The following is a 72,089-nucleotide window of genomic DNA, read 5'->3' as shown; positions in this document are numbered from 1 at the left end:
AATATACTTGTATTCAATGTGAATACACTGTTATACAAATTTATTCAATGAATACACTGTTATACCATGAGTTTTTACTTCTATATGTAAACAGCATCAAATATACTTGTATTCAATGTGAATACACTGTTATACCATGAGTTTTTACTTCTATATGTAAACTGCATGGAATATACTTGTATTCAATGTGAATACACTGTTATACCATGAGTTTTTACTTCTATATGTAAACTGCATGAAATATACTTGTATTCAATGTGAATACACTGTTATACCATGAGTTTTTACTTCTATATGTAAACTGCATGGAATATACTTGTATTCAATGTGAATACACTGTTATACCATGAGTTTTACTTCTATATATGTAAACGCATGGAATATACTTGTATTCAATGTGAATACACTGTTATACCATGAGTTTTTACTTCTATATGTAAACTGCATCAGGAATATACTTGTATTCAATGTGAATACACTGTTATACCATGAGTTTTTACTTCTATATGTAAACTGCATGGAATATACTTGTATTCAATGTGAATACACTGTTATACCATGAGTTTTTACTTCTATATGTAAACTGATTAACCATGGACTCAATACTGAATATACTTGTATTCAATGTGAATACACTGTTATACCATGAGTTTTTACTTCTATATGTAAACTGCATGGAATATACTTGTATTCAATGTGAATACACTGTTATACCATGAGTTTTTACTTCTATATGTAAACTGCATGGAATATACTTGTATTCAATGTGAATACACTGTTATACCATGAGTTTTTACTTCTATATGTAAACTGCATCGGAATATACTTGTATTCAATGTGAATACACTGTTATACCATGAGTTTTTACTTCTATATGTAAACTGCATGGAATATACTTGTATTCAATGTGAATACACTGTTATACCATGAGTTTTTACTTCTATATGTAAACTGCATGAAATATACTTGTATTCAATGTGAATACACTGTTATACCATGAGTTTTTACTTCTATATGTAAACAGCATCAAATATACTTGTATTCAATGTGAATACACTGTTATACCATGAGTTTTTACTTCTATATGTAAACAGCATGAAATATACTTGTATTCAATGTGAATACACTGTTATACCATGAGTTTTTACTTCTATATGTAAATGGAATGCATAAATATACTTGTATTCAATGTGAATACACTGTTATACCATGAGTTTTTACTTCTATATGTAAACAGCATCAAATATACTTGTATTCAATGTGAATACACTGTTATACCATGAGTTTTTACTTCTATATGTAAACAGCATGAAATATACTTGTATTCAATGTGAATACACTGTTATACCATGAGTTTTTACTTCTATATGTAAACAGCATGAAATATACTTGTATTCAATGTGAATACACTGTTATACCATGAGTTTTTACTTCTATATGTAAACTGCATGAAATATACTTGTATTCAATGTGAATACACTGTTATACCATGAGTTTTTACTTCTATATGTAAACAGCATCAAATATACTTGTATTCAATGTGAATACACTGTTATACCATGAGTTTTTACTTCTATATGTAAACAGCATGAAATATACTTGTATTCAATGTGAATACACTGTTATACCATGAGTTTTTACTTCTATATGTAAACAGCATGAAATATACTTGTATTCAATGTGAATACACTGTTATACCATGAGTTTTTACTTCTATATGTAAACTGCATGGAATATACTTGTATTCAATGTGAATACACTGTTATACCATGAGTTTTTACTTCTATATGTAAACAGCATGAAATATACTTGTATTCAATGTGAATACACTGTTATACCATGAGTTTTTACTTCTATATGTAAACTGCATGGAATATACTTGTATTCAATGTGAATACACTGTTATACCATGAGTTTTTACTTCTATATGTAAACAGCATGGAATATACTTGTATTCAATGTGAATACACTGTTATACCATGAGTTTTTACTTCTATATGTAAACTGCATGGAATATACTTGTATTCAATGTGAATACACTGTTATACCATGAGTTTTTACTTCTATATGTAAACTGCATGGAATATACTTGTATTCAATGTGAATACACTGTTATACCATGAGTTTTTACTTCTATATGTAAACTGCATGAAATATACTTGTATTCAATGTGAATACACTGTTATACCATGAGTTTTTACTTCTATATGTAAACTGCATGGAATATACTTGTATTCAATGTGAATACACTGTTATACCATGAGTTTTTACTTCTATATGTAAACTGCATGGCATCAAATATACTTGTATTCAATGTGAATACACTGTTATACCATGAGTTTTTACTTCTATATGTAAACAGCATCAAATATACTTGTATTCAATGTGAATACACTGTTATACCATGAGTTTTTACTTCTATATGTAAACTGCATGAAATATACTTGTATTCAATGTGAATACACTGTTATACCATGAGTTTTTACTTCTATATGTAAACTGCATGGAATATACTTGTATTCAATGTGAATACACTGTTATACCATGAGTTTTTACTTCTATATGTAAACTGCATGAAATATACTTGTATTCAATGTGAATACACTGTTATACCATGAGTTTTTACTTCTATATGTAAACAGCATCAAATATACTTGTATTCAATGTGAATACACTGTTATACCATGAGTTTTTACTTCTATATGTAAACAGCATCAAATATACTTGTATTCAATGTGAATACACTGTTATACCATGAGTTTTTACTTCTATATGTAAACTGCATGGAATATACTTGTATTCAATGTGAATACACTGTTATACCATGAGTTTTTACTTCTATATGTAAACAGCATCAAATATACTTGTATTCAATGTGAATACACTGTTATACCATGAGTTTTTACTTCTATATGTAAACAGATCATGGAATATACTTGTATTCAATGTGAATACACTGTTATACCATGAGTTTTTACTTCTATATGTAAACTGCATGAAATATACTTGTATTCAATGTGAATACACTGTTATACCATGAGTTTTTACTTCTATATGTAAACTGCATGGAATATACTTGTGTAACGAAGGCCTACAAATACATTTAATTATGACACCCACATTCTTATTATATTATGTTTACTCTCCCTTGGCATATAATTATGTCTACATTTTACTCTCTTGCATTTACTCTTCTTTTGCATATTACTCGATTATTGTAATCCGCATAGTAACCATTTGTCATAGACATCTTAGCGTTGACCTAATTGAACACCTGCTGTCTGACTCACACGTGCGACGCATTATCACGCCACTAAACAAACTTCCGTGATTGGTTACACGTGCGACGCATTATCACGCCATTAAATAAACATCCGTTTGATTGGTCGCACGCGCGACGCCAATCAAGCCATTAAACAAACACCTTCTGATTGGCTGCACGCGCGACATAGCGACACGTCAACAGCATCACGCCACTTTGACGAGATGCGAGGTTTCATGGTGAACTCAAAATCTAAGAAAGATCAGACAGCTAGCAGCTCGCTAAATGTTCAGTTGCCTTCAACAACACTAGTTCGACATCTAACTTGCCTTAGTGTTTTCTCTACAAGTGTTTCTCTGACTACCTGTTTCCGTAAGTGCCTATCTGAATTGTATTCTCCAATCGTGTCCATTTCGTGTCTGATTTCGCCGTGTCGCCTCGCTACAAAGCCACTTCGTATCGTTTTACCAACGTGCGCTCCGTAACGCTCGCGCTACATCGGTAAGATTCCAAATTGCACTTATTCTGCTGGTAATTATGGTTTGTGTTTTCCCTTTCTTGTCGTATTGTTATGCGTAGTCTCCCGTGTAATTCTTATGGCCTAGTCTAATAATACACTGTCATCATTGTGGGTAAACGTCTCCGAGTTCCGTGGTAATCTATTTGTCTTAATCCGTAAAGTCATCCACCCGAGAGGGAGGATGCTTTACATAATGGTGGCAGCGCTTTTTGAACTCAACCACAATGAATGATGATGTTATTACTGGCGGGTCGAGAATTCCACGAACTCCCGTAAATACAACCCAGTGTCAGCCCCAAATTAACGTTCCCCGGCCGAGTGAGCCAACTGTAGCTAGATCACTTAATTTTGATAAGTTGAAAAAGTTTGACCAGATACACTTCAGAGTGGTAGGACTTTGGAACCGAACAATAGATCGCTTCTTCCGTTTGTAAGTACACAACCATCTAGAGTTAGTTCTCAGTTAAGTAAGCTTACTCTAACGGTGCGTACGAAGCCGTAGCTCGTCTTGATCTTGTTTCCAGACGGAAACCCAGAGGTAGTTGGCCTCTGGTACCGTTGGTCAGGGAAACGTTCTCCCTCTATTTTTGCTAGAATTGCTGCGCGTATTGTCTCCCACTAAGTCTCCTCCAAAAGTTTCGCCTAAGTCTAGTTCAGTAGCAAAAACAGTGTTAGGGTTTTTCCATCGAGGAACTCACCCGAATGGAAAATCAACTTGAACCTGAGCCTACGAGCCATCTATTCAACAAAGTCAAGAACAATCACGACAAAGATATTCCAGCCCAAAGCGAGCAAGCTCCCGTACCTTATACTTGCGATCAAGAGCCTGAAGGAGAGAGAAGCGGATTTCCAGTCGAACGATCCGAAGACCTGGGTACAGATAATTTGGTTGATACAGGACATCCGACTGTCGAAGCACTATTTACCCGAAGACCAGAACCCATCGACGGTGTGGACAGGAACCAACGATCCTACTGAAGTACATCTGACGTCGATCCTAGAGGTGAGACTACAGTGCACAAGGTCGAAGAAGACGAACAGTAATCGGAACAACAGACGTCCGAGCTGAACAGCGATCTTCATTCACGTCGTATGCGAGACAGTTCCTTGACCTTCCTGCTGGGACAGTCAAATTCACAGCATCACAACTGCAAGGCGTGACACCGCAGAAACACGAGACAGTCCTAGCCTCTTGGAATTCACCCTGAATTTTGGGACTTCACATACAGACACAGAGAGGATCAATATCGCTACCTACATCTAACGTAAGAAGTGGAAGAGCTTATCCATTCCCACTTGCAGAAGTGCAGCTACTGACCTATCAACAAATATTTCCTGGTAGACATTCCGCAACCTTAAGCTTCTACCTGCGGGAGCTGCAACTACTGACTCCGCTGGAACCACTGACGCCCGAGATCAACTTACTGCTGAGGAAGTTGGACAACTTCCCAGGAGCCAGTCAGACCGAACAACGTACAGCTGGCAGAGGAGATCAAACAAACGCTCTCCCAAGTCAAAAGGCCGAATTGAAACAACTGTTCCTACTCCCGATATCACGGCGGAGACAGATACCACAACAATCCGTGGCCCCACAACCAGCACACCATCAGCTGTCGAGAACCCCTCAACCACCGATACCAGTGCGACACACCGTCCACCGCCCTATTTCGTCAACCACACAACCGTCGTCCAAATCGACCCGACGCCTTGCATACCGGATACACCACGGTCCAGGCGGACAGCAGACGTTGTTGCGAATCTCGATCGCCTACGAGCAGCGTTCCAGCACAGTCTCAGACTTCGCAACAGGGAAATTTAGGATTTCGATTGCCAGTTCAAAACAACAACATGGCCTACTGTACTTCTCCCACCAGAGCAGCAACAGTCAGAGATTTGGACGATTTTCAAAATAACCAGCATACTTTCTCCCGGTTACAATTACTTCCTTCTTTCACCGGAAGCCCTATTACTCGTTTTGACTCTTGGTTAGAATCATTTGAAAGTATAGTAGATGGGTCGGGATGGTCAGAAGAAAAAACGATTCAGATGTTACGTGCTAAATTAACGGACAGAGCTTTTTCCGTCATTCAGGCAATTTTAAAAGAACATCCGCATAATTATGAGTCAATTAAAGAAGCATTGCTTGACCATTTTCATGGCGATGAAAATGTTGATTTATATCTTCAAAAGTTTAACAAAGCCAAACGTAAGCCAGGTGAAAAAGTTGTCGATTACGCGCTACGTATACAGGAAATTTTTAAACGCGCGTATCCCGTAGGTCATTCCGAAAAATCGTTTGCAGTTATTCTCATGCAAAAATTTATTGAGGGATTAGACTCCAAATTGCAGACAAAAGTCAAATATAAGGAATTTAAAGATTTTAACGAACTGGTTGCAGCAACACGGGTGTATGCCCTCAGACTAGAAGCGTTGGAAACCGATCGCGAAAAACAGGAGTTTATTCGATCCATAGACGGGTCACAAGACACCAGCAGTGCAGAGTTAAAAGAAATTAAGCAGATGATAATAGACCAAAAGGAAGCTGTGAATAAGGCAGTTGCCAATATTCGCCACGGGGATAAACCTGTCGAAAAAAAGAAAACAGAAAGCGAAGAAATTAAAGATGTACTTAATGAGCTTATGCAAACCGTGAAAAAACTTCAACTAAATAAAAACGACGTCTCTTATCCGGCAAACGCAGCATACAGGAAGCAAGTTTCTTTTCAAACGCCTACTGTTAACCAGTATAGTAATGGTAGACCGTTTCCGCCGCGCTTCCCTAACAATAGTGGCAATCGACAATTCTCAAACACACAGAATAGGCCTACAAACGCTACACCATCGTTTCCGAGATCATCTAACGACACCAACAATAGGCCTACACAGCTGTCGATAATTTGCAATTTTTGTGGCTATCGCGGTCATATTCAGGCAGATTGTCGCCGTTATCAACGTCAAGGACTAGAACAAGCTCAGCCGCCTATATGTTATTCTTGCCGGGACATCGGCCATAAATCTAATAATTGCCCTAAGTTCAGAAGCACCAATAGGCCTAACATACCAGGTTCCCCGCAAAACCAGGGAAACCAGTAGGGATCAACTGTAGCTTCGGGTCAGTTGATGAAGAGCCTCATTTTAAATCCCGACAAGTCGCGAAATTAACAACCATTACGAATGAATCAACTCCAAGAATTCCATTAAAAATTTTCCAGGTCCCGTTACAAGCATTATTTGATACAGGCGCGTCTAAAAGTATTATTCACGAGAGAGTATTTAAAAAGTTGCCCCCTAGAGGTCAGGTGATCTGCAGTCAGCTTGATTTCGATTTATATGATGTAGGGGAGAAAAAGTTACATACGTTGGGAAAAGTGACTTTGCCCGTTGGATACGGAGAGTCAATTTTACAACAAGAATTTATTATTACAAATGGGATTTCTGAAGATTGTATCCTTGGATGGGACGCAATTCAGAAACACGCATTTAAGCTTGATGGAGAAACGAAGAGCATTTATCTAGCTAGAGATGGGCAAGGCTCATCTTCTGTTTTTAGGGTACCGGAAATGGCAGTTACGACGGTCAAAAAGACGACGCTATCTCGTCAGACGTCGCTCGTAATTGTAGGCCAGCTAAAGGGTTCATTTCCGTATGTTTCCCCTAACACCGCATTTATATTTACACCAGTAGAAAATTTGCCGGCAGGAGTTTATATTGAAGAATTTATCGGAAAAGTATCGGGAGATGGAACGTATAATATTGTAGTTGAAAACCATTCGTTAAATCAAGTCAAAATCCCAAGAAACACCAAATTAGGCGTAATTGAAATTATTCATCATGTCATCGGAAAAATAGCTTTAGATCAACGAGAAGCTAAGCCTAACGAAATAACTGAGCCTATTGTAATTTCAGAAGTCGACACTGAATTTCAAGCACCGCTCTCTAAATTACTAAATGACTTCCACGACTTGTTTGCTTCAAAAGATTCCGAACTAGGGAATACTAACCTTATTAAACACACAATTGATACCCAAGGACGAGGCCCCATTCGACAACGCCCATATAGAGTAACAAATAACCAAAGGAAATTATTAGAAGACAAAGTGCAAGAAATGCTTCAAGCAAATGTAATTCGATATTCGCAGTCCCCATGGGCTTCACCCGTGGTATTAGTAGAGAAAAAGAATGGAGAAATAAGATTTTGCGTCGATTATAGGAAATTAAATGATATTACAAAGAAAGATTCTTTTCCCATGCCAAGAATTGACGAAACTTTAGATAAATTATATGGAAAAAAATTCTTCACAACTCTCGATTTAGCTTCCGGCTATTGGCAAATTCAAGTTCATGATCCAGATATTGAAAAAACCGCTTTTGTTGTAGAAAATAATCTTTACGAATTTAAAAGAATGGCATTCGGTTTGTGTAATGCACCAGCCACTTTTCAACGATTAATGAATTATGTACTAAGAGACGTCTTAGGAAGTAAAGCATTAGTATATTTGGATGATGTCATAATTTTTTCAGACACTTTTGAAAATCACTTACGAGATATCAGAGAAATTTTTACCCTATTAAAAGAAGCAAATTTAAAATTGAAACTTAACAAATGTCAGTTTATTAAACGTTCCGTAAATTATTTAGGTCATGTCATTTCAACGGACGGTATTAAACCCGATCCTGCTAAAATTGATAAGATAGAGAATTACAAAACGCCAACTTCTGTTGACGAAGTGAGATCATTTCTTGGGCTTGCTGGATATTATAGAAGATTTATTAAAAATTTCGGTTCAATAGCTAAGCCGTTAACTCGATTAACGCATAAAGATCTAAGTAGAAAACCTTTTGCCTGGGGAACGGAGGAACAGGTTGCCTTTGAGAAATTGCGCACTTCTCTGGTAACTCCCCCAGTCCTCGCTTATCCAAATTTTAACGAAAAATTTTTGCTTTTTACTGACGCATGCGATTATGGAATAGGAGCCGTGCTGTCTCAAATGCAGCATGGGCAAGAACATCCAATAGCCTACTCTAGTAGACAATTGACCAAGGCCGAAATGAAATACAGTACAACTGAAAAAGAAGCATTAGCCGTAATTGATGCAATTAAACATTTCCGACATTATCTCTTGGATAAACCCTTTGAAATTATTAGTGACCATCGTCCTTTGCAATGGCTAAAAAATCAGAAAGATAATAACGGTAGGTTAGGTAGATGGGCTATACTATTAGCTGCTACAAATTATGAATTAAAGTATAGGCCTGGACGTATTCATCAAAATGCTGATTGTTTATCACGATTGAAAGTAGCTAGTATTCAGCCGGTACCAAATAATATTAAGTTAATTTGTGAAAAACAGCTAGAAGACGACCTTTGTGTAGCCATTAGAAATTATTTAGAGAAAGGAGAACTCAATGAGGAAAATAGCCAATCTAAACCCGAATGGGCTAAAGAAATCGAATATTTTGAAATTAGAGAAGGTACACTTTATCGCCACGAAGTGCCTTCCAAAAATAGTAAGCGTAACGAAATTAATTGTCAAGTAGTGTTACCCTTATCGCTTCGCCATTTAGTGTTAAAAGAATTACATGACGCACCGATGGGTGGACATTTAGCTTTTTATAAAACGTATTTGAAGGTCAAAAATCATTATTATTGGCCTACAATGAGAAAAGATATTTTAGAATATTGTCAAGCTTGTGAAACTTGTATAGCTAACACTTCTTCCACATATAGAGCACTTTTGCACCCCCATGAAATTGCTAAAGCCCCTTTCCAAGTAATTGGCATGGACTTTTTAGGCCCTATTACTCCCGCTTCGCCTAATGGGAATAGTTATATTTTAGTTATTACTGATTATTTTAGTCGCTGGGTGGAAGCAGTTGCTCTAAAAGACCAAACTGCCCAAACCACGGCAGAATGTGTATATAAAACAATAATTGTAAGACATGGTATGCCTAAAGCCATTATTTCCGATCGTGGAACGAATTTCACCTCGAAATTGTTCCGTTATTTTTGTAAGAAATTAAAAATTGACCAAAGATTGACAACGGCCTACAATCCCGCTAGTAATGGCGAGACAGAAAGGTTTAATCGGACACTAACCGCGATGTTAAGAAAAGAATTGAAAGACGGAGAACATTCAAATTGGGAAAATATGTTAGACGATGTTTTATTCGCTTATCGTAGTTCAGTTCACTCTTCGACACTTGAAACCCCTTATTATTTAGTCCACGGTAGAGACCCTAATCTTCCCATTAATGAATTTTTAGACGCTTCCCCTCAAACTTTTAAATCTGTATCCGACTATGTAGGAAATTTGGCTGATCGATTGCGCTATAGCTTTCAGCGAGTCCGTGAAGAAAGCGAGAAAGCACGGAATCGTCAGCGTGAACAATATAATAAACGTGCGAAAGAAAGAAAATATGTCGTAGGAGATAGAGTTTTATTAGATATTCGTGTAGTTAAAGAAGGTGACAGTAGGAAATTCACTTCGAAATATAAAGGTCCTTATAGAGTTGTAAAAGTACATACCAATAATACAGTAGATATAGCCGATAATTCCTATGTATGCCAGCGTACCCACGTCAATCGTTTAAAACCTTTGTACGAAACAATGCTTTGGAAGACTGAAGATTGTCCATCCATTGAAAACTCATTGGATTTTGAAAATCGATTCCGCAAATCGATTGCAACTCAGACTACCGATATTTTCGAAAATGAAATCGGACCCGACAGTGACAATCCAGACGATACCTTTGACAGTGACGCCCTCCCATTTGACACTAATTTTCCGACTCAAGAAATTGATCAGCGAAAGTTAAGCCAAGAGAACGTCGCCGTTTCATCTCATCAAAATACAGAAAATCAGTTGCCATCCGCTGAAATATGCGCCGATGCTACAAGTCAGCGTCATTCCACTCCAATTTCCGATGACAACTCCACACGCGACACTAACGAGTCCGAAAATCCACCAACAGAGTCCAAGGACGATTTGTCAGTAGAAAAGCCGGAACACCAAAATGCTACCGGACGACGCCCGCAAAGAAATCGAAGAAAACCAATTCGCTTTACTGATGGAATGGTCGAATGACTTTATTGGACGGAAGCGGACGAGACATCCTCGTAATCACCATCCCCGGGGCAAGAGCTGGGATGCCAGCATCAACACCTGCCGTATCACCGTACGAACTTCAACACCAACCAGACATCGACCGGGATTCACCAGCGCCCAGCACCGATTCTCGGGAGTTCCTGCATTGGCGACACAGAAGATTCGACCTGCTTATCCGACGATGGCGCCGAGCAGCACTACAAGAAGACGGGTTGCCGCAAGCCACCACCCGTCGGTCTCCACAATGACGTCGCCGTCGTGATTTTTTTTTTTGTTGTACCCTTTGTAGTTATTAAGTAGAAATACATTGGTTGTTTTTGGTATCTCATGAAAAAAATATATAATCAAATCAGAATCAAAAAAAAAAAAAAAAAAAAAATAAAATAAAATAAAATAAATAGAACATAAGAAGGAGAGAGAGAAGTAAGTCTCTCCCTTAATAGTAGAGAAAAAAAAAATAAAATAAAACAAAGGAAAGGTATAAAAAAAAAAGAAACAGAAGAACTCTGAAAAAAAAAAAAACAAACAAACAAAGAAAAATGAGAACAATAATTTCTTGAAAAAAAAAAAAGGAAACAAAAACAAGAAAAAAACAAACAAACAAACAAACAAACACAAAAAAAAAAAAAAAACAAACTTACATGAGTTCTCTCAGAAAAAAAAAAAAGGAAAATATAGAGGAAAAGAAAATTACCTCTTTAGACGATTGAACTTCTTACATACTTTCCATACGTTGGGATACCATAAAGCAATGTCGTGTCCAACAAGTATAAAATAATTTGTTATTTCTTCTTGCCTCTGTGTTCTTTGAAATATTTGCATTTGAGTTGTTCCCTCTCTGAGTAGGCCCATAAATTGCAAAACTTTCCATTGAAGTAGCGGACATTTATCAAAAAAAAAAAAAAAAAAAAACTTGAAAGAAATAGTAGAATTTATTAGAAGTCCATCTGTTACTCTTATTCAGTAGCAATACAACATTAGAAATAGTAAACAGTAAAGTATTGAGAAAAGGAAATTAGAAAAACCTTGATAGTAATGTATTCCAATTCAGTTCAACAACTCCCACTCCTCTTAGAGATCCGTACACGAACGAAACAGTTGAAATTTTTCTAAGTCCCACTATATATCACTTCCCTTCTATGCTTTTCTATAGCTTTACTATCACTGCAAAGACTTTTTCCATATACACTACACACAAAACAGCGCCACCGCTAGCGCATTCCATTCTTACACACTCCAACATACGCTAAGTTTTTCACTTTCCCTTTCGTTTCCCTACTGTAGCTTCCCCGCCGCAGCAATATTGAAAATATTCTAAGTTCTTTTTTTTGCCGAAGGCTATTTTCTCTACTCCCCCTATTCCATTTTTATTCCCCTCCGCTTCGTCCCCCCATTTGTACTTTTCCCCTGCATTGGACTTAGAAAAAAAAACGAGATATGCGCGTGACCTTCCACGGCAGAAAAATTTTCCGCCGTAAAACTTTGAAACGTTTCTTTCTCGTCAGCATTTCCACATGATTCAATATTTTTCAATTCTTTCTTTTTGATAATTAAGCTCACTTTCCCCTCGTTCCAACGATATAAATTTATTCGAAAAATATTGTGTCCTTCTACCATAAAAAACTGTTATATTACGACACCCCCCTATTTTGCTATTATTTTGCCGTGGCGTAGCCGATGAAAAGCCGACGGGAAATCGTTGACCTTTCAAAAGCCGTCAGAATTTTTTTCTTGTTGTTTTCTCTCTTTTACTTTGACGTTTACTTCCATTATTTCTTTTTCATATTTGATTATCTTAGCTAGTAAACCCACATGATGACTTAGACTAAGTTGGCCAGTATACTTTTCATTTTTTGTTATGTCATTTACCATATATTTTTACATGTAGAGAATGTCCTCAGTTACCATTCCTACTGCTGCTATGCTTTTACGGGTTACACCCGCAGGCATTTGAGACAACTGTGTGCGATTGTTCTGAACCGAAGAATATGGGAATTATTCAATTTTCCGATTCAAACTGCAAACCGGAAACAAACAATACCGATACCGTGCAAGTGAAATACACCGTTTACAGTGATGAACGTGCCGCGGTGAAATTTCCCGGTTTTATTTGCGCACAGTGGATAAACATTCGCCGTATTACGAAGACCTTTTTCGGCCAATTAGTGATCGTGCCGGACAAAATTTCTATTGATACGACACCAACCGAGTGCTACGACATGATAAACAATAAAAGGTGTGGTGAACATCATATGACTTTATCGGACAACAAATATGTTTTTGGACGTGATCCGGAAATTGTCGGATACTGGTTACAAACAATCGATTCGGAAATTCTGAATTGTGTGCTCGAACAAGTTCAGCTTTATCAACAAATGGAAGATGAAGATTTTTCGACACCTATCGGCAAAGCTTCCGCAAAATCTGGTAACTTATCCCACAATCACCTTACACTTGTCTGGGACAAAACGTACACGCAAAAATCTCAACATACAATGCGAATTGTTGAATCTGGAACCGGCACACTAACGAAGAAATTGGGAGATGAAAAATATTTTCGTCTTTTGGATGATCGCCGCCAACTGGATTTCCATTTAACTCCTCAGCCACCTTGCGTTCCAACTCAACAACACTGCTCCAACCGTACTACAGTCTTTAACATCGTCGGCCAATCAAAATTGTCCCTGGTAACGGCGGCCATCATGGAAAAATTTCCGCCAATCACCGTAGAGACTCCCGCGCCATCTAGCGCTGAAGATTTAGACAAAGCGGCAAATAAACAATATATTCAAGACCGTGTTACCGATCGTGAAAATGAATTAGTGCGTATGATTCAAAGGTTAGAATGTGATGCCCGGAAAGCAAAACATGAAAGAGCAATTGCAGCCGCTCAGTATAACGGTTGGCTTGCCGCTTCACATTTAAAATTACCACAGTGCACGAAATTACAAGCTTTCGGACAAACTGCTGTTGTGGTTAAGTGTAACTCAGTGAACGTCACATTTGAAACTGTAATTACGTCATGCGGACCACAGCCAAAATTCAACATTTATACCATTAATCTCGATGGCTGGGAATTAGTTAAATATTCCCCATGCTATTGGACCAACGGATTCGTTAACTTCAACGATAAGCCTTACGCTTTTCGCAACAACACCTGGAAAGAGAGTGACGCTAACGATGGTATTGCCGGAACAAACGCTGGCACATTCCTTCCGTTATGACGACGTCTAAAATTCTTCGATTATGAACATCGTGCTAACCCTGCTTACAAACAACTATTAACCACATGAATGTCATGGCTGATATAGTAAAGTAGAATAGTAGCCGCCATGAATGAACATCCACCGACCGAATTTTCGTTAAATCACCAGCCCAGCGCATCAAGTGTGTTAGTGACAGCCGCTGGAGTAATACATTATACCAGCTGGTGGGAGACCATTAAAATGTGGTTCTTCATCAGCATATTCTGTATTCTCGGCCTAGTCATCTTACGTATCTGCTGCTGGTTGGGTATCTTTAGATTCATAAGAAAATTTTAGCGGCTATCCAATAGAAGAGGCTCGTTCAACAACCACCAACCGCACCGCCATGCATCCAGTTTGATTACGGGACGTAATCTCGCACCGCCGGGAGCGATGTAACGAAGGCCTACAAATACATTTAATTATGACACCCACATTCTTATTATATTATGTTTACTCTCCCTTGGCATATAATTATGTCTACATTTTACTCTCTTGCATTTACTCTTCTTTTGCCATATTACTCGATTATTGTAATCCGCATAGTAACCATTTGTCATAGACATCTTAACGTTGACCTAATTGAACACCTGCTGTCTGACTCACACGTGCGACGCATTATCACGCCACTAAACAAACTTCCGTGATTGGTCACACGTGCGACGCATTATCACGCCATTAAATAAACATCCGTTTGATTGGTCGCACGCGCGACGCCAATCAAGCCATTAAACAAACACCTTCTGATTGGCTGCACTCGCGACATAGCGACACGTCAACAGCATCACGCCACTTTGACGAGATGCGAGGTTTCATGGTGAACCCAAAATCTAAGAAAGATCAGACAGCTAGCAGCTCGCTAAATGTTCAGTTGCCTTCAACAACACTAGTTCGACATCTAACTTGCCTTAGTGTTTTCTCTACAAGTGTTTCTCTGACTACCTGTTTCCGTAAGTGCCTATCTGAATTGTATTTCCAATCGTGTCCATTTCGTGTATGTTTTCGCCGTGTCGCTCTCGCTACCACAAGCCACTTCGTATCGTTTTACCAACGTGCGCTCCGTAACGCTCGCGCTACATCGGTAAGCTTCCAAATTGCACTTATTCTGTTGGTAATTATGGTTTGGCTCGTTATTCCCTTTCTTGTCATATTGTATGTACTTTCCCGTGTAATTCTTATGGCCTAGTCTAATAATACACTGTCATCATTGTGGGTAAACGTCTCCGAGTTCCGTGGTAATCTATTTGTCTTAATCCGTAAAGTCATCCACCCGAGAGGGAGGATGCTTTACACTTGTATTCAATGTGAATACACTGTTATACCATGAGTTTTTACTTCTATATGTAAACTGCATCAAATATACTTGTATTCAATGTGAATACACTGTTATACCATGAGTTTATACTTCTATATGTAAACAGCATCAAATATACTTGTATTCAATGTGAATACACTGTTATACCATGAGTTTTAACTTCTATATGTAAACAGGATGAAATATACTTGTATTCAATGTGAATACACTGTTATACCATGAGTTTTTACTTCTATATGTAAACAGCATCAAATATACTTGTATTCAATGTGAATACACTGTTATACCATGAGTTTATACTTCTATATGTAAACAGCATAAAATATACTTGTATTCAATGTGAATACACTGTTATACCATGAGTTTTTACTTCTATATGTAAACAGCATGAAATATACTTGTATTCAATGTGAATACACTGTTATACCATGAGTTTTCACTTCTATATGTAAACAGCATCAAATATACTTGTATTCAATGTGAATACACTGTTATACCATGAGTTTTAACTTCTATATGTAAACAGAATCAAATATACTTGTATTCAATGTGAATACACTGTTATACTATGAGTTTATACTTCTATATGTAAACAGAATCAAATATACTTGTATTCAAGGTGAATACACTGTTATACTATGAGTTTATACTTCTATATGTAAACAGCATCAAATATACTTGTATTCAATGTGAATACACTGTTATACCATGAGTTTTTACTTCTATATGTAAACAGGATCAAATATACTTGTATTCAATGTGAATACACTGTTATACCATGAGTTTATACTTCTACGTGTAAACAGCATGAAATATACTTGTATTCAATGTGAATACACTGTTATACCATGAGTTTATACTTCTATATGTAAACAGGATCAAATATACTTGTATTCAATGTGAATACACTGTTATACTATGAGTTTACACTTCTATATGTAAACAGCATCAAATATAATTGTATTCAATGTGAATACACTGTTATACCATGAGTGTTTACTTCTATATGTAAACAGGATGAAATATACTTGTATTCAATGTGAATACACTGTTATACTATGAGTTTATACTTCTATATGTAAACAGCATCAAATATACTTGTATTCAATGTGAATACCCTGTTATACTATGAGTTTTTACTTCTACATGTAAACAGAATCAAATATACTTGTATTCAATGTGAATACACTGTTATACCATGAGTTTTTACTTCTATATGTAAACAGGATAAAATATACTTGTATTCAATGTGAATACACTGTGATACCATGAGTTTTAACTTCTATATGTAAACAGGATCAAATATACTTGTATTCAATGTGAATACACTGTGATACTATGAGCTTTTACTTCTATATGTAAACAGGATCAAATGTACTTGTATTCAATGTGAATACATTGTGATACCATGATTTTTTACTTCTATATGTAAACACCCTTACGAAAAAAACAGCTAGTTTCCAACTAGTCTTAGCTTGAATATATTGACCGCCAAGCTTTAGCTTAACTGAGAAAGTGATAGTTAAAAAGGGACGATATTATCCTTCCTTTTACTAACTTATTCCTAGCTATTACATGCAAGCTTGTAAGAAGCTTATTTATTTATGCTTAGTTTCAGCTTATTATATTGAAGTAAATAATTAGCTAATTAGGCTAAGCTTTTGATTCTTAGTTGATGTTTAGCTTTATTATATTAAGTATTGAGTCAATTAGACCTTTAGTGAAATAAAATGTTTGAAATTTTAAATGGATTTCAACAACTTTGTATTTCACAATGGCACAAAAACAAACTACATTCTGCATCACAGCATACCCTTACGAATAACTGTAGCATATAAGACCATAGTAAAACAAAACAGCAGTGACAGACATATTAACTAGGTTAAAATCCTTCTAGATAAGAAGGCATGATTAGAGTAACGGACCAGATTTTGTATCAGGAAACAATGTTAAAAAAGTGAAATAAAAAAGGGTTTGCAATTTAAATTGGTTTGCAGAGATGGGATTGGCAGCGTTTAAGTTACACGTCAGATGTAGTGGAAACGAGGGGAGCCAAAGTAGCGATGGTAGCTGATGCATCGTTGGAAGCTGATGCATCGTTGGCCGGCATTCTCTTTTTAGTCTTCTTTGCTTTTGTGTGGACTGCCATGAGTTTGGCACTTACAGATTCTTTTACTTGCTGCTCTGTCAGGATGTATCCCTTGTATGCTTGATCTCAAAACCGGATCATGAATCCTAAAAAAAAAAAGGTTTAAATCTGCATTTAAAAAAAATTAAGTCTCTACAACCAACCTATAATTTCATCCAAGACCTCCTTGGGAATTGCTGGCTTTGCCTTAGATCTCGGAATACTTGGACAGGAATTACCGGAAAGGGACATATTCGCCAACTCTTCTAGCTGGTACAGGGCGTCCAGTATGATGGAAACACCATTTTTTCTTGATTTTTTTGAATTTCCGTCTGTTTTCAGAGCCACTTTTGCCTTCCTCAAACTACCCTCGTTGATCAAAACTTCTTTAAATAGGAGAACCTAACACAATAGAGAATTTAGTAACATGATTATAAAACGAAACTCTAATTGTACTTATATTGTGAGGAGTTACAGCTCTTATAACAGGTACGTGGCTTCCACCCAAAGATGTAGGAGAGGACAGATAACTGACTGATGGAGAATAAACAGATGGTGAAGCCTGAAGAGAATTCTTTAAAACCTGGCCCAAATCAAGAACATGCTCCTTCATTTCTATATACAAACAAAAATGTTGGTTATTTAAGTGAAGAATCAATATAGGTTCTGAAAAATACTTACTCTCAATGAGTGCTAATGGTTGTTCCCTTTTCAACTTATCCAATTCTTCCTCTACGTCAGCCTTCTTATCTTCTTGCTCAGCGCAATCCTTGGCAAGTTTGTCGACATAAGCCTCTAGTTTTATGATTTTCTCCTGTAATTTAAAGTTTTCCTGTAAAAACAGACGAATTTTTCTTCCGGTTATCGACAGTGACCATAAATTCAAATATTTTAAGCCTACTTTGTCCAATTCTTCGTAACTTCTTTTTTTAGAAGGTTGGTTAGTTGACTGCGATAAATCAGTGAAGGTGACATCGGTCCTCGGTATCTCCATATCGTCAGTGAAGGAAGTAGAGAAATTTGGAATCTTTGTTGGATAAGAAAGAGAACGTTTTGCTTTCGGAGTCAGCCTATTATTATTTCCTAAAATGTGTCGGTCTCGTTCTGATGCAATTTTTTAAATGTTATCTATATGTAAAAAATTTTTAACTTCAAGTTGATAAATATTTAATGAAAGGTAAGGTTTTGTACCACAATGATAAAGCGGAAAGCCAGTTTTCAAAACAAATCGTGTTCCATCACAATTCTCTGGTTTTGAATAGTCAGTTAAATCAAAAGGTACTTCAACGTTGGTGTCATCACCATCAGTAATCCATCTGTGTATAGATAATTAGTTAGTTATTAATAACTAGTTTGGAGCTTAAAATAAAAAAGAATTAGAATTACCTGAAAACAATGCATTTTTTCACAGAGATCCAAGAGTTCAATAAGAGGATACAGACCTTGAAATCCATTTGCTCTACATTCAGTTTAGGCTTGTAGAAACTACTCATTGTAGTGATGCAAAGTTTTTCATCGGTACACTTTATGAGAACTTTGGGAAAACTGACCGATAAATTTTCCATTCTGTTACAGTAAAGTAATAGCAATTACTTTTTAGACAAATCAAAGTAGACTCAAGCCAGTAGTTTCATGAGTGAGTTTCCGTATCGAAGTTGGTAAAAAAATACGCACAGCAAGTATGAAATGAGTACATATGTTCAAATCAGTCAGTGATTATGAGACTTATATAGTCACAAAACCGTTTCAACAACTTAAAATTTCAATAAAACAACTAGCTCGTTTACAACTTACTTAACATCTGCAACTGCAAGTTGTATGGAGGATAAAAACGGCAAAGGAATGATGAAAACGTCGTCGATAATTCCTAAAACACTTAACAATCACTCATCTTCTTCGACCACACGAGACTGACGACGTTCTATAGTGAAGTGGTGATGATATCGCCTCTTTTAGCTTTTTACGCGGGAAAAATAATCCAATATTTTCTAACAGGGTTGCCGTTTTGTTTTATAAAAAAGTAAACTCCGCAACGCCGCTGCAGCAGACGATGTTGTTTCTTCAAGATTGTTTAGTTTTTGATTTTGAAAAACAAGTGCGAGTTTAAATTTAACCAAATGTCTCATCGTGATTTTAAGAGTGAAGAAGGAGGCTCTAGGAAATCTAGAAAACGAGCGGCAGAAAGGGAAGAAGAGCTTGAGTATAAACGAGGTAAAGTAATGCTTGAAACTGAGAGCACGGCCTCAATTTCAGTTGAACTGTGTGCCACACGAACCAATTCGAGCCCATTATGCAAGGATCAATCGGTCGGTGGACCTCAAAACCTCGCTGTAATTAAAATTAAACAAGTTAAAACTGCTTGATTGTATATAATATATATTAATAATATTTGCCTAGGCTCCCCATCATGAAGAACCTCCATCAGTCGTGCACAACAATTCAGGTTTAGAATTTACTCGAGAAACTGAAACACACCAAATACAATATTTACAACCTGATGGTGGATATGTGAATTCTGATTCTGATTGCAATGATGACTACGATGTAAAAATAAATTTACTTTTATTTTTTTACAACAAATATAACTATTTAGTGTTCCTTTTGCTACAGGTTGAAAATGAAGAGCCCCTGTCAGCTTATCTTCCCATATTGAGTGTGGCATTCTATCTTTCAAATAGCTTGACAAAAAAAGTACTTGGTCATCATATTAGAATTTTCAATATATCAACACACGGTGCCTATAAACAACTCACTAGTGTACATAACTTGATGTCCAAATACAATCATTTAAAGGCCGAAGTGAAAACTAAGTATGTTTGCCGTTCGCTCAAATGTGAAAACGTTCTTGTTGTTGGAGAGGACAAATATCCAAAATTGCATCAGAGTTGTGGCCACAAGCACGTAAAAAACAAATCAAGCGACTGTATCGTCATTGAAATGCCGATTGAAAAACAGCTTAAATATTTTATGGAACACCATGGTCTTCCATCCGATACTTCATACAAACAAAGAGATGGTGATACACTAAGTGATGTGAATTCCGGTGACGCCTACAGAACTCTTTGGGACCAGGGGAAAATCGACTGTGTTACCATAACATTCCAAATCAATGCTGACGGAGCAAAATATTTCAAAACAAGCAAGTATTCCTTTTGGCCTTTGATGGCAATCATCAATGAAGCAAATTACAAAGTTCGGCGCAAGTTCGTTATATTGTTAGCTATATGGGTTGGCAACAAGAAGCCCCCTAGAAATACGTTTATGGATGGATCCATCGCCAATTTGAAGAGACTTGAGAGGGACGGATTCCATTTCGGTGAGAAGGTGTACAAAATTCGAGTTCTTGTTATCACAGTCGACACTATCGCTCGCTCGGGCCTAATCAACACGACTCAACACAACAGAGACTGCGGTTGTAATTTCTGCCTTCACCCTGGAGAACAGATATCTAAAGGACGCGGAAGCATTCGAGTCTACCCACAGCCTGACCCAGAATTTGACGAGGATAACAACTTAGAGCACGTAACGTATCCTATTAGATCCTTGGCTCAGCATTTAAAAGATGTTGATTTGGCCGTGAAATCTGGCAAAAGAGTCAATGGCGTGGTTGGCCCAAATCCTTTTATGGAATTGACTGACTTTGATTTTGTGAAAGCTCAGGTTCCAGATTACCTACACTCTTGCTGTCAAGGTGTATTCAAAGGCTATATAAATTTATTTACTTCAACCATTGGCAGTAACGGAAAACAAGAGTGGTATCTAGGGAAAAAAATTAAAGTTATCAATAGTAGGCTTCTTGCAGCTAAGCCCCCGTACGAAATTACCCGTACTATTGAATGCCTTGATGTCACAAGCGATTGGAAGGCTTCCACTTTTCGTACTTTTCAGTTATATTTTTTCCCCATCTTAGAAGATTTGCTCCCTCACAAATATTTTGTCCACTATAGTAGCCTTTTTTATGGAATCTATCTTCTCTTACAAAACAGCGTGTTGAGGACAGATGTGCTTAAAGCGCAAATGCTATTTGAACAACTAGTAATCGACATGGAAAAACTTTACTCTAAAAAGTCTATTACAATTAATGTCCATTTCCTGGTTCATCTTTGCCAGTCTGTTCTTGATTGGGGATGCCTGTGGTCCACCTCGACATTTATCCCTGAGTGATTTAATGGGGAAATGATGAGCATTTGTAATGGTACGCAGCATATCGGTAAACAAATGGCCGCTAACTTTCTTATCAAAATGTCGGTTCGTAGCGAAGCATTAGGTTTGATAAAAAACAAGAAACTTCCCCATCACGTAGTTTTGCTATTATCTGAATTGCTAAGCTTACCATCGCCTAGAGAATTTTCCAAAGGTGTAAGCGTGAATGAAGGTAAAATCATTCTGTTGGGCGCTACTAAATATTGCCGAGACTTGAATATTTACGAGGAAATAGCTATTAGAAATTCTTCTTCGTCTCTTCGTAATAAAGAACTTTCTGTAACTGATCCGATTAAAGGCCATTTTTTTTCTAGATTCAAAATCACTGAAACCCAGTCCATCTTTACTACCAGTAATTACAGTCGCAGTCCAAAAAGAATTAACTATTTTTCTTTAATGAGAGATGGAACATTTTTTAAGATTGAAAGTGTCTTAACAATTGAAGTTGATCATTCAGCTAGGGCATTCATAATTGGTAGAAAAATTGGCACTGATTCACAAAAAACATATGTTCCCGAACCAATAAAAAATACCATCTTCTCCGTGATCCCCGGACATACCACTAGATTAATTGGACTCAGTAAGGAACTGTTTGCATATGACCCCATTCATGTTAAAGCTAAAGGTGTATGTGCTATGATGAACGATTTAACTGAAAATTATGTCATCACTGCAATAGTAAACACATTTGAAACTGATTAAATAAATGTAATGCAAATTTCCTATTTTTGGTAAATAAATTCACAATTTTTTTCAGAAGCGATTCACTGTATGTATATTAGCTTTTCTGCCCGATTAAAATATATTAATGATTATATGGCTGTATTTTATGTGTGTATTAAAAGATTTACTGCAATCAAACTATTTCAATACTAATTGTTATAAGTTAGCAAGCATTAATATGAAAACACCTCGATGAAAGCTATAAAAAATCAGGGGAAATCGGGCTTCTATTCTTTAGCATTATACTAGCTTGGAGTAAGCTATCAAGTAGCAGGTTGAAAAACTCCACCACACATTAAGGTATGTTGAAGCTGAATTGCGCAAGCTGTGTAAATTTATCAAAATCGTAACTTAAAACAAGTTGGATTTGAACAGCTTGAACAAAATCAGCTTGTCGTAAGCTTCAAGATCGAACAGTTTGCTGTTTTTTTTTGTAAGGGTAGGATCCAATATACTTGTATTCAATGTGAATACACTGTGATATTGTCGCGGGTGAAAAAGGGTAAATGTTTATCTCTTCACAGAGATGATTCACCCGCTCATTGAACTACGCTGCGACCGTGGGAATGAATCATTGCAGATAATCAGTGCTAGAAGTAGATACGGAGACATGCGCTCCGGAAGGAGCGTAATTAGCATAGCAGTATAAATGCAAGTGTAAAATTCGGTAAAAGACGAGTTCCCTGGTTTCCCAAGAGGTCTTCAGACGCTTCTCCAACTTTTGGTAATGGTTATCCCTTTTGTTTGAGTTAAACCATTGTTTAGAATTTAAGTCATCACTTGTTGTATTCGTTTGTTCTTGTCCAAATACAACTCGTGTGACAATATTATGAGTTTACACTTCTACATGTAAACAGAATCAAATATACTTGTATTCAATGTGAATACACTGTGATATTATGAGTTTTTTCTTCTATATGTAAACTGGATCAAATATACTTGTGTTCAATGTGAATACACTGTGATACCATGATTTTTTTCTTCTATATGTAAACAGGATCAAGTGTGCTTGTATTCAATATGAATACACTGTGATATTAGTTTGCTGTATAGGTTTTTTCGATATTTTGCTTCGTTAGTTAGACAATCAATTTTTCCCGTTAACATTGCGTATCATATGATTTCTTAACTGAGTAATGATGTCTTAACAAAGTAATCCTTTTGGGTTAAGCTTTTAGTTTGCTGTATCGGTTTTTTCGATTTTCCGCTTAGTTCGTCAGATAAATAAGTTTTTCCGTTGTCAAGTGTTACAATCACGTAACACTGCATACCATTAGATTCCTCTTAATCATGTAGAGCCTTTTGGGTAATCACGTAACACTGCACATCATTCGATTACTCTTAATTAAGTAGTGCCTTCCGGTTAAGCTTCTGGTTTGCCGTATCGGTTTTTTCGATTTTCCGTCTAGTTCGAAAGATAATTGACCCTTTCCATGAATGTTTTGTGTAAAAAATATTTTTTATGACCCATCATCCGTAAAAGTTGATAACCATGCAACAGATAGCTTATTCTTTTTCACACGGCCACACTAGCCATGATTAGATGTATCTATCTGATCCCCTCCAACCGATTAGACCCGGCGAGAAGAGATTAGGATTAGCGCCATTTTGTTTTTTAGAAAATGGGGTACCCTTTTGCTGGGGAAATGACCTTGCTGCTAATGACCACCTGATGGTAGCCTTTTTTACGGCCTACCTGATGGTAGCCTTTTTTCGGCTTACCTGATGGTAGCCATTTTTCGACTTACCTGATGGTAGCCTTTGACCTGATGGTAGCCTTTTTCGGTTTACCTGACGGTAGCCAAGCCACGGCATTCGTCCATTTCTTTTTGATTCGGTGTTCTGATTAAACTTTGCTAAGGATTTTTCGCTATCTCTTACGGTTTCTGAGTTATTTGACTTCAAAGTTTTTCTTTGATATTTTTTGACCAAAAATAACCTCTCCGCTTATCTTTTTCAGGTTGGCTGCTGCTGTTTAGTATATTTTTGCCACGTTTGTATGTTCCCTCCCCCTACTCTTAGTGTCTCTTGGTAGAGCGTGCGAGTAGAAGGCGGTCTGGTGGGAAGACTCTGATTTTTAGCCGATGCTGGAGTCCATCTCCCTGGCGAGATCAGAGTTGTGAAATCGGAACTGTGGCATTGTCTTATAATCACTATTCTGGGACTCTATTCTTCTCTACCCGTGGGCTACACATATCGCATTCATGCTTATGAATTGATATATGTGTAGCACAACTCCTTTATCGGAGGGAACCGTGGGATAAAGGAAGGGCGGAGCGACAGAATAGTGGTCGTCCGAGTCATCAGCCACATGGTGCGGCGAAGGGCGAAAGATCAAAGACCCGCCTGACCGTAACACAGCCAGCCGCCTTTGCCACGTTTGTACTAACCCCCCTTTTTGGAAACTTTATGAGATTTTGAGAATAGCTCTCTCGTTCAGTGGGCAGACCTTCAGACTTACGAGCGTTGACGGTTCCACTGATCACGCGGACGGGTCGTTCGGAAAAATAACCAGGAGGAGTGGGATTGGACTAATCAATCATTACCTTTTACAAACTAGAGTTTCAGGAACGTAGAAAATTTAATTTCAAGCTTTCACTAAAACGAGAGATTTTAGTTGCGGAAGGGCACTATTCTGTGGGATTTTATTTGCGGAAGGGCACTATTCTGTGGGATTTTATTTGCGGATGGGTACTATTCTGTGGGATTTTTCTTGCGGAAGGGTACTATTTTGCGGGATTTTGCTGCGGAAAGTGAACTAAAATGCGGAATCCAATCGCGAAGAGGACACTTATTTGCAGAATCCACTCGCGGAGAGGACACTAATTTGCGGAATCCACTTGCGGGAAGGGCACTAATTTGTGGAATCCACTTGCGGAAAGTGCTACTTTGCGGAACGGTAACTGCGGTTTTCCAGTCTTTTTATCAACTTTTGAAAATGAGAGTGACCCTTTACGAATTAGAGGGTAAAGCCAAAAAAACCAGGAAACACTTAGTTCTCAGGTTCCCCAGCGCTAAAGGGAAGACGGGTAATTGGGACTACTTCTATAGGGCAACTGAGGAATAAATTCTATCCGATGATACAATGATCCCGAGTTACTTTGTACAATTACCATCGACAGCTCTAGACTTTCATGCCTCCCTCTCCGTACCACTAAGAACAAGAAAACTTACACCAAGATTAACCGGGCTTATTTTGGGAGACTAGATGGGAACATAGAAGGAACCCTCATCTCACCGGAAGAGGGTGAACTTTCAGGTAGTCTTAGTTGGGCACATTACAATAACACAACCCCACGACAAATAACACCTAAGTCAGCTTCAACAACTACAGATATCTACCATCGCAATCCAGGGGGGGTTATAATAAAAAGAAACACAGGGCAATCACCACAGCTTCCACCACCTAGCGTCAGTTTTACTACACCAGAAACAACATCCACACCACCAAACAATTCAAGCCGGGGCACACAAACACAAAGGGATAGCCCGCTGACGATCGACCTGACACCAGGCGGTCACGAGGAGCAAACCCTAACACAAACACTACAGCCGGCATTAGAATCACCGATTGGCCACGAGGAGCCTCCTAGCCAGACTCCGTTGACGTTCAATAATAACACACCCAACACACACAACGCATCCACAGATACATTAGAGAGTTTGGTCATTTTAGCGGAACAATCAGAGGACACGGAATCACTCTCTATACTCGACCTCTTACCTCCACCAGAGTTGCCGGTAGAGGCGCTCCTGGAACCTAAGTGTATTCATATAGGGAAACTCTTAGCTGAGGTTGAAAACGTGATTGCTGCCAAAAACGCCATATTAACGAGTTACCTGATTATTATTGCCCTCCAATTATCCCACTAGCCAAACAGTTTCAATATCCATCCATGCGTAGATTAGCAAATAAAGACATCCTTGATAACCTTAATGCAGCGATGATGTCCTGCGCTAGAGAATGCAGCCTTGCATTGATTAAAGCTGAAGAGGAGGTTGAAAAACAACTTAGGAAAGAGATACTCGATCTCTTTTTTTTTTTTTTTTTTTTTTTTTTTTTTTTTATAAAAAAAAAAGTTTTTTTTTTCCTCTCTCCCCCCCCCCCCCCCCCCCCTTTTTTTTTTTTTTTTTTATTGGGGGGGGGGGGTTTTTTTTTTCTCCCCCCCCCTTTTTTAATTGGGGGGGGGAAAAACACAGGTTAAAAAATTCCAGGAAAAGGAAAGGGGGGAAGGGGGCGGGGCCACCAAGGAAGCTCCGGCAACCAAGGTACCTGATGCCAACACCGCACAAAACAGAAACGAACAAAACAAGGAGACTGAGAAGAGAAAAGGAAACACAAACAGGAATAAGAACAGAGGGAAAAACAATAAAAACTCATGGAAAAACAATAAAAACAATAAAACAACCAGTAAAGGTGGAAATAAAACGACAGAAAAGACAGCACTTACCCAAATAGCCGCCCCTAGAGTCAGTTCTCCCCAACCCTCTACAAGAAGACAGGTGGCCCCAACACCACCAGTGGCCGCCCGAACGAACAGCAACCCCCCGGCTAAACGAACACTATCACCAACAGTTCAAATACAGCCACACTCTCATGAACTGTCAAAAAACGGCCACAGATATATAGCACCACATCTCAGAGAAAACAGGGGGAATCAGAACTCTCGTTACACAAATCCACCACCACCAACACGAACAACAGGCGCACCCTCCTACCCACCCCCGGCGACATTCCGTTGGACCCCAACAGGGTGGGAAAGGATCCAACGCGATGAACCAACGGGACGGAACGACCGTCGTACGGGTTCGGTCGCTCGGTACCAACCTCTTTGCTACGTACCAAACGAACCCGGGTAGGAAACAATACTGACCATTCTTAATCCGATGTTGATTTTAGGTCGGTTCACATCGTAAATGCGTTATAAGTTACATGAGATTGGTCCATGGTTGGAAATATATTGGAATGTGGTTTTTCAAAAACCAACTCAATTCCATCCTGGGCCATTCTTAGAAAGTTGAGTTTTAACGATGCATGTATCCCGCTACTAAACCAATGCCGATACAATTTCGAACCTTTGCTGTTGTTCGATATCGACTAGCCAATAATAATCCAATGTCCGAAACCCAAATTTCAACGATGTATATATCCCAATATTTATCCAATGTCAATACAATTTCGAATTTTTGATGCTGTTCGATATCGAAATGCCAATGGTGCCCCAAAGTCAGAAATTCAAGTTTAAACGATATATATATCCATATACTAATCCAATGTTGGTACAATTTAAAAATTTTGCTTTTGTTCGATATCGAAATGCCAATAGTACCCTAAAGTCAGAAACCCAAGTTTAAACGATATATATATCCATGTACAAATCCAATGTTGGTATAATTTCAAATTGTGGCTCTTGTTCGAAATTGAAATGCCAATAGTACCCCAAAGTTAGAAACCCAAGTTTAAACAATATATAAATCCATATACAAATCCAATGTTGGTACAATTTTAAATTTTTGCTCTTGTTCGATATCGAAAGGTCAATAGTATCCCAAAGTAAGAAACCGAAGTTTAAACGATTTATTTATCCATATCCCACATAGCAACGGGTAATCTTTAAGACATTTAAAGGATATCCGGTAGTCCAAAAGACATCCCGGACTAAAAAAAGATGTCCTTAGGATGTCTTGTTAGGGATATTTTGGTACAAGGACATGCCTGACAAAAAAAAGATGTCTTTAAGATGTCCCGTCAGGCCTACTTTTGGGACAAGACAAAAGAAGACTAAAAAAGGATGTCTTGAAGACGTCCTGCCGTGGATACTTTAGGACAAGGGCATGCCAGACCAAAAAAGATGTCTTTTGGATGTCTTGTCGGGGATACTTTGGGACAGGGACATGACTGACAAAAAAAGATGTCTTTAAGATGTCCCGTCAGGCCTACTATTGGGACAAGACAAAAAAAGACTAGAAAAGGATGTCTTTAAGATGTCCTGCCGGGGATACTTTAGGACATGGGCCTGCCTGACCAAAAAAAGATGTCTTTAAGAAGTCCTGTCAAGAATACTTTTGGACAAGGCCTTTTCGGACTACAAACAGATGTCTTAAAGATGTCCTGTCGATGATTCTTTTGGACAAGGCAGTTTCGGGCTATGGAAAGATGTCTTTAAGATGTCCTGTCAGGGATACTTTTAGATAAGGCCATTTCAGACTAAAAAAAGATTTCTTTAAGACTAGAAAAGGATGTCTTAAAGACGTCCTTTCGGGGTTACTTTATGACAAGGACATACCAGACCAGTAAAAGAGGTCTTGTCTGGAATACTTTTGGACATAGCATTCCTGGACGATAAAAAGATGTTTTTTAGATGTCCGGTTGCGAATACTTTTGTTCATTGGCATTTCTGGACTATAAAAAGATGTCTTTAAGAGGTCCGGTCGAGGGTACTATTGTGCATAGCATTCCTGGACTATAGAAAGATGTCTTTAAGATGTTCACGAATAAACCAATCTTGAGAATTGGCTATGATACCGGCTAAAGATACCTTAAGACATCTAGACAGGATGAATTTGTAACAATTTTACTAGTACATTTAGAGACTACTTTAAGTTGTCTTGTGGATTTCTTTATTTTCTTTTTAATGGGAAAACTACAAATGAATCCAACGTCGGAGAGGTAGGCAATCTTACTGCCTTATACAAAATATCATTTATGTTCCAACATAGAAAGCCAGAGGGGGATGACACTAGAAACTCTCCAATTACGGATGACTGACAAGGATAAGAATAGACATCAGGTTGGCATTCATATTTCTTACCAACTGCTACCACGAAATTTGTGCATTTTACAAAATCCGCTATGACAACAACAGACATGTCTTTAAGAAACACACAATTATCGGCGTCATGATCACATTTTAACAGCCCCACTCCTGAAAGTTTAATGGATTTAAATTGAGATCCAATACAATTTGCCACGATTGGTTCACTGCTGTGACTACCAAAGAATTCGATTTGGTTTGTTGCTCCTAAGGTTTGGGTTAAAACGTTATGATTTTGCATTTCTTCTAATATCCGATTGACAAGCTGTTGGAGGGGTTGGCCATTTTTTTTAAGGTATCTTTTCATTTGGCCGTAATAATTTTCAAAACGATAGGCGCTGAAATCATCCAGCGGTCCAAACCTTAACACGTCGGAAGCCAAATGAAAGAGCGCATGAATGTTGTAAGACATAAACAAATCCGAATAAAGAGCTGTGGCTTGGACAATGAAACGGGACAGTAACGCGTCAGAAAACGCGTTGTCAGTGATTGACCAAGGTTCATACGACAACAACTTTACAGCAACATGGAGCAAAAGAAAATGACTGTAAAATGGAGGAGAAAGAAACCGCTTGAAAACTACTACTCCAAGATAATGCAGAAAAGTTCTAAATTCAGATGATTTCCAACGAGAAAGTTCTTTAGTTGAACGAGGCTGTCGAGCGAATTCTGTTCTGGAAATAAACTTCCTTAATTGTTGAATTATATAAGAATCGATGAGATCAACAGTTTCATGGTGTAACGTAACGTTTGGAATATTTCTTTTCTTTCGATCTGTTCCAAAAATGAAAACCATGATTTTTTTCATGACCCCAAGATCAAGGAGGTGCATTGGATCTAATGGGACATTTTAACCATATCTAAATAATGGAGATTTTCGAAGAAGAATTGATTGGCAATGGTGATGAGGAACACACTGCTTCTCCCTAAAAGAATGATTTGTGCGCAAATCCCCAACGAAAGAACCAAATCCTGTGCACCTGGCACAACCATAACGTTCGGAAGAATGCCCTTTGATGCACAAAATCATTGCCCTTGCAGGCGCATCGCAAATGAATGAATTAATTTTAACGGAATGGCGTTTTTCGCCCAAAAAAAACCAATTTCGTATAGGGTCTCTGCTTCCGATAAGAATTCTAAATCCAATAAGAAATCATTTGAATTTGTTGGTTTGGAAAAACCGTGAAACACACCAATGGGGAAAGGAGGTGAATCTTTAAGAAATGGCAAATAGCCAACGATTGGCCAAAACTGACTACCGGAACTATTGGCGAGATGGACACCATCAACTCCGACATTTAAAAGTACGGGATCAACAGGTAATTTGCGTACATTCAGTAACGAGAGGGTATTTAATATTCCTTTTTCGATACCAAAGTGGTAATATTTACCAGGTAGAATTGGTTTTAGCATCACCGCCTTCCTCTGAGTTTTCACAAGAATCCGAGTCGACAGTGGAAGTTCAGGGTGGTATTGATTCAAAATTTTCAACAGTTGATCACACACGGAGAATTCTACGTGGTTTTCAATTTTCCATGCAGCTAGCTGTGACCAAAGTGAATGTTTGCCAGATAAATCACTTTGTGACAGTTCGTTATTTCATTCTTGGGTTGTTGATGGAGGAATTTCCACATCTGTCTCACTTTCTTGTGTTTCGCTAGAATGGCCATCAAAGAACTGCAACCCCGTGATAGGTACTGGAGGTTCTTTTACCAAATTAATACCGAATAAATTTCCCTTCATTTGATTTACATTATAATTGCTGCCTGAAAATGTTGGAATTGTTAAATTGGATGAAATAGGCCCACAGTCAACTAAAAAATAATTCAATTCCGTTTTGGGACAACAGTTTTGTAAAGTTGTATAGGTTGTGTCTATCAAAATATTTTCAAAATCCCCCAAATTTCCCTATTTCAGTTTGAAAAGGAAAAATCACATTTACAGCTACCCGATCAGCTGCGTTTATTATTTGTCGTCTGTAACTAGTTGCAGTAGTTGAACACTGGAATGTAAACAACCAACCCGATCAGCTGTTGCGATCTGTAGTTTGTTTACAGTTCAGACTACAATAGGGTTTCAAACTAAAATAGAGAAATTGGGGGATTTGATTATATTTTAATACAAACAATCTAAAAAACTTTTAAAAAAAGTTGTTCCAAAACAAAATTCAATAACTTTTTACTTGATCATGGCCCTATATCATCCCATTTTACAATTACATTATTTTCAGGCAGCAATTATATAAGTTATGCAATTAGGTGCAAATGGTATGCTTGGGCTAATATGTATATATATACCTGTAATGATTGGGAACTAGGGATTTGAGTTACAGCTAAGATACCGGATTCATCAACTGAATGGTTGGAAATCACGTCTATTTCGTTAACTGAATCTGACGATTCGTCCGTGGTTTCAATACCATACATGAAATTTAAGTATGACAAACGGTTCTGATATTCTCTTCTATGTCTTCTGTCCGTCATTACCGGTACCCAAAATTTGAAACCAAAACGATCAAACTGGAAAAAAAGGAATTTTTGACTAACGGGCTATTTAACACTAATAGGAATAATAAAGCAGTCACCGATAAACAACAAAGCAGACGACTGCAAACGACATTGTCACAGTAATGTTTAAAATGATTGCCGCTTAAAGGCAAATTAAAGGAATAATTTTGGAAAAAAAATTGGGTAGCATTTGCCTACTTTATGTAAAAATTATATTATTGGTACAATCATCTGATAAAGTTAGAATAAAAAGTACCAAAACCATGTGTCGCTGCTTAAATATAGGCTTTCACATCGATAAATTGATACTAGAGTGGCACAGCGGGCAAATATTAGTCCACGATAACAAAGATCCATGGTTCGATTCCATCAAACAGTTGAATTGTTGCTTTTTAGGAAGTTTTTAAGGAAAGCAGAGAAAAAGAAAATTCAAGGGAAAATTGCTTTATAACATTTTATTAACATTTATAACATTTTGTAATCGTAATCACCGAATTGGTAGATTAGGATATACGTAAATATTTCTTCCTACTTTTGGTGGACTTTTTTAGTAAAAAAAAGTACGAAAAAAAAAAGACGAATCGCAAACAATATGGCAATACCGAACCACGCTGGTGAAAAATAAAAGCCCTTCGCTCTCAGCTGTCCCACTGTCCGTTGACTTCTCTTGGAATAAGGTGAAACTTAAGTTCGGTGAACCAACATCTTAGTTTTTGTATACTATACATCAAGTGATAATGACTACGTATTTAGTTGTGAAATTCCGCGACTCGACTAGAGCAAATGAAGTAGTTCCAGGCTCATGGTTTCGTAACGGAGAGTGTGCATTGCCTCTAAAAAATATTCACCGTGCCGCTGAAGAGTGCACAGTTCTCAAAACGGCATGGAGGCGCCATGCTTGTACTATTGTATCAACTCACGGTAATTGTGTTTCTACTTAATATAAGGCTCAACTAATTTATAAATGTCATTTTACAATAGATTCTTATCAAAAAGCCTTAAAAAGAAAAGAAGAAATGGATACCTCAGAATCCACTGAAGCATTTATTAGCAGTTGTGGGAAAAATCTAAGATCGGAAGGATCCAAAAGGATTCAGCGTCAAAAGGATGCTATTGCTCAACGACCAAGTATACAGTTATCGCTGCCGACTTTGCACTTTGTTTCTCCAGATGAAGATGATATTGAACAGGACGTGGTCGAAACTGTCGAGCTAAGTTGTCCTGTATTATCCAAGGGTTTGATAGCAAATGTTTCGTTTGCTGGTGAATCTGATGACAGTATGCTGGAGGACATTGCAAATACCAAAACATTCAACGACGGTCCCGTTACACGCCCAAAAGTCGCCCATTCCCCCTGTCAAGCAATAACTTTCCCTCGTACGTCACAAGAGATTTACCAGCCTAGGACCAGAAAACCGCCAAGGGGTAGCAAATAAAAAAATGTAAGAAAAATAATAATTCGTTTTGCATTGCTAACATTTTTTTTTAGTTTCGCCTGAGCGACGTACGTCTTTCGAAAAATATGTCATCAGAATACTAAAAAGTAAGACTCAACATAATAAGTAATAGTGATATTGGGCCGGACTATATTGGCAAGCTTTTTTAAGTATTAGAAGTTGTCCTATGTAGCATTGGACTTGTATTTTCTGGTTATTTATAGTTGTCAAACATTCAAAATAAAAGTGCATATTTCCATATTTTCTGCTTCAACAGAGAAGGCATTGTGGTGTTCATGAAGAGATCCGACGCCTATGTGTTATAGTCTTGCCGTAGCTGAAACCATGCGTAATTAAATTTCTGAAGACTTTGCCATCTAATGATTTATACGAAAATTAGCTGATTTTTTTAATGTCAACCTATTCGGTATAGTATGAACTTTCCAGTTCAGACTACAGAGAATAGGTGGAAATCTTTTTCAACAAATCAGGTAATTTACGTGTAAATTATTAAAGGGCAAAGTCTTCACAAACGTCTTCATGGTTTCAGTACGACAAACTATAACACAAAAAGTAACGGATCTGTCATACAAAAATACCTTTTCTAGCGAAAGATAAATAACAGTTTACTACTAGTTTACCTACCTTTATCAAAAAAAGAATTATCTTAATGAACTTAATATCTTCTAGATCAGAACCGATACTTACGTGTTATGGCTAGAGAAGTTGCCGAAGTAAAAAGTGAGCAAAAAGAACTGCGGAAGCTTTTGCTTCGTCGGACGTCTATGGCCGAAGTTAATAACAACACCGAAGACATTGGACTACCGGCCTTTCAGAAACATGTCGCACTTCCTCTACAATCTGTAGAAGATTTTAAATATTTTGAAGAAGAACTATTAAAGGAGGACGTCAGAAAAAACCTTGTAAGAGAAATTTTTCCCTGCAGAGAGTATGGTAATACACCCTTGGTTCCTTCAATATTGCTATTTTTCCTCTCGGAAAAGAGATACCCTCTTACGGGGTTTACTATGCAAAAAAACGTGGGTTTTAGGTCGGGGTGATCGGGTCAAAAATCCTTTATCGCTAGAGGGCAGTCCCACCGGGTGGAAAATCTCTCTTTTGCCCCGACTTTGCTCCGACCCACAACACTATTTTTTTCCATAGTAAACCCCACAAGAGGGTATCCCTTTTCCGAGATTGAAAAATAGCCATAATGAAGGAACCAGGGGTCTATGACCACGCAGAGAAGCATACGGCGATCGTGTGTACCTTACTACATGTCATATCGTGGCTAATAATCAAAATTTTTTTTTGCTCATAGGTGTACATGCTAAGAAGCTTTTTCGAAAGAAACTTGGATGACACAGTGAGACGAATATGGAGAGAAGTCATGTCTTATGACTTAATGAAGCTTTACACCTGGAGCGGAACGCCGAAACCCAACAGCGGGAAAGAAAAAGGACTGGCCGTAAAAGGCTCAAGATTGTTACTAGCGGTAATTGAAGCTGTGAAACACGGCGAATTCGAAGGAACAACAATCCCAAAAATTGAAAATATTACCCAAATTTTCATCAGGAAAGCTGTCGACCGACTAAAAACTAAGCGATAATAGCTAACTCATTATCAAAGACCCATGGTTCCCTCATTATGGCTATTTTTCCTCTCGGGAAAGGGATACCCTCTTGACCATGACCATGGCTAACTTTAATATTTGTATTTTTGGTCTCGCTGGTGTAATAAACATGCCAAAATTAATACTTTTTATTGTCTTTTATGTGTCAAAATAAAAAGCTTGGCTGGGTCGTATAAAAGTCTCGTGGGGAATCTGTAAAACTTCTTCAAGGCGTCCATAAGCATTCTTTCGGAGGTTCGACAGGACGTTATAAGACTGGATTAAAGTATTCCGAAGGATATCTTGGGGATATCTTTTTAAAGTCTTTTTGATGTCATGAAGATGTATTAAAAGAATCATACAGTTCATGTTAGGACAGCTTAAAATCTTTGGAAGGGATATCACGGGGATATCTTTAAGAAGGCTTTAAGATGACATACGGATATTTTTATGAAATCACGTTGATGTCGCAAATAAATACTAAAGATATCATGGGGATATCTGTAGAAAATCTTTCAGACGCAAAAAGTATATCTTTAAGAAATCCGCAACATGATATTGGGATATCTGTAACAAGCCGGAAAGATACATTATATGGATATCGCAATGAATTCATTCAGATACAAAAAGCATATGTTTAAGCAATCCGAAAGATATCAAAGGATATCTTAAGGATATTTTAGAGATGTCTAAATGATATAGCTTTAAGAAGTAAAAAAGATGGCATAACGATAGCTGTAAGAAATAAGAAAGATAGTATGAGGATATCTTTATGAAATGTTAAGGATGTCAAAAGGATAGCTTTAGGAAGTCAAAAAGGATTTTTAAAATATCAGAAAAATATCCTTTGAAATTTCCTTTACATATCATAAAAGATGTACCTGAGATATCCTTTAGGATATCTTCAGGATGTCTCTAAGCTGAGCCAAAAGATGTCTTTAAGACCTCTTAGTCCCGGTCAATTAGGACACAAGTAAGAAGTCTTAAAGATTGCTTAAAGACATCTTCTGGACGTCCCCATAAAGGACTACTTGACATCATTTGGATTTCTTTAAGACAGCCCGGTGCTGTGTGGGATACTAATCCAATGTTGGTATAATTTCAATTTTTTGTTCTTGATCGATATCGATTAGCCAATTATAAGCCAATATTGGACAAACAAGATTAAACGATCTTTATACCACGATACCAACCCAATGTCGATGCGATACGAACTTTTGTTGTTGTTTAACGATAATATTATTGGTATGTATGTATATATGTATAGTTTTGGGGTAGAAGTTGGGGAACGGTAAAACCCTGTTTTTGGAACTGGTTTTTGGAACCGGGTTTAATTTTAGCGAGGAATTTTTAACATAGGTCCTACGATGTTAGTGTTACCTAGTCTCATCATTCGATAACTGATATAGGTGCAGAATTCCATCATTGGCCGAGCATTGGCTTGCCAATAGAAAGCTTGTGCTTTTGTGCATCAATCCAAGCCTATACGAACATCGGCTTAATTTTGGCGAATGCTGTTTCCTGCCCGGGTATATATCGAACAATAACATAAATTCGAAATTGTATCGACATTGGATTAGTATCGGAATATATAGATCATTTAATCTTTTTTTGGCTAATTTTGGTTTAGTATTGTCAAATTGATATCGATCAACAGCAAAAATTCGAAATTGTTTCAACATTAGATTAGTATCGGGAGATAAACATCGATTTCTGACATTGGTTTATTGTTGGCTAATCAATATCGAACAAGAGCAAAAATTTGAAATTGTGCCAAAATTGGATTAGTATATGGATATATAAATATCGTTTAAACTTGGGTTTCTGACTTTGGGGTACTATTGGCATTTCGATATCGAACAAGAGCAAAAATTTGAAATTGTACCAACATTGGATTAGTAGATAGATATATATATCGTTTGAACTTGTGTTTTTGACTTTGGAGTACTATTGGCATTTCGATATCGAACAGCAGCTAAAATTTGGAATTGTACCAACATTGGATTAGTATATGGATATATATATCGTTTAAACTTGAATTTCTGACTTTGGGGTACTATTGGCATTTCGATATCGAACAGCATAAAAAATTCGAAATTGTATTGACATTGGATAAATATTGGGATATATAAATCGTTGAAATTTGGGTTTTGGACATTGGATTATTATTGGCTAGTCGATATCGAACAACAGCAAAGGTTCGAAATTGTATCGACATTGGTTTAGTAGCGGGATACATGCATCGTTAAAACTCAACTTTCTAAGAATGGCCCAGGTTGGAATTGATTTGGTTTTTGGAAAACCACATTCCAATATTTTTCCAACCATGGACCAATCTCATGTAACTGATAACGCATTTACGATGTGAACCGACCAAAAATCAACATCGGATGAAGAAAACAGAATGGTCAGTATTGTTTCCTACCCGGGTGTGCTTTTTAAATTTGTTATTTTAATTACATTTTTTGTTGTATTTTTGAAATGTTTGGTCTAAATTAACGATTAAACATGAAAATGAAATGATTGTGGTATAAATTAGTATCTATAATCAGTAAAAATAATAGAACTGTTACCACGTACTAAATTTAAGCTAACTTTGGTTTTCACTGGGAAATTTTTTCTAAGTTCTTAACCAAATTCCGGAATTACTCCGGAAAACATTTTACTTAATATGTTTAGAAATAGCTAAGTGGATAATGCGTCTGAAAGATGAAGTAGTTGTGCAGTGGTCTAAGGTTCAAATCCGGTAAATACGGCTAGGTTTGTCTTTACTTTATATTACGATGAATAAAGCTATTGTTTTGTTTTAGGCTACTATTTAATTTTTGATGTTGGAATGTTGAATGTTGGTCCAATGTTGTTTTGCGCCATTGTTGGCTGCATATCGAAATCGCACATCGGCCCGGGTCATTTCCAACTTGAGTCGCCAAACCTTGTCCATTTCTGTTATGCCACTACTGATAAAATGATCCCGGATAAACACTGCTCGCCAATGTTCTACCAAAATACATTTATAAAATTGGTTAGGTGTTCAATTTTTAACATTGATACAATGTTGTTTTTCGCTGTTATTGGCTGAAGATCAGAATCGCACATCGGCCCGGGTAATTTCCAACTTGAGTTGCCAAACCTTGTCCATTTCTGTTATGCCAATATTGATAAATTAATCCCGGATCAACACTGCTTGCCGGTGTTCTACCAAAATACATGTGTAATATTGGCATAGCAGAAATGGACAAGGTTTGGCGACTCAAGTTGGAAATGACCCGGGCCGATGTGCGATTCTGATCCTGAACCAATGGCCGATTCTGTATCGGCAACAACATTGGACCTAGATAAAATTCCTACCCGGGGAAGGGCAAGATCAAAACCGACAGGGAGGGAGGAACTGCTTCAGGATATAATTTGTAACGACGTAGGGGCACAGCTTGATGAGGGTGTAAGAGAAGCCTTAATTAAAGGCCTTTCTTTCATCCCACAAGTAAATTTTAATAGGGAAACACTAGAAAGGGACTTAGGGAAATTAAGACGTAGCATAAATCTGAAATTACACTTGAATATGAATGGGGGTGGGATTACAAAACCAGCATGATATCTAGGATCCTTAAATCAGATTGGGAACCACCTGAGGCATTAAAAGAGTCTAATATACTCTGGTCAGAGCTCTTCTCTACCGAAATACTGAAGGGAAAGATAGGGACCAACTTCTCAACCAGCGCTTTCAAAGCCTGGAAGAAGCTGACCAATGACACACGCTGGTACGTCTTAATAGCAGATAAAGGGGAAAAAACAGTTATTTGGAGTAGGGAAGATTACAAAAAAGAGGCACTTAGACAACTAGGGGATAAAAACACTTACATGGGGCTATCAAAAACAGAGGCAGAGGGATACCTAGGGAAAATACATAAACACAAAATCATAGTTACAAATACACTTGAAAAACATAACTGTATCACAAAGGCGGAGGGTAGTAGAGTTAGGAACCAGCAGTTCTCGTTACCTGCCACATATTTTCTCCCAAAAATCCATAAAGAGAAGCGGGAAGACACCGGGGCATTCGCAGCAAGACCAATCATAGCGGCAGTAGGTAGTCCTTTCAAGGCTCTAGATGAGTACCTTGCTAAGCTTGCGGCTTGTTTACTACCGTGCATCCCGGGATTACTGATAGAAACAGCAGCGCTTTTAAGGGATTTGGCAACAGTGCCAAATCTCCCGCCAGGAGCTAAACTGTTTTCAGCAGATGTAGTATCGCTCTACCCGTCTATCGACTGGGTAGAAGCGGTAGACGACTCAACCAGCTTCTATATGGAACACTTTGACGTAGTTAAAGAATTTTGCGAGAAAAATGACATGCTCCCTCCTCCTCCACACCAGATCTTTAGATACATACTACAGATGCTTTTAAAAAACAATGTCTTCCATTTTCAAAATGAAAAGTACTTCAGGAAGCTTAAGGAAACAGCAATGGGTTGCTCGATGTCAGTTTTTATGGCCAACGCCTTTATGTATAGAAAAACACGACACCTTATTGAGAACCCACCAGCCGAGCTTCTTTATTTTGGAACGTACATTGATGACATTGTAGAGATATGGAGAGGGGCGAATGAAAACATTCCAAACCTCTTTGAGGGTGTAGTTGATGACAACATCAAACTCACATTTGTCTACGGTGGTAAAACACTTAAAGCCCTTGACTTGCTAATAAAGATGGAGGATGATGGCTCACTGTCGACTCTTCTATATAGGGAGCCGACAGAAGGTACCCAATTCGTACATTGGACCTCAACACATCCAGTAAATCTTAAAAGCTCAATCCCATACGCCCAACTCCTTATGATCAAAAGGAATTGTAGTAAGCACTCTGAATTCACCCGTGAGGAGAAGACACTCCTACACAAGTTCAGAATAAGGGGCTATTCTCAGAAGGTTCTAGACAGCGCTTATAGAAAAGCTCTCCTTAAGGATCGAGCCGAACTATTGAAGACAGGGGGGGAACCAATAACCAACCAACCAACCAATACCTCGACACAGGCGACGAGCGCTTCACGTTAGTCTCTGACTTCCATGAACCGCTCGTCCTACCACTGAGTAATAGCATACGATCCTTTTACACGAATCTACACGAAACACCACTTATCACAGAAAGAGTACAACGACTCGGCCCCCAGCTTCCATTAGAACCTCCAAGACTAACTTTCAGAGCAGGTAGATCTCTTGGTAGCTCACTAGGTTCAATCTTCAAGAAAGGGGAATGGAATTCTAAGGAAGGAGACGATGAGTTGCTGTGTTCACGTGCTTCGCACGTGGACCTGACTCTTAGTAGTTCCAAACCCTTTGTGCTTCGTGCACAACGAACACTACATTTTGACTTACCACGTAGGTGATAGCGTCCATCTTGGTTCGTGTACTGGAAACACGAACACTACATAGAGTTAGGAAAAACTTGGGTATTATTGTGCTCCGCACGCCAATCTGACACTAGAACACAACACTAGAACACAACACTACACTTAGACCTTGAAAGAATGGGTTTTCTACCACATGGGTGATATAGTTCATATTGGTTCATGTGGTCCGCGATTTAACCTACAATACACTGTGATACCATGAGTTTTAACTTCTATATGTAAACAGAATCAAATATACTTGTATTCAATGTAAATACACTGTGATATTATGAGTTTACACTTCTAAATGTAAACAGAATCAAATATACTTGTATTCAATGTGAATACACTTTTATACCATGAGTTTTAACTTCTATATGTAAACAGGATCAAATATACTTTTATTCAATGTGAATACACTGTGATACCATGAGTTTTTACTTCTATATGTAAACAGGATCAAATATACTTTATTCAATGTGAATAAACTGTTATATTATGAGTTTATAGTTCTACATGTAAACAGGATCAAATATACTTGTATTCAATGTGAATACACTGTGATACAATGAGTTTTAACTTCTATATGTAAACAGGATCAAATATACTTTTATTTAATGTGAATACACTGTGATACCACGTGTTTTTACTTTTATATGTAAACCGGATCAAATATACTTTTATTCAATGTAAATACACTGTTATATTATGAGTTTATACTTCTACATGTAAACAGAATCAAATATTCTTCTATGCAATGTGAATGCACTGTTATATTATGAGTTTATACTTCTAAATGGAAACAGAATCAAATATACTTTGTGTACAATGTGAATACACTGTGATACCATGAGTTTTTACTTCTATATATAAACAGGATCAAATATATATTTGTATTCAAAGTGAATACACTGTGATACAATAAGTTTTTACTTCTATATGTAAACAGGATCAAATATACTTGTATTCAATGTGAATACACTGTTATATTATGAGTTTATACTTCTACATGTAAACAGAATTAAATAAACTTGTATTCAATGTGAATACACTGTTATATTATTAGTTGAGTGTCAGCTCGGTTTGTATCAAACCAGAGACGGTGAGGATTTTGTGTCTTTTGTGGGGGGTAATAAACTGGTCCGTACGTATTTGGAAAATGAGGGATCGGATTCTGATCTTCAAGGGTGACGGCAGGGGTGTAACGTGGTTGAGGTCGAACAGGGGTCTGATCAGTTGACTGAATTTTGTACAAAATAGCGTGATCCCGATCCGGTGTTTTGTGTTCAGTGTTATTGCTAGGGTTTCGAGTGGCTGGATGAGAGAGTAGGTTCCTTGTCGTGTCGTGTGTTTGGTACTCGCTTCTTTCCGGAGCGCTGTGGTGTAAATCTGCGCTACGACCGCGAATTGGCCCGTTATTTTCACAAAGTGGAGAATGGATCTTATTTCGTTGACTGCAGCGGTCACAAATGCACACAAAGGGCTGTCAGCTCGCTCGCTTCGTGCTGCCAGAGTTGTAGAGCTTTCGTGAATTTCTTCCTTTCCACGAGTTTGGTTAAGTTGTGCAATAGTTCTGAAAAGTGGGGCTGGAGTGGAAAGTGGGAATGATGGTCGCACGTCTCTAGATATGCACGCTGAATGGCCTGTCGGAGGGGATGGATTTGCTGTTTGGATGGGGTGCTCTCTAGCTCCGTTGTTATCCAATCGATTATTGCACTGGCTTGTGGATACGCTGGGCGTATGTGTTTCAGCTCTTGCCGGAGTAGATGGGCGTACTGTTTGTGCAATGTCGCAATCCTCGTCGTGGTGTTCCACTTTTCCATGCGTGGAAATTGTTCTTAAAGGGTATTCTATGATATCGGGGCTTATTTCGTCTCCGCCGATAGCGTTGCTGTGTTGGCTTAGGGCTGTCAGGATGTGTTCGATTTCGATGTAGGGCGTGAAAGGTAGGGGATTATTGATGGCGTTTGTGGTGGAGTTGAGCGTGTTAGGTGTAATGTTTCCTTGGGGAGTACTGGTATTTGGTGGTGGAATATGGAGATGCCCTGTGAGACGGTCGACTAATTCGAAAAATGAGTTGCTAGTGGGCGGGGGAAGGTCTGAAGTGTTTGGAATTATGGTCGAGAGTGCTTCTTCGATAGTCTGGTTGTCTACACGATCTTGGTGGAATGTGGTGGCCTCGTTATTTATTACACAGATATTTTGTATTGGCTGGTCAGTGTTAGTTTCGTCGGATGGGGTGTTATTTGTTAGGACCTTGCTGTTTGCTGGGTCCGTTTTTTTCACTTACTGAATTGATAGTGGGCGTTGTGTTTGCACTATGTGATTCAGGGATGACAGTAATTTGCGGGGCTTGGGAAATAAGGCTTAATTGCGTAGTTATGGTTTCTGTTTTAATACTGCCTTCGTTGGAGCTTTCGGTACTTATTGATAAATTGGTTAGATTTGTCACTTTTTGGGTGTAAAGAAATTTGCAATCCTGGTTATAAGTGACGGATTTACGTTGTCAGTGTTTTGGATGCGTATCTTCTTAGATCGTAAAATAGCCTCAGGATTATCTACTTGCTCTAAAGGTACGTAATTTAGCGTTGAACGAGTAGGTCTCTTATGGGAAGGAGGAAAATTGTGAGGAGTGTACGTATTAGGCTGAGTCAGATCAGCCGTGAAAGGGGGAATTTCAGAGAGTTCAACGGGAGCGTTATCAGTTTTATTAGATTTTTGGAAGAAGGTACGTCCAGTTTTAGGCTTAGCACCCGTATACAGCGACATTGTAAGTGAGTTTGAAAACCGCTGCCACCAGATGTGTAAAGGAGTACACGACGTTGTCATGTTGTCTCCAATACGGAAAAGTTTAATTTAATGCGGCGTCTTTACTCACAATGTCTTGTATACTTAGCAAGCATAAAACAACACGCACGAAATAAATAAAAAGCCGTGTATTATAAACCGATTTGCAACAGGTAACCGTAGAATAATTAAACAAGCTCGTAAATTGAGGGAAGAAGACTCATGACACTTAAAGGTTACCAATGGGTACTAACTTCAAGGCATAGACGTAATAAAGTAAGAGTCAAACAGCTACTTAGTGATTACTTAAAGGGGTACTTATTCTGCGGCTTGCAAGAGTTACGGTAGCGGGCTCGGCGGGAGAGCGGCAGAGGCCTAAGTTGGCACACGGAACAGGCAGAGTAGATCTGACTGACTTTTGGGAGTTTGCGGTGGCTTTTTATATGTTAGTCATCATCCCGTGGGGGACATACGGGACAATGTTAAGGTATAGGCGGACAAAATCGGGCGGTATCGGGCGAATTTGGACGTCACGAAGAGGTATAGGCGGACAAATTCAAGCGGTATCGGGCGAATTTGGACGATTGTTAAAAATAGGCCGGGCAGTTTCGGGCCGTTTCGGGCAATTCCCAACAGACAAAAATATATCTATTTTTAGCTACGGCAGGTTAAGGCCGTTTTGGGCGGCTTTGGACAAATCATAAAAGTTTCTATTTATAACGGGCGTGCCGAGACTTGTTCTCTCCGCTTGTTATATTTTCTAGAAAGTCTAATAACTAGGTCAACTAGTGGGGTATTAAGTTAAGGGGAGTTTAAGAAATAAGGTCTTAGTTTAATTAAGCAAAAAAATAAAAGGGCAAGAAGGGGCTTCGCTTGGCGTTTCGTTACATCGCTCCCCGTCATACTAGATTGCGTCCCGCAATCCAAAAGAAAATTCAGGGACCTGTGGGTCGGCTGCTTCTCGGCTGGTAAACCGCCGTAGGGGGAGGACGTGGGGGCTTACAGCAACATTTCCATATCAAACCACAAAATCCGAGGGCGTAACAAACACGAGCGATCAGTAGGAAAATAGCGATGAGCAGGATGATGAATGAGTAGACTTTAAAATTCTCGAACCAATTGGTAAAGGTTCCGAGACCTGCTTTCTCGGCTGCGGATACGACGATAGCCGATGTCCCTGTAATTTGATTGGGGACAGTCAGGGAATGTTCGTTCATGGAGGCTGTGATATCGGCCATTATATCCATTGGGCTAATGAGGGCTTCCGTATAAGCGGGGTTGGTTTGATGTTGATATTCGAAGAAGTTGACGTCTTGATATCGGAAAGCGTCAGCCAAATCACGCTGTGGGATGACGACGGATGCTTCAACCGGTTGCCACGTGTTATTGCGATAGGCGTGAGGTTTGTCGTTAAAATTCACGATACCTCCAGCCCAGTAGCATGGCGTAAAAGCAGTGAGTTCCCAACCGGACCGGCCAATGGTGAAATTGTTAAACCGCGGTTGAGGTCCACAAGTGGTTGTATCCGTCGTGAAATTTACTGTTGTAGGGGTGCATTGTAGGGCTGAGACGATGTTTCCGGTGGCGATCAGTTTGATGCATTGCCGAAGACCCAGCTGTGCGGCTGCCAGCCATCCATTGTATTGGGCAGTTGACACGGCTTGTGCGTGTTTAGCACGTCGTTGGTCACACTGCATGCTCTGGATGACGCGGATAAGTTCATTTTCGTGACGGATGGCGGCGTCCTCTAAATACTGGATTCTTGCGTTTTGTCGGATGTTGATATCTAAAGGGTCATTTCTTTTTGTCACAATATCCTTGATGATGGATGGTACGGTAACTGCGGACGGTCCCAATGGGTATTTAATGATGAACAAATGGTTGTCTCCGATCACGGTCCAACTGTCTATTTTTTTATCGCATTTCACGGTTTGGCAGCGTGATGTCAACCGTACGTGAAAGTCCAACTGTTTGGAGTCGTCTTGGAGGATCCAAGTCCCTTTCGTTGAAGATTCGTACCAGAATCCCACGCCTTTCTCTAATTGTCGGATTACGATATCAGTTGGTTTTCCGTAGGTGTCGATCCAAAATAATGTTAGATGGTTATGGGATAGAGATCCATGGGATACGTTGGTTTTTCCTAGTGGCGTGTTTATCATGTCTCCTTCGTCAATTCGGGAAAGGACGACTTCTTCTAACATACAGTTGACTGTAACCACAGTGGTGGTTCTTAGCCAATAACCGAAGTCCTCCGGTTCTTGGTTAAATATCCATTTGTTTTCTGATTTCATCATTGGGCTCTCGTTGCATCGCCTCGATTGTCTCATTATATCACACTCTACCGCCGTCGTTTCCATGGCGATGCGTTCCGGAACGGTAATAACTTGTCCTACGAAATTGATCGTGATATGCTTAATTGATTTCCATCTACCACAGATGTATCCCGGGAAGTTAAAAGCTGCCTTTTTGTCGGTCATGACTCGATAGTCGACTTTCGTATTCGAATTGCGTGTGGCAGGTTCGCAGGAGCCATCGGAAAATTGGAGGAGTCCGACTCCGCTGGGTTTGTTGCAGTCGCATGTCGTGGTCTGGAATGCATTGGTTGAGGCGAGCAGTAGGAGTAGCGTGACGAGGGTCGGCATTATCTAAGGTAATCATAAAAACACCTTGATTTACTACCGTATTTCCAGGCAGGAAATGTTTTGTTTTGTTTTTTTTTTTTTTTGTTTGTTTGTTTTTGTTTTTGTTTGTTTTGTTTTTTTTTGTTTTTTTTGTTTTTGGTTTTTTTTTTATACACTTATAGGGTTTGGGGGGGATGGACATATATGTGGAGAGCAATGGCATATGGCCGTATATTAATATTATTATCTATCTGTATCTAAAACATCCTATCTTATATGGGGTAATAAGCATTAGGGGGCCGATGGTCGGATAAGGGGAGCTACAGGGGGAAACATGGCGTTGTCGCAGGGGGGCAGTGGGGGAGAGTAAGATGAAGATGGAGGGAGAAGTGAGAGATGGCGAAATGGACTGCCGCAACGTACGTTTGCATACGCTGTTTGTATCCGGTTTTATTCCCGACATCCTAAATTGTGGGGGGGAGGGAGGTGGTTGTGGTGGGAGTTCGTTTATTGAGGGGTTTACACGAAGAAAAGCGATTCACTATTGCAGGAGCGTGCAGAGGGGTAAGGAGTGGGGTTGGGCGGGTTATAGTATCGGATGGCTGAAAATGTAGCCTATTGAATCGTATAGCTGTTGGAGCCTTATCCGTTTTTATCGAAAGCATCCTATGGTATGAAGGGGTGGGGAACAGTCTACGTGACAGTCGTGTCACGGAGGGTTATTATGGAAATATGGCAGGTTGATTTTTCGTTTACCGTAGGAGTGGGAAAAAGGAATGCAAGGGGAGTGCTATATGGCTATATGAATAAAAGGGTGAAAATATCATAGAGGGCGCACCATATGGTTGCCTGGGGCGTTTCCCCGAGATATATGTACGGCAAAAATTTTACGGGGTGGAAGTTGGGTAAAGGCAGAATGAGCAAGGGTGATATAGAGCAAGGAGATGGGGAAAACGGTAGACGAGTTTAGACTTAGCGTATCAACTACAATTTTATTGCTAGTTTCATCCGCGTTTATCGGGCGCATCCTATATGATGGCCGATACGGACTCTCGGGAGTTTATGCAGCATTAACAGTGTCTCCCGAAAAACAACCCAGTTTTTATTATAAGTATTTATTTATTTATTATTATTGTCACGCGGTAAATTGTCGTCCTTTATACGATTTACTGTACGTGGAAGTTCTCCTTGTTTTCCCTTACTATTCGTAGAAATTCTCCTTGTTTCCCCTTGTTCTTAAACGAGAAAATACATCAACGTGATCCTTACGCTTGTTGTTCTCCGAACAGCACAAACGTTCTGTTGTGAAGGAAAAAAAAGGCAAGAAGAGGAAGGCTCAAGGCGGTTAGACAGAGAGAGTAGGAGGGGCAGTTTAGTTTTGAGTGTGACTAGTGGTGGTATTGTCGAGTTAAGTCGACAGTGGAAGTGTTTTTTGGGAGTCTGTGCTCTTTCGAATAGTGCGAGCCAGCTTCCAAAATTACATTTATTGAGACTGAAAAACAGCCTAAGTGATTACGCCCGTTTACAACGTGACATTATTATTCTTATTATTATTTTTATTTATTTTTTTTTTTGTTGTGTTTTGTTTTTTATTTTATTATTATTTCTTGTGTTTTTTGTTTTGTTTGTTTTGTTTAGTTTTTTTTTTTTTTTTTGTTTTATTTGTGTTTTTTTTTTGTATTTTTTTGTTGTTGTTGTTGTTTTTTTTTTTTTTTTTTTTTGCTTTGTTTTTGTTTTGTTTGTTTTTGTTTTGTTTGTTTTTTGTTTTTTTTTTTTTGGTATTCAATTGACAAAGTTTTTTATTTATTTATTTATTTTTTTTTTTTTTTTATTGGAAAAGCGAGAAAAACATTTTTTTGTTGTTGTTGTGTTACATAGTTATAACACATACATAGTGTATAAAACAAAAGCTAGCACTAAGGAAAGTAACATAAAGAAGAGCTCCCTTTGTTTTATGCCTGGACGTGTGGGGGCCATGAACAGTCCCGGTGATGGAGTTGCTCTCGGCAGCTGTAGGTCCATCGTGGACATCCGGCTGTAGGAGGCCGGTGGCCACGTTGCTGGGGGGAGGCCGAATGGTGTCCATCTCCGCTCGCTATCTCCACCCGGTTGGGTGAGCCGCCCCACGTAGCGGTCTAGGGCGAAGATGTTCTCCCAGTTGGGAGTTCCATCCGGATGGCTGGTTATGCTCGGCAGAGCGTTCCGGTTCACGAAGTACTCATCCAGAGCATCATCGGAAACGTAATGCCCCAACTCCGCGGAAAGGGAGCGGGTTTCTGGGAGGCTGACGGTCTCGTCGTCCTCCGTGATGGTATCGTCCAGCTCAACGGTGTCGTTGAACGACGTTTCCATCCTCCAGATGTCCTCGATGAGACTCCAGTCTTCATCCGAGATGATTTGGGGAGTAGACATGTTTGCTGTGTGTTTGTTGGGGAAGGAATGGATGCTTGACGTTCGTTTTCGAGGTCCTTAAATACTCATTTCTCCGCCATTCGTCAGCGTGTTGTAGAGTTAGTGAACTTTCGTTGGAGGATCTTGACCTAGGCTGTTCGGTTGTAAACGGCTAATTGTCCCACGAGTGTCGTCCAATGTGCAGCACTGAACTTTTATGTCCTCTCTTGACCTCGATTTGTTTATTTATTAGGTTTTTAAATTTCGGCGATGAGACGCGTCTTTGGTCTAATTGTTGACCTGGCGCGTAGCCGTGGAAGATTTTTACTTGAAACACATGTTTCGGTGGGAGTGTCACACATGTGTTCGGGAACCATGTCGTCCATTGTTTGCAAGGTTACACTCGGAGGTGTTGAAGTCGCGTCACTTTGAGATTCACTACTTTCCCCTTCCGTGTCTTCCATAATATTGTTTTGTTCCGTCACGTCGTGCTCGTAATCATTTTCACTTTCCTGTTGTTTTTCTGTATTAGTCTGGGTGGCGATGTGTTTCCGGAATCGGTCTCTTGTTTCGACCGATGATTCGATATCCGGTATCGGATCGTCCATCCATAACATAGTTTCGTACAACGGCTTAAGCCTGTTACAATGCACTAGTTGGCAGTTGTATGAATTGTCTGCTATATCCACTGTGCGGTTGGGGTATACTTTCACGACACGATAAGGTCCTCGGAATTTCGAAGTGAACTTCCTGTTGTCGCCTTTTTGAACAACTCTGACGTCTAGTAAGACTCGATCTCCCGGTTTGTAATCGAAGACTTTCGCCCTTTTGTTATATTGTTCTCTTTGTCGTTCCCTGGCTTTTTCATTTTCCTCTCGTGCCCGGTGGAAGCTGTATCGTAGTCTTTCTAGGAGTTTGTCCACATAACCACCTGATGAGGGTACGGCTTCGGGAACTGCCCCCAAAATTTTGTTTATGGGAAAATTGCAATCCCGGCCGTGCATCATGTAGTATGGAGATTCGTTTGTGGACGAATGGACGGACGCTCGGTATGCAAAACAGATTTCCCCCAGCACATCTTCCCAATTATGATGTTGGCCGTCGACGAGTTCTTTTCTTAGCATAGTCGTTAGGGTACGATTAAATCTCTCCGTCTCCCCATTGCTCGCTGGATTGTATGCTGTGGTGAATCTTTGTTCGATGTTGAGTTGCTTGCAGAAGTATTTAAATAACCCGGACGTAAAATTCGGTCCTCTATCTGAGACGATGGCCAGTGGGGGCCCCATGGGTCAACACAACGTGTTTATACACGCATTCTGCCGTAGTACGGGCAGTTTGATCAGGTAGGGCGACAGCGATCACGTACTTTGTGAAGTAATCGGTGATGACGCAAATACAGTTGTTTCCATTAGGGGACACGGGTTGGATAGGGCCTAAAAAGTCTATCCCGATTACTTGAAACGGGAATTTTGCTAGCTCATGAGGAAAAAGGAAAGCTCTGAGAGTAGAGTTGGTGTTTGCTATGCAAACTTCGCAAGCAGTACAATATTCTTTTATATCTTTTCTCATCGTGGGCCAGTAGTAATGATTTTTAACTTTTAAATAAGTCCTGAGATATGCCAGATGACCGGAAATGGGTTCGTCGTGCATCTGCTTCAACACTGTTCGGCGTAAGGTAAGGGGTAGAACCACTTGGGGATTTAAAAAATTTCTTCTGCTTTTCGACGTTGGAGTTTCTATTCGGTAGAGTATGCCGTTTGTAACTTGGTAGAGGCTAATTTCCTTTGCCCAGATTGGCATATTTTTTTCGTTTTCTTCCGAAAGAACTCCATCGTTGAGGTATTCCTTTATTGACTGACATAACGGGTCCGCGGCCTGGCTTGCTAAAATGTCCGGGTACGTCTCGTTCGTTCGAATATGGGCTACACGGAGGCGAGACAGACAATCCGCGTTTTGGTGCACACGTCCTGGTCGATATTTAATTTTGTAATTCGTGCCGGCTAGTAAAATAGCCCATCTGCCTAATCTTCCGTTGTTGTCTTTCTGTTCCTCTAACCACTGTAAGGGACGGTGATCGCTGATGACCGTAAATGGTTTATCCAACAAGTAGTGTCGGAAATGTTTAATAGAGAATACGACGGCTAAGGCTTCCTTTTCTACAGTGGCGTACTTCTGCTCGGCTGGTTTTAATTGGCGACTGGCGTATGCGATAGGTTTTTCGACACCGTCTTGTATTTGCGAAAGGACGGAGCCGATTCCATAATCGCAAGCATCGGTGAAGAGCAGAAATTCAAGCTCGAAGTTAGGGTACGCAAGTAGTGGGGGGGTGATTAGGCAAGTACGGAGTTTTTCGAAAGCAATTTGGTCTTTATCGGTCCAGGTGAAGGGTTTTTTCAATGCGTCTTTGTGTGTCTTTGCGGTTAAAGGTTGCGCAATAGATCCAAAATTTTCGATAAAGCGTCTGTAATACCCAGCTAGGCCTAAGAACGATCGTACTTCTTCCGCTGATGTTGGAACTTTATAAGTGGCAATTTTGTCTATTTTAGCGGAATCAGGGCCGATGCCGTCAGTAGAAATGACATGCCCCAGATAGTTCACTGATTGTTTCATGAATTGACATTTCTTTAATTTTAATTTAAGTCCTGCGCCTTTAATTAGGGAAAAGACTTCTCGTATGTCATTCAGATGGCTCTCGAAGGAATCGGAAAAAATTATTACGTCATCTAAGTAAACTAAAGCTTTTTGTCCTGCTACGTCCCTAAGTATATGGTTCATTAAGCGCTGAAAAGTCGCGGGTGCATTACATAGACCAAAAGGCATCCTAACAAATTCGTATAGATTATTTTCTACAATAAAAGCAGTTTTTTCTTTAGAGGATTCCTCTAGTTCGATCTGCCAGTATCCTGATGCCAGATCTAAGGTCGTAAAGAATTTTTTTCCATACAGCCTATCGAGGGTGCCGTCGATTCTCGGAAGTGGATAAGAGTCTTTTTTTGTTAAATTATTTAATTTCCTATAGTCAATGCAAAAACGCAATTCCCCCGATTTTTTTACCACTAAAATTACTGGAGCTGCCCATGGGGACGTCGAATGTCGTATTACGTTTGCTTGTAGCATTTCTTTTATCTGTTTTTCTAATTCTTCTCTTTGGCCTTGGCCTGTGCGATAGGGTCGAAGTCGAATAGGTCCTTTTCCTTCCGTATCAATAAAATGTTTTATTAATCCTGTACTCCCTAAACCAGAGTCTTTTGTCGCGAATAAATCAGTAAATTCGTTTAGAAGCGCAGCTAACGGCTTTTTATATTGTGGGTCAACATCCACATCTGTTTCAGGAACACACCCTTCAGTGGAAACGGTCTCCCGAGAAGCAGAGTCTTGACCTGATGATACTTTGCCTATCAGTTGACAAGAAAATTCTACCTCACCCAGGGGACTATCTCTCGGTAGAGTGTGTGACATATTGGAATTGTTTTCTACAACAATCTGATATTTTCTGTTTTCGTTCGTAGCGTTTACGAAATTGCCTATGTATATTCCCTCTGGTAAATCCATACTCTGGGAAAATAAAAAGAGAGAGCTAGTGCCTAATTTATCACCCTGCTCTTTTAATGTGGCCTCTACAACTTGAGAAGATCTAGGGGCAATTAAAACCTTCCTAACTAGAGTCATGGCTACGTTGACCGTTGACTCTTGGCTCGTCGGTAATAACCCATCTTGTTTAACTTCCTGATTACCTTCCAGTTTGTCACGGGCAAGGAATATAGTTTTAGAGCGGCCATCAAAAATAAACTCGTGTTTGTCTGCGGCGTCCAGACCCAATATACATGATTCTGATATACCGTTCGTGACGATAAATTCTTGGTCTAGTAAATTGGCTCCGTAAACAACTGGTAGGGAAACTAACCCTAACGTGAACAATTTTTTGTTGTGCACATCGTATAGTTCTACGTCGGACTCAGAGCAATTCACTTGCTCTTCCAACGCTATCCGATTAAAAATATCTATATGTAAAAGGCTCCGCGCTGCACCCGTATCGAATAATGCTTTAAACGGAATATCGTGAATTTTCACAGAAAGTCGAGGGGCTGCTGATTTACTGAAAGCTGTAATTTTTGCGACTGATGGTATGGTTTTGGGGCTTAATGACCTATTCTCCGTTAACCCCATTTTACGGCTGGCCTTTATTCGTTTCCCTGGTTCGGTGAAGCGTCAGTTTCGTTAGGCTTAATTAAGTTTTTCTTCTCGGGGCAAAATTTCGCTACGTGGCCTACTTGTTGACAAAAGTAACAGGTAGGTGGCGTCTCTGGTGTCGATTGCGGTTTTATAAATCGAAAGCAACTTTCGATGCTGTGGTTGGTAAGGCCGCAGTTTGAGCAGCCAGCGGCATTTTGCGTTGCCCTATTTCGTTGGAAAGGTTGCTGACCTGAGTTATTTTCGTTAGGCCTGCCGAAAGTGTTGCCGACTGGTTGTCGGAACCCGTTCATTGGGCCTTGGCGGTTGAAACTGTTTTGGGGGGCGTGGTTTGAGAAATTTCCGTGTCTTGATTGGTTCGGGGGATAGCTGGAGTTGTTTCTGGGGGGTTGACGTATCTCATTTGTTTGGCGAATGCTAGCCTGCATGATGCTGCCGAGGTTTGTTATGACGTCCGTTAAACGGTCAATTTTTCCGCTCAAGTCGGGCGATGTGCTTGTTTCTTGTAGAGCAGGTTCAGTGGTGGCTAATTTCAGGCAGGATGCGATTGAGTTTATGTGTTCACTTTGTTTTTCGATTGCTTGTAGGATAGCTGTTTCGTTTTGAGTGCTAGCTACCGCGTTAACAAATATCCTTTTGTCTTTTTCTATCGTATCCGATTGGACGCGCTTTGCGTACTTCTGTGTGATAGATACAAGTTCTTCGAATGTTGATACTGATTTGTGTCTTACGATGTTTTGAAGTTCTGGTTCCAGTCCTTGCAAAAATTTTTGTCGAAGTAATCTTAGTTGCGTGGTTTTTTCTTCGGGTGTTTCCTGGTTGTTGGAGGGATAGGCACGTGTGTATAGCGTTTTAAGTCTGTAGGCATAATTTAAAATATTTTCTTTTGGCTTCCGTTGTATCTCGTCGAATTGGTTTTGATAAAAATCAATGTCTTCGGATCCATGGTAGTTTTCTTGGAAGAGTTTCTTGATATCTTCGTATTCGTAAGTATCGCTGGATTCCAAGATGTTTTGTAGTAAGTCGTATGCTTCGCCCGACATTTTAGTTGATAGCATACTGATTATTTCTGCATTGTCCCAGTTTGACATGGCTACGACGTTATCGAAAAGCTTAATCCAACGATCGAAGCGAACAGCGGGGCTGCCTGAGAAATTTTGCAGTTGATTCAGCATGGTGATGGCTTCCCTGCCCTTACGGTGGTCATTTTTCCGGTAATAATTTGGGGGTGATGCCATTTCTTGGTTTTTTGTGATGTTTATGTTGTTGATTCCTTTTTCGTTAAATAAACACTCTTGGTCTTCGCTTTTCTTTTCGTCCCGTGTGACGTCAGTGGGTGAGTAATTTGTGCAGTTTACCCGAGCTTTTTTGTGTGTGCTGTTCTCGGGAGTTTGATAGCTCGCTTCTTTCGGGTAAGGCGTATATGCCTCGGTTTGTTTTAGAGTGTCAGCTCGGTTTGTATCAAACCAGAGACGGTGAGGATTTTGTGTCTTTTGTGGGGGGTAATAAACTGGTCCGTACGTATTTGGAAAATGAGGGATCGGATTCTGATCTTCAAGGGTGACGGCAGGGGTGTAACGTGGTTGAGGTCGAACAGGGGTTTGATCAGTTGACTGAATTTTGTACAAAATAGCGTGATCCCGATCCGGTGTTTTGTGTTCAGTGTTATTGCTAGGGTTTCGAGTGGCTGGATGAGAGAGTAGGTTCCTTGTCGTGTCGTGTGTTTGGTACTCGCTTCTTTCCGGAGCGCTGTGGTGTAAATCTGCGCTACGACCGCGAATTGGCCCGTTATTTTCACAAAGTGGAGAATGGATCTTATTTCGTTGACTGCAGCGGTCACAAATGCACACAAAAGGGCTGTCAGCTCGCTCGCTTCGTGCTGCCAGAGTTGTAGAGCTTTCGTGAGTTTCTTCCTTTCCACGAGTTTGGTTAAGTTGTGCAATAGTTCTGAAAAGTGGGGCTGGAGTGGAAAGTGGGAATGATGGTCGCACGTCTCTAGATATGCACGCTGAATGGCCTGTCGGAGGGGATGGATTTGCTGTTTGGATGGGGTGCTCTCTAGCTCCGTTGTTATCCAATCGATTATTGCACTGGCTTGTGGATACGCTGGGCGTATGTGTTTCAGCTCTTGCCGGAGTAGATGGGCGTACTGTTTGTGCAATGTCGCAATCCTCGTCGTGGTGTTCCACTTTTCCATGCGCGGAAATTGTTCTTAAAGGGTATTCTATGATATCGGGGCTTATTTCGTCTCCGCCGATAGCGTTGCTGTGTTGGCTTAGGGCTGTCAGGATGTGTCTCGATTTCGATGTAGGGCGTGAAAGGTAGGGGATTATTGATGGCGTTTGTGGTGGAGTTGAGCGTGTTAGGTGTAATGTTTCCTTGGGGAGTACTGGTATTTGGTGGTGGAATATGGAGATGCCCTGTGAGACGGTCGACTAATTCGAAAAATGAGTTGCTAGTGGGCGGGGGAAGGTCTGAAGTGTTTGGAATTATGGTCGAGAGTGCTTCTTCGATAGTCTGGTTGTCTACACGATCTTGGTGGAATGTGGTGGCCTCGTTATTTATTACACAGATATTTTGTATTGGCTGGTCAGTGTTAGTTTCGTCGGATGGGGTGTTATTTGTTAGGACCTTGCTGTTTGCTGGGTCCGTTTTTTCACTTACTGAATTGATAGTGGGCGTTGTGTTTGCACTATGTGATTCAGGGATGACAGTAATTTGCGGGGCTTGGGAAATAAGGCTTAATTGCGTAGTTATGGTTTCTGTTTTAATACTGCCTTCGTTGGAGCTTTCGGTACTTATTGATAAATTGGTTAGATTTGTCACTTTTTTGGGTGTAAAGAAATTTGCAATCCTGGTTATAAGTGACGGATTTACGTTGTCAGTGTTTTGGATGCGTATCTTCTTAGATCGTAAAATAGCCTCAGGATTATCTACTTGCTCTAAAGGTACGTAATTTAGCGTTGAACGAGTAGGTCTCTTATGGGAAGGAGGAAAATTGTGAGGAGTGTACGTATTAGGCTGAGTCAGATCAGCCGTGAAAGGTGGAATTTCAGAGAGTTCAACGGGAGCGTTATCAGTTTTATTAGATTTTTGGAAGAAGGTACGTCCAGTTTTAGGCTTAGCACCCGTATACAGCGACATTGTAAGTGAGTTTGAAAACCGCTGCCACCAGATGTAAAGGAGTACACGACGTTGTCATGTTGTCTCCAATACGGAAAAGTTTAATTTAATGCGGCGTCTTTACTCACAATGTCTTGTATACTTAGCAAGCATAAAACAACACGCACGAAATAAATAAAAAGCCGTGTATTATAAACCGATTTGCAACAGGTAACCGTAGAATAATTAAACAAGCTCGTAAATTGAGGGAAGAAGACTCATGACACTTAAAGGTTACCAATGGGTACTAACTTCAAGGCATAGACGTAATAAAGTAAGAGTCAAACAGCTACTTAGTGATTACTTAAAGGGGTACTTATTCTGCGGCTTGCAAGAGTTACGGTAGCGGGCTCGGCGGGAGAGCGGCAGAGGCCTAAGTTGGCACACGGAACAGGCAGAGTAGATCTGACTGACTTTTGGGAGTTTGCGGTGGCTTTTTATATGTTAGTCATCATCCCGTGGGGGACATACGGGACAATGTTAAGGTATAGGCGGACAAAATCGGGCGGTATCGGGCGAATTTGGACGTCACGAAGAGGTATAGGCGGACAAATTCAAGCGGTATCGGGCGAATTTGGACGATTGTTAAAAATAGGCCGGGCAGTTTCGGGCCGTTTCGGGCAATTCCCAACAGACAAAAATATATCTATTTTTAGCTACGGCAGGTTAAGGCCGTTTTGGGCGGCTTTGGACAAATCATAAAAGTTTCTATTTATAACGGGCGTGCCGAGACTTGTTCTCTCCGCTTGTTATATTTTCTAGAAAGTCTAATAACTAGGTCAACTAGTGGGGTATTAAGTTAAGGGGAGTTTAAGAAATAAGGTCTTAGTTTAATTAAGCAAAAAAATAAAAAGGGCAAGAAGGGGCTTCGCTTGGCGTTTCGTTACACTTGTATTCAATGTGAATACACTGTGATACCTTGAGTTTTTACTTCTACATGTAAACAGAATCAAATATACTTGTATTCAATGTGAATACACTGTAATACCATGAGTTTTTACTTCTATATGTTAAACAGAATCAAATATTCTTGTATTCAATGTGAATACACTGTGATACCATGAGTTTTTACTCCTTTATGTAAGCAGGATCAAATATACTTGTATTCAATGTGAATACACTGTTATATTATGAGTTTATATTTTTTCATTTGAACAGAATCAAATATACTTGTTTTCAATGTAAATAGAGTGTTATATTATGAGTTTATACTTTTACATGTAAACAGAATCAAATATACTTGTATTCAATGTGAATACACTGTTATATTATGAGTTTATACTTCTAAATGGAAACAGAATCAAATATACTTTGTGTACAATGTGAATACACTGTGATACCATGAGTTTTTACTTCTATATATAAACAGGATCAAATATATATTTGTATTCAAAGTGAATACACTGTGATACCATGAATTTTTACTTCTATATGTAAAAAGGATCAAATGTACTTGTATTCAATGTGAATACACTGTGATACCGTGAGTTTTTACTTCTATATGTAAACAGGATCAAATATACTTGTATTCAATGTGAATACACTGTGATATCATGAGTTTTTACTTCTATATGTAAACAGGATCAAATATTCTTGTATTCAATGTGAATCCACTGTTATATTATGAGTTTATACTTCTACATGTAAACAGAATCAAATATACTTGTATTCAATGTGAATACACTGTGATACCATGAGTTTTTACTTCTATATGTAAACAGGATCAAATATTCTTGTATTCAATGTAAATACACTGTTATATTATGAGTTTATACTTCTACATTTAAACAGAATCAAATATACTTGTATTCAATATGAATACACTGTGATACAATGAATTTTTACTTCGATATGTAAACAGGATCAAATATACTTTTATTCAATGTGAATGCACTGTGATATCATGAGTTTATACTTCTACATGTAAACACAATCAAATATACTTGTATTCAATGTGAATACACTGTGATACCATGAGTTTTTACTTCTATGTGTAAGCAGGATCAAATATTCTTGTATTCAATGTGAATACACTGTTATATTATGAGTTTATACTTCTACATGTAAACAGAATCAAATATACTTATATTCAATGTGAATACACTGTTATACCATGAAATTTAACTTCTATATGTAAACAGGATCAAATATACTTGTATTCAATCTGAATACACTGTGATACCAAGTGTTTTTACATCTATATCTAAACAGGATCAAATATACTTTTATTCAATGTGAAAACACTGTTATAATATGAGTTGATACTTCTACATGTAAACAGAATCAAAAATACTTGTATTCAATTTGAATGCACTGTGATACCATGAGTGTTAACTTCTATATGTGAACAGGATCAAATATACTTGTATTTAATGTGAATACACAGTGATACCATGAGTTTTTACTTCGATATGTAAATAGGATCAAATATACTTGTATTCAATGTGAATGCACTGTGATATTATGAGTTTACACTTCTACATGTAAACAGAATCAAATATACTTGTATTCAATGTGAATACACTGTGATACCATTAGTTTTACTTCTATATGTAAACATGATCAAATATACTTGTATTCAATGTAAAAACACAGCAATATTATGAGTTTTTACTTCTATATGTAAACAGGAACAAATATACTTGTATTCAATGTGAATAAACTGTGATACCATGAGTTTTTTCTTCTATATGTAAACAGGATCAAATGTGCTTGTATTCAATGTGAATACACTGTGATATTAGTTTGCCGTATCGGTTTTTTCGATTTTTTGCTTCGTTAGTTAGATGATCAATTTTTCCCGTTAACATTGCGTATCATATGATTTGTCTTAACTAAGTAGTCCCTTTCGGTTAAGCTTTTAGTTTGCTGTACCGGTTTTTTCGATTTTCCGCTTAGTTCGTTAGGTAAATAAGTTTTTTCGTTGTCAAGTGTTACAATCACGTAACACTGCATACCATTAGATTCCTCTTAATCATGTAAGGCCTTTTGGGTAATCACGTAACACTGCACATCATTCGATTACTCTTAATTAAGTAGTGCCTTTCGGTTAAGCTTTTGGTTTGCCGTATTGGTTTTTTCGATTTTCCGTCTAGTTCGAAAGATAGAAAGATAGAAAGATTGACCCTTTCCATGAATGTTTTGTGTAAAAAATATTTATGACCCATCATCCGTAAAAGTTGATAACCATGCAACAGATAGCTTATTCTTTTTCACACGGCCACACCAGCCATGATTAGATGTATCTATCTGATCCCCTCCAACCGATTAGACCCGGCGAGAAGAGATTAGGATTAGCGCCATTTTATTTTTTAGAAAATGGGGTACCCTTTTGCTGGGGAAATGACCTTGCTGCTAATGACCACCTGATGGTAGCCTTTTTTACGGCCTACCTGATGGTAGCCTTTTTTCGGCTTACCTGATGGTAGCCATTTTTCGACTTATCTGATGGTAGCCTTTTTCGGTTTACCTGACGGTAGCCAAGCCACGGCTTTGGTCCGTTTCTTTTTTATTCGGCGTTCTGATTAAACTTTGCTAAGAATTTCGCTATCTCTTACGGTTTCTGAGTTATTTGACTTCAAAGTTTTTTTACCAAAAATAACCTCTCCGCTTATCTTTTTCAGGTTGGCTGCTGCTGTTTAGTATATTTGTACCACGTTTGTATGTTCCCTCCTCCTACTCTTAGTGTCTCTTGGTAGAGCGTGCGAGTAGAAGGCGGTCTGGTGGAACGACTCTGATTTTTAGCCGATGCTGGAGTCCATCTCCCTGGCGAGATCAGAGTTGTGAAATCGGAACTGGCATTGTCTTATAATCACTATTCTGGGACTCTGTTCTTCTCTACCCGTGGGCTACACATATCGCATTCATGCTTATGAATTGATATATGTGTAGCACAACTCCTTTATCGGAGGGAACCGTGGGATAAAGGAAGGGCGGAGCGACAGAATACTGGTCGTCCGAGTCATCAGGCACATGGTGCGGCAAAGGGCGAAAGTTCAAAGACCCGCCTGATCGTAACACAGCCAGCCGCCTTTGCCACGTTTGTACTAACCCCCCTTTTTGGAAACTGAATGAGATTTTGAGAATAGCTCTCTCGTTCAGTGGGCAGACCTTCAGACTTACGAGCGTTGACGGTTCCACTGATCACGCGGACGGGTCGTTCGGAAAAATAACCGGAAGGAGTGGGATTGGACTAATCAATCATTATCTTTTACAAACTAGAGTTTCAGGAACGTAGAAAATTTGATTTCAAGCTTTCACTAAAACGAGGGATTTTACTTGCGGAAGGGCACTATTCTGTGGGATTTTATTTGCGGAAAGGCACTATTCTGTGAGATTTTATTTGCGGAAGGGTACTATTCTGTGGGATTTTACTTGCGGAAAGGTACTATTTTGCGGGATTTTGCTGCGGAAAGTGTACTAAAATGCGAAATCCACTCGCGGAGAGGACACTAATTTGTGGAATCCACTTGCGGAAAGTGCTACTTTGCGGAACGGTAACTGCGGTTTTCCAGTCTTTTTATCAACTTTTGAAAATGAGAGTGAGCCTTTACGAATTAGAGGGTAAAGCCAAAAAAACCAGGAAACACTTAGTAGTTCTCAGGTTCCCCAGCGCTAAAGGGAAGACGGGTAATTGGGACTACTTCTATAGGGCAACTGTGGAATAAATGCTATCCGATGATACAATGATCCCGAGTTACTTTGTACAATTACCATCGACAGCTCTAGACTTTCATGCCTCCCTCTCCGTAACACTAAGAACAAGAAAACTTACACCAAGATTAACCGGGATTATTTTGGGAGACTAGATGGGAACATAGAAGGAACCCTCATCTCACCGATAGAGGGCGAACTTCCAGGTAGTCTTAGTTGGGCACTTTACAATAACACAACCCCACGACAAATAACACCTAAGTCAGCTTCAACAACTACAGATATCTACCATCTCAATCCAGGGGGGGTTATAATAGAAAGAAACACAGGGCAATCACCACAGCTTCCACCACCTAGCGTCAGTTTTACCACACCACAAACAACATCCACACCACCAAACAATTCAAGCCGGGGCACACACACAAAGGGATAGCCCGCTGACGATCGACCTGACACCAGGTGGTCACGAGAAGCAAACCCTAACACAAACACTACAGCCGGCATTAGGATCACCGATGGGCCACGAGGAGCCTCCTAGCCAGGCTCCGTTGACGTTCAATAATAACACACACAACACACACAACGCATCCACAGATACATTAGAGAACTTGGTCATTTTAGCGGAACAATCAGAGGGCACGGAATCACTCTCTATACTCGACCTCCTACCTCCACCAGAGTTGCCGGTAGAGGCGCTCCTGGAACCTAAGTGTATTCATATAGGTAAACTCTTAGCTGAGGTTGAAAACGTGATCGCTGCAAAAAACGTCATATTAACGAGTTACCTGATTATTATTGCCCTCCAATTATCCCACTAGCCAAACAGTTTCAATGTCCATCCATGCGTAGAGTAGCCAATAAAGACCTCCTTGATAAGCTTAACGCAGCGATGATGTCCTGCTAGAGAATGCAGCCTTGCATTGATTAAAGCTGAAGAGGAGGTTGAAAAACAACTTAGGAAAGAGATACTCGATCTCTCTGAGGGTTGGAGGTTTTCCCATGATGAGTATACTTCCATCAAGTATATAAAAGAAAGCAGGCTCTCTCGCATCCATCCATACACCACACGCACAGGTCCACTTATATTTTTTCATATCACGGGGGAGGGGGATAATTTACGCATCACACCACACGTATCTAATGCTAGGGCGAACACATCAGGTCATAAAATTCCAGGGAAAGCAAAGGGAGCGAAAGCGACTGGAGCAACCAAGGAAGCTCCGGCAACCAAGGTACCTGATGCCAACACCGCACAAAACAGAAACGAACCAAACAAGGAGAGTAAGAAGAGAAAAGGTAACACAAACAGGAATAAGAACAGAGGGAAAAACAATAAAAACTCAGGGAAAAACAATAAAAACAATAAAACGACCAGTAAAGGGGGAAATAAAACGACAGAAAAGACAGCACTTACCCAAATAGCCGCCCCTAGAGTCAGTTCTCCCCAACCCTCTACAAGCATACAGGCGGCCCCAACACCACCAGTGGCCGCCCGAACGAACAGCAACCCCCCGGCTAGACGAACACTATCACCAACAGTTCAAATACAACCACGCACTCATGAACCGTAAAAAAACGGCCACAGATATATAGCACCACATCTCAGAGAAAACAGGGGGAATCAGAACTCTCGTTACACAAATCCACCACCACCAACACGAACAACAGGCGCACGCTCCTACCCACCCCCGGCGACATTCCGTTGGACCCCAACAGGGTGGGAAAGGATCCAACGCGACGAACCAACGGGACGGAACGACCGTCGTACGGGTTCGGTCGCTCGGTACCAACCTCTTTGCTACGTACCAAACGAAGTGCAAGATCAAAACCGACAGGGAGGGAGGAACTGCTCCAGTAGATAATTTGTAATGACGTAGGGGCACAGCTTGATGAGGGTGTAAGAGAAGCCTTAATTAAAGGCCTTTCTTTCATCCCACAAGTAAATTTTAATAGGGAAACACTAGAAAGGGACTTAGGGAAATTAAGACGTAGCATAAATCTGAAATTACACTGGAATATGAATGGGGGTGGGATTACAAAACCAGCATGATATCTAGGATCCTTAAATCAGATTGGGAACCACCTGAGGCATTAAAAGAGTCTAATATACTCTGGTCAGAGCTCTTCTCTACCGAAATACTGAAGGGAAAGATAGGGACCAACTTCTCAACCAGCGCTTTCAAAGCCTGGAAGAAGCTGACCAATGACACACGCTGGTACGTCTTAAAAGCAGATAAAGGGGGAAAAACAGTTATTTGGAGTAGGGAAGATTACAAAAAAGAGGCACTTAGACAACTAGGGGATAAAAACACTTACATGGGGCTATCAAAAACAGAGGCAGAGGGATACATAGGGAAAATACATAAACACAAAATCATAGTTACAAATACACTTGAAAAACATAACTGTATCACAAAGGCGGAGGGTAGTAGAGTTAGGAACCAGCAGTTCTCGTTACCTGCCACATATTTTCTCCCAAATATCCATAAAGAGAAGCGGGAAGACACCGGGGAATTCGCAGCAAGACCAATCATAGCGGCAGTAGGTAGACCTTTCAAGGCTCTAGATGAGTACCTTGCTAAGCTTGCGGCTTGTTTACTACCGTGCAACCCGGGATTACTGATAGACACAGCAGCGCTTTTAAGGGATTTGGCAACAGTGCCAAATCTCCCGCCAGGAGCTAAACTGTTTTCAGCTGATGTAGTATCGCTCTACCCGTCCATCGACTGGGTAGAAGCGGTAGACGACTCAACCAGCTTCTATATGGAACACTTTGACGTAGTTAAAGAATTTTGCGAGAAAAATGATATGCTCCCTCCTCCTCCACACCAGATCTTTAGATACATACTACAGATGCTTTTAAAAAACAATGTCTTCCATTTACAAAATGAAAAGTACTTCAGGAAGCTTAAGGAAACAGCAATGGGTTGCTCGATGTCAGTTTTTATGGCCAACGCCTTTATGTATAGAAAAACACGACACCTTATTGAGAACCCACCAGCCGAGCTTCTTTATTTTGGAAGGTACATTGATGACATTGTAGAGATATGGAGAGGGGCGAATGAAAACATTCCAAACCTCTTTGAGGGTGTAGTTGATGACAACATCAAACTCACATTTGTCTACGGTGGTAAAACACTTAAAGCCCTTGACTTGCTAATAGAGATTGAGGATGATGGCTCACTGTCGACTCTTCTATATAGGAAGCCGACAGAAGGTACCCAATTCGTACATTGGACCTCAGCACATCCAGTAAATCTTAAAAGCTCAATCCCATACGCCCAACTCCTTATGATCAAAAGGAATTGTAGTAAGCACTCTGAATTCACCCGTGAGGCGGAGACACTCCTACACAAGTTCAGAATAAGGGGCTATCCTCAGAAGGTTCTAGACAGCGCTTATAGCAAAGCTCTCCTTAAGGATCGAGCCGAACTATTGAAGACAGGGGGGAAACCAATAACCAACCAACCAACCAATACCTCGACACAGGCGACGAGCGCTTCACGTTAGTCTCTGACTTCCATGAACCGCTCGTCCTACCACTGAGTAATAGCATACGATCCTTTTACACGAATCTACACGAAACACCACTTATCACAGAAAGAGTAGAACGACTCGGCCCCCAGCTTCCATTAGAACCTCCAAGACTAGCTTTCAGAGCAGGTAGATCTCTTGGTAGCTCACTAGGTCCAATCTTCAAGAAAGGGGAATGGAATTCTAAGGAAGGAGACGATGAGTTGCTGTGTTCACGTGCTTCGCACGTGGACCTTACTCTTAGTAGTTCCAAACTCTTTGTGCTTCGTGCACAACGAACACTAAAATTAGGGCTTGACAGAATAGGCGACCTACCACGAGGGTGTTATAGTTCTTCAAGGTTCGTGTGCTTCGCACACGAACACTACATTTTGACTTACCAGGTAGGTGATAGCGTCCATCTTGGTTCGTGTACTGGAAACACGAAAACTACATAGAGTTAGGAAAAACTTGGGTATTATTGTGTTCCGCACGCCAATCTGACACTAGAACACAACACTAGAACACAACACTACACTTAGGCCTTGAAAGAATGGGTTTTCTACCACATGGGTGATATAGTTCATATTGGTTCATTTGGTCCGCGATTTAGCCTACAATACACTGTGATACCATGAGTTTTAACTTCTATATGTAAACAGAATCAAATATACTTGTATTCAATGTGAATACACTGTGATATTATGAGTTTACACTTCTAAATGTAAACAGAATCAAATATACTTGTATTCAATGTGAATACACTGTGATACCATGAGTTTTTAACTTCTATATGTAAACAGGATCAAATATACTTTTATTCAATGTGAATACACTGTGATACCATGAGTTTTTACTTCTATATGTAAACAGGATCAAATATACTTGTATTCAATGTGAATACCCTGTGATACCACGTGTTTTAACTTCTATATGTAAACAGGATCAAATATACTTGTATTCAATGTGAATACACTGTTATATTATGAGTTTATACTTCTACATGTAAACAGGATCAAATATACTTGTATTCAATGTGGATACACTGTGATACCATGAGTTTTTACTTCTATATGTAAGCAGGATCAAATATTCTTGTATTCAATGTGAATACACTGTTATATTATGAGTTTATACTTCTACATGTAAACAGAATCAAATATACTTATATTCAATGTGAATACACTGTTATACCATGAAATTTAACTTCTATATGTAAACAGGATCAAATATACTTGTATTCAATGTGAATACACTGTGATACCACGTGTTTTTACTTCTATATGTAAACAGGATCAAATATACTTTTATTCAATGTAAATACACTGTTATATTATGAGTTTATACTTCTACATGTAAACAGAATCAAATATACTTGTATTCAATGTGAATACACTGTTATATTATGAGTTTATACTTCTACATGTAAACAGAATCAAATATACTTGTATTCAATGTGAATACACTGTGATACCATGAGTTTTAACTTCTATATGTAAACAGGATCAAATATACTTGTATTCAATGTGAATACACTGTTATATTATGAGTTTATACTTCTACATGTAAACAGAATCAAATATACTTGTATTCAATGTGAATACACTGTGATACCATGAGTTTTAACTCCTATATGTAAACAGGATCAAATATACTTGTATTCAATGTGAATAAATTGTGATACCATGAGTTTTTACTTATATATGTAAACAGGATCAAATATACTTGTATTCAATGTGAATACACTATGATACCTTGAATTTTTACATCTATATGTAAACAGCATCAAATATACTTGAATTCAATGTGAATGCACTGTTATATTATGAGTTTATACTTCTACCTGTGAACAAAATCAAATTTGTATTTAATGTGAATACACTGTTATATTATGAGTTTATACTTCTACATGTAAACAGAATCAAATATACTTGTATTCAATGTGAATACACTGTGATACCATGAGTTTTTACTTCTATATGTAAACAGGATCAAATATACTTGTATTCAATGTGAATACACTGTTATATTATGAGTTTATACTTCTAAATGTAAACAGAATCAAATATACTTTGTATTCAATGTGAATACACTGTGATACCATGAGTTTTTACTTCTATATGTAAACAGGATCAAATATATTTTGTATTCAAAGTGAATACACTGTGATACAATGAGTTTTTACTTCTATATGTAAACAGGATCAAATATACTTGTATTCAATGTGAATACACTGTTATATTATGAGTTTATACTTCTACATGTAAACAGAATCAAATATACTTGTATTCAATGTGAATACACTGTTATATTATTATTTTATACTTCTACATGTAAACACAATCAAATATACTTGTATTCAATGTGATTACACTGTGATACCATGAATTTTTACTTCTATATGAAAACAGGATCAAATATACTTGTATTCAATGTGAATACACTGTTATACTATGAGTTTTTACTTCTATTTGTAAACAGGATCAAATATACTTGTATTCAATGTGAATACACTGTTATATTATGAGTTTACATTTTTACATGTAAACAGAATCAAATATACTTGTATTCAATGTGAATACACTGTTATATTATGAGTTTATACTTCTACATGTAAACAGAATCAAATATACTTGTATTCAATGTGAATACACTGTGATACCATGAGTTTTACTTCTACATGTAAACAGAATCAAATATACTTGTATTCAATGTGAATACACTGTAATACCATGAGTTTTTACTTCTATATGTTAAACCGGATTAAATATTCTTGTATTCAATGTGAATACACTGTTATATTATGAGTTTATACTTCTATATGTAAACAGAATCAAATATACTTGTATTCAATGTGAATATACTGTTATATTATGAGTTTATACTTCTACGTGTAAACAGAATCAAATATTCTTGTATTCAATGTGAATACACTGTGATACCATGAGTTTTTACTTCTATATGTAAACAGGATCAAATATACTTGTATTCAATGTGAATCCACTGTTATATTATGAGTTTATACTTCTACATGTAAACAGAATCAAATATACTTGTATTCAATGTGAATACACTGTGATACTATGAGTTTATTACTTCTATATGTAAACAGGATCAAATATACTTGTATTCAATGTGAATACACTGTTATATTATGAGTTTATACTTCTACATGTAAACAGAATCAAATATACTTGTATTCAATGTGAATACACTGTGATACCATGAGTTTTTACTTCTATATGTAAACAGGATCAAATATACTTGTATTCAATGTGAATACACTGTGATACTATGAGTTTATACTTCTATATGTAAACAGGATCAAATATACTTGTATTCAATGTGAATACACTGTTATACCATGAGTATTAACTTCTATATGTAAACAGGATCAAATATACTTGTATTCAATGTGAATACACTGTGATACCAAGAGTTTTTACTTCTATATGTAAACAGGATCAAATATACTTGTATTCAATGTGAATACACTGTTATATTATGAGTTTATAATTCTACATGTAAACAGGATCAAATATACTTGTATTCAATGTGAATACACTGTGATACCATGAGTTTTTACTTCTATACGTAAACAGGATCAAATATACTTGTATTCAATGTGAATACACTGTGATACCATGAGTTTTTACTCCTTTATGTAAGCAGGATCAAATATACTTGTATTCAATGTGAATACACTTTTATATTATGAGTTTATATTTCTTGATGTGAACAGAATCAAATGTACTTGTATTAAAAGTGAATAGAGTGTTATATTATGAGTTTATACTTCTACATGTAAACAGAATCAAATATACTTGTATTCAATGTGAATACACTGTGATACTATGAGTTTTTACTTCTATATGTAAACAGGATCAAATATACTTGTATTCAATGTGAAAACACTGTTATATTATGAGTTTATACATCTACATGTAAACAGAATCAAATATACTTGTATTCAGTGTGAATACACTGTGATACCATGAGTTTTTACTTCTATATAAAAACAGGATCAAATATACTTGTATTCAATGTGAAAACACTGTTATAATATGAGTTTATACTTCTACATGTAAACAGAATCAAAAATACTTGTATTCAATTTGAATGCACTGTGATACCATGAGTGTTAACTTCTATATGTGAACAGGATCAAATATACTTGTATTCAATGTGAATACACAGTGATACTATGAGTTTTTACTTCTATAAGTAAACAGGATTAAATATACTTGTATTCAATGTGAAAGCACAGTGATATTATGAGTTTACACTTCTACATGTAAACAGAATGAAATATACTTGTATTCAATGTGAATACACTGTGATACCATGAGTTTTTACTTCTATATGTAAACAGGAACAAATATACTTGTATTTAATGTGAATAAACTGTGATACCATGAGTTTTTTCTTCTATATGTAAACGGGATCAAATGTGCTTGTATTCAATGTGAATACACTGTGATATTAGTTGCGCATCATCATCGTTGATATCATTGCGTATCATATGATTTGTCTTAACTAAGTAGTCCCTTTCGGTTAAGCTTTTAGTTTGCTGTACCGGTTTTTTCGATTTTCCGCTTAGTTCGTTAGGTAAATAAGTTTTTTCGTTGTCAAGTGTTACAATCACGTAACACTGCATACCATTAGATTCCTCTTAATCATGTAAGGCCTTTTGGGTAATCACGTAACACTGCACATCATTCGATTACTCTTAATTAAGTAGTGCCTTTCGGTTAAGCTTTTGGTTTGCCGTATCGGTTTTTTCGATTTTCCGTCTAGTTCGAAAGATAGAAAGATAGAAAGATTGACCCTTTCCATGAATGTTTTGTGTAAAAAATATTTATGACCCATCATCCGTAAAAGTTGATAACCATGCAACAGATAGCTTATTCTTTTTCACACGGCCACACCAGCCATGATTAGATGTATCTATCTGATCCCCTCCAACCGATTAGACCCGGCGAGAAGAGATTAGGATTAGTGCCATTTTGTTTTTTTAGAAAATGGGGTACCCTTTTGCTGGGGAAATGACCTTGCTGCTAATGACCACCTGATGGTAGCCTTTTTTACGGCCTACCTGATGGTAGCCTTTTTTCGGCTTACCTGATGGTAGCCATTTTTCGACTTATCTGATTGTAGCCTTTTTCGGTTTACCTGACGGTAGCCAAGCCACGGCTTTGGTCCGTTTCTTTTTTATTCGGCGTTCTGATTAAACTTTGCTAAGGATTTCGCTATCTCTTACGGTTTCTGAGTTATTTGACTTCAAAGTTTTTTGACCAAAAATAACCTCTCCGCTTATCTTTTTCAGGTTGGCTGCTGCTGTTTAGTATATTTTTGCCACGTTTGTATGTTCCCTCCCCTACTCTTAGTGTCTCTTGGTAGAGCGTGCGAGTAGAAGGCGGTCTGGTGGAACGACTCTGATTTTTAGCCGATGCTGGAGTCCATCTCCCTGGCGAGATCAGAGTTGTGAAATCGGAACTGGCATTGTCTTATAATCACTATTCTGGGACTCTGTTCTTCTCTACCCGTGGGCTACACATATCGCATTCATGCTTATGAATTGATATATGTGTAGCACAACTCCTTTATCGGAGGGAACCGTGGGATAAAGGAAGGGCGGAGTGACAGAATAGTGGTCGTCCGAGTCATCAGGCACATGGTGCGGCGAAGGGCGAAAGTTCAAAGACCCGCCTGATCGTAACACAGCCAGCCGCCTTTGCCACGTTTGTACTAACCACTCTTTTTGGAAACTGAATGAGATTTTGAGAATAGCTCTCTCGTTCAGTGGGCAGACCTTCAGACTTACGAGCGTTGACGGTTCCACTGATCACGCGGACGGGTCGTTCGGAATAATAACCGGAAGGAGTGGGATTGGACTAATCAATCATTACCTTTTACAAACTAGAGTTTCAGGAACGTAGAAAATTTAATTTCAAGCTTTCACTAAAACGAGGGATTTTACTTGCGGAAGGGCACTATTCTGTGGGATTTTATTTGCGGAAGGGTACTATTCTGTGGGATTTTACTTGCGGAAGGGTACTATTTTGCGGGATTTTGCTGCGGAATCACTTGCGGAGAGGACACTAATTTGCGGAATCCACTTGCGGGAAGGACACTAATTTGTGGAATCCACTTGCGGAAAGTGCTACTTTGCGGAACGGTAACTGCGGTTTTCCAGTCTTTTTATCATATTTTGAAAATGAGAGTGAGCCTTTACGAATTAGAGGGTAAAGCCAAAAAAACCAGGAAACACTTAGTAGTTCTCAGGTTCCCCAGCGCTTAAGGGAAGACGGGTAATTGGGACTACTTCTATAGGGCAACTGTGGAATAAATTCTATCCGATGATACAATGATCCCGAGTTACTTTGTACAATTACCATCGACAGCTCTAGACTTTCATGCCTCCCTCTCCGTACCACTAAGAACAAGAAAACTTACACCAAGATTAACCGGGCTTATTTTGGGAGACTAGATGGGAACATAGAAGGAACCCTCATCTCACCGATAGAGGGCGAACTTCCAGGTAGTCTTAGTTGGGCACTTTACAATAACACAACCCCACGACAAATAACACCTAAGTCAGCTTCAACAACTACAGATATCTACCATCTCAATCCAGGGGGGGTTACAATAGAAAGAAACACAGGGCAATCACCACAGCTTCCACCACCTAGCGTCAGTTTTACCACACCACAAACAACATCCACACCACCAAACAATTCAAGCCGGGGCACACACACACAAAGGGATAGCCCGCTGACGATCGACCTGACACCAGGTGGTCACGAGAAGCAAACCCTAACACAAACACTACAGCCGGCATTAGGATCACCGATTGGCCACGAGGAGCCTCCTAGCCAGGCTCCGTTGACGTTCAATAATAACACACCCAACACACACAACGCATCCACAGATACATTAGAGAACTTGGTCATTTTAGCGGAACAATCAGAGGACACGGAATCACTCTCTATACTCGACCTCCTACCTCCACCAGAGTTGCCGGTAGAGGCGCTCCTGGAACCTAAGTGTATTCATATAGGGAAACTCTTAGCTGAGGTTGAAAACGTGATCGCTGCCAAAAACGTCATATTAACGAGTTACCTGATTATTATTGCCCTCCAATTATCCCACTAGCCAAACAGTTTCAATGTCCATCCATGCGTAGAGTAGCCAATAAAGACCTCCTTGATAAGCTTAACGCAGCGATGATGTCCTGCTAGAGAATGCAGCCTTGCATTGATTAAAGCTGAAGAGGAGGTTGAAAAACAACTTAGGAAAGAGATACTCGATCTCTCTGAGGGTTGGAGGTTTTCCCATGATGAGTATACTTCCATCAAGTATATAAAAGAAAGCAGGCTCTCTCGCATCCATCCATACACCACACGCACAGGTCCACTTATATTTTTTCATATCACGGGGGAGGGGGATAATTTACGCATCACACCACTCGTATCTAATGCTAGGGCGAACACATCAGGTCATAAAATTCCAGGAAAAGCAAAGGGAGCGAAAGCGACTGGAGCAACCAAGGAAGCTGCGGCAACCAAGGTACCTGATGCCAACACCGCACCAAACAGAAACGAACCAAACAAGGAGAGTAAGAAGAGAAAAGGTAACACAAACAGGAATAAGAACAGAGGGAAAAACAATAAAAACTCAGGGAAAAACAATAAAAACAATAAAACGACCAGTAAAGGGGGAAATAAAACGACAGAAAAGACAGCACTTACCCAAATAGCCGCCTCTAGAGTCAGTTCTCCCCAATCCTCTACAAGCAGACAGGCGGCCCCAACACCACCAGTGGCCGCCCGAACGAACAGCAACCCCCCGGCTAGACGAACACTATCACCAACAGTTCAAATACAACCACGCACTCATGAACCGTAAAAAAAACGGCCACAGATATATAGCACCACATCTCAGAGAAAACAGGGGAATCAGAACTCTCGTTATACAAATCAACCACCACCAACACGAACAACAGGCGCACCCTCCTACCCACCCACGGCGACATTCCGTTGGACCCCAACAGGGTGGGAATGGATCCAACGCGACGAACCAACGGGACGGAACGACCGTCGTACGGGTTCGGTCGCTCGGTACCAACCTCTTTGCTACGTACCAAACGAAGGGCAAGATCAAAACCGACAAGGAGGGAGGAACTGCTTCAGGATATAATTTGTAACGACGTAGGGGCACAGCTTGATGAGGGTGTAAGAGAAGCCTTAATTAAAGGCCTTTCTTTCATCCCACAAGTAATTTTAATAGGGAAACACTAGAAAGGGACTTAGGGAAATTAAGACGTAGCATAAATCTGAAATTACACTGGAATATGAATGGGGGTGGGATTACAAAACCAGCATGATATCTAGGATCCTTAAATCAGATTGGGAACCACCTGAGGCATTAAAAGAGTCTAATATACTCTGGTCAGAGCTCTTCTCTACCGAAATACTGAAGGGAAAGATAGGGACCAACTTCTCAACCAGCG

The 72,089-nt window shown here is 39.0% G+C and overlaps 3 protein-coding genes and 1 pseudogene across 3 annotated transcripts; 1 reads left to right on the top strand and 3 right to left on the bottom strand.

Annotated features, from left to right (window-relative positions):
- Positions 1-17,254: 17,254 nt before the first annotated feature.
- LOC116924422 lies at positions 17,255-19,625 on the bottom strand (annotated as a pseudogene).
- Positions 19,626-43,909: 24,284 nt separating this feature from the next.
- On the bottom strand, positions 43,910-45,618 carry LOC116931618. Its single transcript, XM_045167545.1, has one exon. The coding sequence runs from the start codon at positions 45,521-45,523 to the stop codon at positions 43,982-43,984; it is 1,542 nt and encodes a 513-aa protein (XP_045023480.1). The 5' UTR covers positions 45,524-45,618; the 3' UTR covers positions 43,910-43,981.
- Positions 45,619-52,239: 6,621 nt separating this feature from the next.
- On the bottom strand, positions 52,240-55,396 carry LOC123467751. Its single transcript, XM_045167547.1, is given in 2 exon segments — positions 52,240-54,543; positions 54,545-55,396. Coding segments are annotated over 2 exon segments (3,153 nt in total). The 5' UTR covers positions 55,394-55,396.
- A 6,714-nt stretch (positions 55,397-62,110) lies between these two features.
- LOC123467750 lies at positions 62,111-63,574 on the top strand. The gene has a single exon (XM_045167546.1). The coding sequence runs from the start codon at positions 62,111-62,113 to the stop codon at positions 63,572-63,574; it is 1,464 nt and encodes a 487-aa protein (XP_045023481.1).
- Positions 63,575-72,089: the final 8,515 nt, after the last annotated feature.

Source organism: Daphnia magna, unplaced genomic scaffold (assembly GCF_020631705.1).
Source record: "Daphnia magna isolate NIES unplaced genomic scaffold, ASM2063170v1.1 Dm_contigs224, whole genome shotgun sequence".
NCBI lineage: Eukaryota > Metazoa > Arthropoda > Branchiopoda > Diplostraca > Daphniidae > Daphnia > Daphnia magna.
The sequence above is the reverse complement of the archived record's forward strand: the minus strand, read 5'-3'. Positions and strand labels throughout refer to the sequence as shown.

Excerpts from the sequence above, each read along its gene's own strand:
- LOC116931618 (XM_045167545.1), bottom strand. The coding sequence starts at position 45,523 with ATGACCGACAAAAAGGCAGCTTTTAACTTCCCGGGATACATCTGTGGT.
- LOC123467750 (XM_045167546.1), top strand. The coding sequence starts at position 62,111 with ATGATATCTAGGATCCTTAAATCAGATTGGGAACCACCTGAGGCATTA.